This window comes from Schistocerca serialis, chromosome 10 (genome assembly GCF_023864345.2).
Source record: "Schistocerca serialis cubense isolate TAMUIC-IGC-003099 chromosome 10, iqSchSeri2.2, whole genome shotgun sequence".
In the NCBI taxonomy this organism is placed as follows: domain Eukaryota; kingdom Metazoa; phylum Arthropoda; class Insecta; order Orthoptera; family Acrididae; genus Schistocerca; species Schistocerca serialis.
In genome coordinates, this window is record NC_064647.1 from 219,828,284 (window position 1) to 219,900,372 (window position 72,089).

A 72,089-nucleotide genomic window follows, 5' to 3' on the forward strand; every position below is an offset into this window, starting at 1 on the left:
TAAGTTCTAGGGGACTGATGACCCCAGATGTTCAGTCCCGTAGTGGTTAGAGCCATTTGAACCATTTGCAACGTGCTGTTCAGAAGAGATCTCCACCATCCCGTACTCTTACGGATTTATGGACATCCCTGCAGGGTTCATAGTGTCAGTTCCTTACAGCGCTACTTCAGACATTGGTCGAGTCCATGCCACATCGTGTTGCTACACTACTACGTCCTCGCAGGGACCCTACGCGAAATGAGGCAGGTGTACCAGTTACATTCAGTATAGCGCACAAAAGAAGAGCGATTGCACTGAGAAGTGGCGATGTGAATGGAATAAGAAGATTATCGACGTGCCGAAACACCACACCATTTGCGTTAAGAAACAATTTTTAACGCACCTAATGTGCTGTTTCTTCACATCGACGTAATTCAAAAACAGTTGCTGTAAATGATGAACAAAAATCTAAATGACAAAATTGGTCTTTGCGATGGGCGGGAACGTGTGAGGAGAAATGTTGACGTAATCGGCGCTATCAACAGAAGCTGCAACGTCTAGCTTCACCACGCAATTTTGACAAAACTACTGCTAGGTCGCTGGCGTTTGCAGAAACGAAAAATCTGGGAAGTCGACGTGAAGTGTGTCCCGGACTAATCCGATATGTCACGAAACAGAACGATGGACCCATCAGACACCTTGCATTTGCCACTTAGCCGTAGTTACCGTTATTAGCAAAGCGGGTATCGCCAAGCTTGAGAGTGCATCGTTTTCCTTTCAATTCTTACTCTAAAGGGGATAGGCAGGCTGCTAGCTTATTTACCGAATATCTAACAATAAATCGATACTTAAATACACAGTTCTAAAATCGATAATATATTTACAGTGTACAGCCGATATTTTTATAGACAGATGCGTCGAACTTTTTTGCTCCTTATGCATGTCTATACAGGGTGGTCCATTGATAGTGATCGGGCCAAATATCTCACGAAATAAGCGTCAAACGAAAAAACTACAAGGAACGAAACTTGTCTAGCTGAAGGGGGAAACCGGCCCGCTAAATGGCGCTGCCATAGGTCAAACGCATATCAACTGTTTTTTTTTAAATAGGAATCCCCATTTTTTGTTACATATTCGTGTAGTACGTAAAGAATTATGAATGTTTTAATTGGACCACTTTTTTCGCTTACAAATGTATAAGTACGTGGTATCACTTAACATTCCACCAGTGCGGACGGTATTTGCTTCGTGATAAGTTACTCGTGTGGAGAAGGTCGATATCGTGTTGGTGTATGGTTATTGTTATCAAATTGCCCAACGTCCGTCTGGTATGTATGCTGGTCGGTATCCTGGACGACATCATCCAAGTGTCCGGATCGTTCGCCGGATAGTTACGTTATTGAAGGAAACAGGGAGTGTTCAGCCACATGTGAAACGTCAACCACGACCTGCAACAAATGATGATGCCCAAGTAGGTCTTTTAGCTGCTATAGCGGCTAATCCGGACATCACTGACAGACAAATTGCGCGAGAATCGGGAATCTCAAAAACGTCAGTGTTGAGAATGCCACATCAACATCGACTGCAATACATTCTTTAAATATATCGAGAGCTGACAATGACATTTTTTAAATATCGTTACATAGGATTCCCTATATTTTTAAAAATATCGATAGTCCTGATGACAACACAGTGTACAATATCAACGCACGTTTCGTAACGTGACGTTAACATCAGTGACGGTACATTTCATTTCATTCATTGCAGGACAATCGAACAACCTTTATGTGAAGTCTGATGTGAAGTAAAGCGGAACTGACGCAGTCATGAGAGTCTGTAGTGAGTTGTATCCAAAACCAAATACTGAACTAGGAAGTCATGTGTTTATTTATCGATATTTACGTTGCATGTGGTGACGAAAAGACCTGATAGCGCTAAAGAACTTAGGGAACAAAGGCCTGGAATAGATCACAGCCGTCAAATTCATCACACAATGTAGATGAAATCGGAAAGTGGATCTGTTGCATGCTACAAGGAGCCTTCAAAAAGTAGGTAACACATTATCATGTCAGACGAAGTAGAGTTATTGAACGCTGCACTACAGGTGAAAGTGACACAGATACTAGACACTATTTATCAACACAATCACCAGTCAATACCGTCACTGCGCGATAGCGATGGAAATGTTACCAATGATGGTGCCACTAAAGCGGAGCTACTAAATACAGTTTACCGTAATCCCTTCACGAAAGAATAAGAAGTAAATATTCCAGAATTCTAAACCAGAACAGCTGTTAGTATGAGTGACATGAAAGTAGATATGTTAAGTATTGCGAAACAACTCAAATCACTTAAGAAAGGCAAGTCTTCCGGTTCAGATAGCGTACCAATCAGGTTCCTTTCAGAGTATGCAGACACAATAGCGCCTTTCTTAGCAAACATATACAACCGCTCACTTGACGAAAGGTTTCTTCCTAAAGACTGGAAAGTAGCACAGGTCACATCAGTATTCAAGAAAGGAAACGGGAGTAACCCATTGAATTACAGACCTGTATCACTGACCTCAATTTGCAGTAGTACTGTACTCGCACATTATGAATCACCTTAAAGAAAATGACTTATTGATACATAACCAACAAGGATTCAGAAAATATCGTTCGTTGGCAACGCAGCTATCTCCTTATTCCCATGACGTAATGAGTGCTGTCGACAAGGGATCTCAGATTTCCAGTCTTTTCATACCGTTCCTCACAAGCGACTATTAATCAAATTGCTTGCATATGGAGTATCGTCTCAGTTGTGTGACTGGATTCGTGATTTCCTCTCAGAGAGGTCACAGATCGTAGACGGTAAATCATCGATTAGAGCAGAAGTGATACCTGGCGTTCCGCAAGGTAGTGTCATTGGCCCTCTGCTGTTCCTGATTTACATAAATGATCTAGGTGATAATCTGAGCAGCCCCCTTAGATTGTTTGCAGATGACGCTGTAATTTACCGTCTAGTAAAATCATCAGACGATCAATTCCTATTACAAAATGATCTGGAGAGAATTTCTGTATGATGCGGGAAGTGACAATTGTCACTAAACAAAGAAAAGTGCGAGGTCATCCACATGGGTACTAAAAGAAATCCGATAAATTTTGGGTATACGACAAATTGCACAAATCTAACGGTCGTCAATTCGACTAAATACCTAGAAATTACAATTACGAGCAACTTAAATTGGAAAGACCACATAAATAAAATTGTGGGGAAGGTGAAACAAAGACTGTGCTTTGTTGGCGAAACACTTAGAAGATGCGACAAACCCACTAAAGAGACAGCCTACATTACACTTGTCCGTCTTCTACTGGAATATTGCTGCGAGGTGTGGGATCCTTACCAGGTAGGATTGACGGAGGACATCGAAAAAGTGCAAAGAAGGGCAACTCGTTTCGTGTTATCGAGCAATAGGGGTGAGAGTGTCACTGATATGATACGCGAGACGGGGTGGCAGTCACTGGAACAAAGGCGGTTTTCATTACGGTGAGATCTATTTACGAAATTTCAATCACCAACTTTCTCCTCCGAATGGGAAAATATTTTGTTGACACCCACCTACGTAGGGAGAATTGATCATTATAATAAAATAAGAGTAATCAGAACTCGAACGGAAAGATTTAGCTGTTGCTTTTTCTCACACGCATACGAGAGTGGAATGGTAGAGAATTAGCATGAAAATGGTTCGATGAACCCTATATCAGGCACTTAAGTGTGAATTGCAGATTAACCATGTAGATGTAGATGTAGAAGTCTCCTTAAATAACGGCCGGGGAATTCTACAAATCGTTCAGTTTATAAGGGCTTTGTTTTATACAGAAAACTGTAACTTTGGCAGTACTTTCTATGTCACACGGAAAATAAAAACTTCAGGAGCATTTGAGTAACAGTGGGCAACATCTCTGCCAAAGAGGTTGCACTGTGGGACACTGTAAGTAGAACCTTTGCTTGAGAGTGGAGTGCAGTCTCGGAGAGTGAGGGGAGAAGTCGAGTTGTATCTTCTGGTGGAGCGAGGTGTGTTTAGACCATGCTGTGTGCAGACAATAATTTTCATATATTATTTTTCATTTATGGAGATATATTTTGTAAATTCATTCAGAGGTTCAAAAGGTACTGCAATAGCGCATTTGCCGAAACATCCAGGCGTAGGTCAGGGATTTAGAATTGGAGATTTTTATGATAATGTAGTAATGTGTGATTTACTGATTTTTTTTCAAAGAAGGATTGCACACGTGTTTGCAAGAAAGAAAACAGAATTTGTTCAGGTTCTGACTATTAATGTAAAGTGAATTTTTTACATTGTGTCAAAATATTTTGTCTTAGTGGTGTATGGTTTTGTTAATACTGTTATTTTATTGTTTTTCCACGAATCAGCATTCGTCTCTTTATTTGAAGCTTCACAAATATAATTTTAGTTTCCCATGTTTCTCAGTAACAGAACTTTAATTGACAATGATCATTGCAATAATGAAACCGTATTGTAGAGGAGTGTGCGCTGATATGAAACTTCCTGGCAGATTAGAACTATGTGCCAGACCGAGACACGAAGTCGGGACCTTTGCCTTTCGCGGGCAAGTGCTCAACCATCTGAGATACCAAAGCACGACTCAAACACCGTCCCCACAGCTTTACGTCTGCCAGTCCCTCTCTCCTACCATCCAAACTTCACAGAAGATCTACTGCGATGCTGCAGAACTAGCACTCTTGGAAGAAAGCATATTGCGGAGATATGGTTTGCCACAAACTGGGGGATGTTTCCCGAATGAAATTTTAATCTGTAGCGGAGTGTCCGCTGGTATGAAACTTCCTGGCAGATTAAAACTATGTGTCGGACCGAGAGTCGAACTCCGGACATTTGCCTTTCGCGGGTAAGTGCTCTACCATCTGAGCTACCCAAGCACGACTCACGCCCCGTCGTCACAGCTTTCTTCGGGAGTGCTAGTTCTGCAGCATCGCAGGAGAGCTTCTGTGAAGTTTGGAAGGTAGGAGACGAGGTAATGGCAGAAGTAAAGCTGTGAGGACGGGGCGTGAGTCGTGTTGGGTAGCTCAGATGGTAGAGCACTTTTTCGTGAAAGGCGAAGGTTCAGATTTCGAGCCTCGGTCCGGCACACAGTTTTAATCTGCCAGAAAGTTTCAATTACGGGATTATTTACGATTTACAATAATACGAGCTTAACTGTTTCTCTCATGAAAAGTTCATATTACCACACAGACATAATACCAGTAAATGTACCTATACATTACCATACAACAAACACTAATTGGCCACTTTCTAGTTCCTCACGGTTAGAAATCCTCTAGTTGGTCACGGGGCCATTCGAGAACCACTGTGTGAACTTCCTGCGAGCTAACATCCCAAAGATGTTCGGGCTCACATGGGGTTCCTGTTCGTCGAAATGTCTTGGCTCAAATTCGTCTAGGGTTGAACCGCACATGTCGTATAACACGCCCTCAATTACACACACGAGTAACCATTTGGTTAAATTGTTTGGCCGATGGCAAGTTTGTGAAATACAAAGTTAACATAACATATAAAAACAGTAATAACAAATATCGGAAACTAAATTAACGACACATCAATCATGTAGGCCAGACAGTTGCGATTTGGTTAGAATAATGTTTATTCAAAAACGAAATCGTAGCGAAGGTGGTCGTGTTTAGAGTTAATGCTACACTCGAGCACATATCCATGTGACTCAGTTCGATGATTCACAGTCTCATCGCAAAACGCAATACTCCACCTCGATATTTATACGAAAAGTTAGAGTTCACTACAGGCATGTGGCTGCTCACCGCTGAGACTAAGTCCCGCGACACCACACAACGCCAAATTTTCTAAGTCGTTTCACTTCCTAGCTGCCTAAAGACCGACCATCCGCTTCCGCGTCTCCGCCAGCACTGTCCCTCTGTCCGTCCCCGGCCGCGTTTCCCGCGCGCCGAACTTCGTCGCCCAACTGATTAGGGCAGTTCCCTTTCCTGAAGCCGCCCAGCTGATTAGCTTACATTTTAACATATTTAAATAATCAAAGCTTGACCACTTTCACGCTTTAAATAAAGTACCAATAATATCCACTACATAATAAACGTTAAATTCTTTTACATAAAACCGATACACGTTCCTTCTTACCTTTGTATGCCACGGCCAGTAGCCTTGCACCAATGTGCTTTCTGATACATGAAGCACAAAAGTAACTATTACGCACTAAACTTTACAACAAATATTCTATTACCTAATGATTCAATAAGGTTTCATGCTGCTTTGTTCAATGTGTTTTGTGTTGAGGAAATGATGATCTGATACTTAACTGTAAATACTGATAAATTTTAATTTACTGTATCTTTTAAATAAATAAAGTTACAGAGTTGATATTTATAACGTTTGTCATTTTAATGATGCGCTACTATATGGAATGTCGATCGTTAAGATAGACCAAAGACTTCAGATTTTAGCATTCAGGTCTTTGTTACAAAACTTGTTAATTTCACTTTAACAGTGAATCCTGAACTATTATACATATGAACAACATGGACTACCATGAAAATTTATGGAAGATGGTAGATTAAAATTACCATGGCTTCGTTCCCTGAATTACTGCAGAATTAAATAGTTTTCATAAATGTTTCCGTTTATGACCGTCTTAGGTCCGCCGTATTTAACACTGCTACGTTTACTTGGCCACAAAAGCCTTCTACTGGGTTTCCCTATGACATAGGTTCTCGTCTGTCTCACTCGCACACTACAGCGCTTAGGTCTCAATAGACAACAGACGTCTGTGAATTACTCCAGCTCGTGTTGAATCTGAGCCCTTTGTGGCACGCGGTCCTGGACGACAGGGGTCGTTTCACAGTTCCTGTAGGCTGACTCTTTCCGCCACGTATTTCAATTAGAGCGCAATGCTCGTTAACTCACAGTCTTCATCGATGGAAAACGTCTTTCCCCCCAACGTTCTTTCAGCTTCCCGAAAAGACGGAAATCGCACAGTGAAAAATCTGGAAGATACGGCGAATGCAGAGCCATACTGGTGCACGACGTGTGGGTTTCTGCATTGTCGTATAGGAGAACAATAGCTTCTATTAATTTTCCACGCATCTTGTACTACACGGCGTTGCTCAGCGATGTGTCACAAAACGAATAGCAATAAATCGTTGTGCAGTTTGCCATAAACTGTCAATTCACAACTGCTTCACAGTCCAAGAAAACGGTTACCACTACCTGGCCTGCTGGTGACATAGCTTTGCGTTTCTGCCGCACAGGTGAGGTGTTGTGTCTCCATTACACATTGTTGCAGGGGTGAAATGATGGACGCATCTCTCGTCGCCCGTGACGATGCGGCTTAGACAGAGTAAAGCCGACATGCTATTAACCTTGATCCATTGCGTGCAGGTGACAGCGATTCCGAAACCCAGCCTGGGCATAATTTCGGATACTCGAGACGATCTCCGACGACGGAATGAGCACTCCATATTGAGGTGCACATCTTCTGAGCCATGTCCGCGGTTGCTGTGCATCAGTTCCTCTGCTGCCTGGACACTGCGTCTGTGGACGATATCGATGGTCTTTCTTCCCGATCAGCATCGCCAACGTCTCGGCATCGCTGGTCAAATTATTGGCGCCATTTCATTACGGCTGGCCGCGACATTGCATTTCGCCCATATACAGCCAGAATTTCACCGAGAATCTGTTTCAAATTTATATCAATTTATACACTACTAGCCATTAAAATTGCTACACCACGAAAATAACGTGCTACAGACGCGAAATGTAACGAACAGGAAGAAGATGCTGTGATATGCAAATGATTAGCTTTTCAGAGCATTCACACAAGGTTGGCGCCAGTGAAGACACCAACAACGTGCTGACATGAGGGAAGTTTCCAACCGAGTTTTCATCCACAAACAGCAGTTGACCGGCGTTGCCTGGTGAAACGTTGTTGTGATGTGTAAGGAGGAAATATGCGTCTCATCACGTTTTCGACTTTGATAAAGGTCGGATTGTAGCCTGTGCCCGCATTCTAGCAGGCCCATGCCTGTCATCTCGACTGCTAGTGATACGAGGCCGTTGGGATCCAGCACGGTCAACTGCTGTTTGTGTATGAGAAATTGTTTGGAAACTTTACTCCTGTCAGCACGTTGTAGGTGTCGGCACCGGCGCCAACCTTGTGTGAATGCTCTGAAAAGCTATTCATTTGTATATCACAGCGTCTTCTTCCTGTCGGTTAAATTTCGCGTCTGTAGCACGTCATCTTCGTGGTTTAGCAATTTTAATGGCCAGTAGTGTACGTACATATGTATATGTAATTTAATTTTATGATATGTCTTTATTAGCCATACGCTAAATAAAACTTCTTGCGTAATGCCCTAAGTGTGGAACGACTTGTGTAACTTACTCTGTTAAGTCGCTACGTGTAGTGACTGAATGGGGCCTCAGACGACGCCGAGCATGCGTAACTCCACGCAGTGTAGCGATGTTACACACCGTCAGCGAGAGGAAATCACCGGAAAGGTTGCGTGAGAACTGGAGGGAGGCCACACCCGCGGCGGCGTGACTCGGACTGCGCGCAGTGCGAGGCCGCCGTTTCCGCGCTCCTATTCCCCTCACGTGTGCGGTCACGCCTCGCTGCTCCTTCGCGCCGGTCGCTCACGTTAATGGCGGGCGTGCGTAACGAACCTGTTGCAAGTGTCCTGCCCGCGGCTCGAACTCGCGACCCTGGCAATCGCCAGCGAGAGTACGTACGGCGCGGGGAAAGCAGAGCGCGTGATTCCGGGCCGGCTCACCCGTCGCGGCCCCTCAAGCGTTACGCCGAAACAGGCAAAGTGCGGCCCAATCGACACAGGCAGTTCCCTCTTTCCGGCACCATTTCCGTGTACAGTGGTTGACGAAGAACCTGTACAAAGAAGCTAACAAGCGAATCTACCTAATTTTGTTTTTTCCCTACTAATGTTAGGTTCATACACTGAAGAGCCAAAGAAACTGGTACACCTGGCTAATATCGTGGAGGGTCTCCGCGAACACGTAGAAGTGCCGCAGTACGACGTGGAATGGACTCGACTAATATCTAAAGTAGTGCTGGAGGGAACTGACACCATGAATCCTGCCGGGCTGTCCATAAATCCCTAAGAGTACGAGCGGATGAAGATCTCTTCTGAAGAGCACATTGCAAGGCATCCCAGATATGCTCAACAATGTTCATGTCTGGGGAGTTTGGTGGCCGGCGGAAGTGTTTAAAAAGAGAGTGTTCCTGGAATACTCTCGAGCAATTCTGGACGTGTGGAATGTCGCATTGTCCTGCTGGAAATCCCTAAGCCCGTCAGAATGCCTAATGGACATGAATGGATGCAGGTGATCAGACAGGATGCTTAAGTACGTGTGACGCGTCAGAGTCATAACTACACATATCACCAGTCCCATATCACTCCAACTGCACACGCCCCACACCATTATAGAGCCTGCACCAGCTTGAACAGTCACCTGCTAACACGCAGGGTCCATGGCACCATGTTTCCAGTCATCAACAGTCCAATGTTGGTGTTGACGGGCCCAGGCGAGGCGTAAAGCTTTGAGTCCTGCAGTTATCAAAGGTACAAGATTGGTTCTTCGGCTCCAAAAGCCCATATCGATGATGTTTCGTTGAATGATACTTGTCGATGGCCCAGGATTGAAATCTGAAGCAATTTGCGGAAGGGTTGCTCTTCTGTCGCGCTGAACGTTTCTCGTCAGTCGTCGTTGGTTCCGGTTTTCCAGGATATTTTCCCGGCAGCAGCGATCTCGGAGATTTTGTTTTACCGGATACCTGATATTCACTGTACACTCGTGAAATGGTTGTAGCACTTCATCGCTACCTCGGACATGCTGTGTCCCATCGCTCTTACGCCGACTGCAACACCATGTTCAAACTCACTTCAATTGCGACTGTAGCAGTAGTAACCGATCAAACAACCGCACCAGTTGCTTGTTGTCTTATATAGGCGTTGCCGACCGCAAGGCCGTTTTGTACCCGTTTCCGTAATTCCTTCACGAAAGAAGACGAAGTAAATATTCCAGAATTCGAAACCAGAAAAAAGTGGTTCAAATGGCTCTGAGCACTATGAGACTTAACGTCTGTGGTCATCAGTCCCCTAGAACTTAGAACTACTTAAACCTAACTAACCTAAGGACATCACACACATCCATGCCCGAGGCAGGATTCGAACCTGCAACCGTAGCGGTCACGCGGTTCAAGACTGAAGCGCCTAGAACCGCACGGCCACGCCGGACGGCTGAAACCAGAAAAGCTGTTTGCATGAATGACATACAAGTTGATATCTTAGGTGTTGCGAAATAACTCAAATCATTTAAGAAAGGCAAATCTTCCGGTCCAGATGGCATACAAACCAGGTGCAGATACAATAGCGCCTGTCTTAGCAATCATATACAACCGCTCATTTGACGGTAGGTCTGTTCCTAAAGACTGGAAACTAGCACACCTCACACCAATATTCAAGAAAGGAAATAGGAGTAACCCATTGAATTAGAGACCCATATCACTGTCCTCAATTTCCAGAACTATTTTGGAGCCTATACTGTACTCGAAAATTATGAATCACCTTGAAGAAAATGACTTATTGATACATAACCAACACGGATTCAGAAAATATCGTTGTTGTGCAACACAGCTAGCTCTTTATTCCCATGAAGTAATGAGTGCTGTCGACAAGGGATCTCAGATCGATTCCATATTCCTAGATTTCAGGAAGGCATTTGATACCGTTCCTCACAAGCGACTATTAATCAAATTGCGTGCATACGGAGTAACGTCTGGATTCGTGATTTCCTCTCAGAGAGGTCACAGATCGTAATGATAGATGGTAAATCATCGAGTAGAATAGAAGTGATATCTGACGTTCCGCAAGGTAGTGTCAAAGGCCCTCTGCTGTTCCTGATTTACATAAATGATCTAGGTGATAATCTGTGCAGCCCCCTTAGACTGTTTGCAGATGACGCTGTAATTTACCGTCTAGTAAAGTCATCAGACGATCAATTCCAATAACAAAATGATCTAGAAAGAAATTCTGTATGGTGCGAGAAGTGACAATTGCCACTAAACAAAGAAATGTGCGAGTTCATCCACATGGGTACTAAAAGAAATCCGATAAATCTTGTGGCCGTGCGGTTCTAGGCGCTACAGTCTGGAACCGAGCGACCGCTACGGTCGCAGGTTCGAATCCTGCCTCGGGCATGGATGTTTGTGATGTTCGGTTTAATTAGTTCTAAGTTCTAGGCGACTGATGACCTCAGAAGTTAAGTCGCACAGTGCTCAGAGCCATTTGATAAATCTTGGGTATACGATTAATCGCAGAAATCTAACGGTTGTCAATTCGACTAAATACCTAGGAACTACAATTACTAGTAACTTATATTGGAAAGACCACATACATAAAATTGTGGGGAAGGCGAAACAAAGACTGCGCTTTGTTGGCAGAACACTTAGAAGATGCTACAAACCCACTAAAGAGACAGCCTACATTAAACTTGTCCGTCTTCTACTGAAATATTGCTGCGACGTGTGGGATCCTTACCAGGTAGGATTGACGGACGACATCGAAAAAGTGCAAAGACGGGCAGCTCGTTAAATATTATCGTGCAACAGGGGTGAGAGTGTCACTGTTATGATACGCGAGTTGGCGTGGCAGTCACTGAAACAAAGGCGGTTTTCTTTGCGGCGAGATCTATTTACGAAATAGATTTCCTTTTTTCCACGCGCCATTCGAGAGTGTAATGGTAGAGACGTAGTATAAAAATGGTTCGATGAACCCTCTGCCAGGCACTTAGTGTGAATTGCAGAGTAACCATGTAGATGTAGATGTAGATGTACATATCTCTGTATATACGATTTTATTTGTGCTTCACTGTATATTACCACTTGGCGCATCTTTGAATGATAATATAACGAAAATTATCAATTTATTCGGTATACACTCCTGGAAATGGAAAAAAGAACACATTGACACCGGTGTGTCAGACCCACCATACTTGCTCCGGACACTGCGAGAGGGCTGTACAAGCAATGATCACACGCACGGCACAGCGGACACACCAGGAACCGCGGTGTTGGCCGTCGAATGGCGCTAGCTGCGCAGCATTTGTGCACCGCCGCCGTCAGTGTCACCCAGTTTGGGTGGCATACGGAGCTCCATCGCAGTCTTTAACACTGGTAGCATGCCGCGACAGCGTGGACGTGAACCGTATGTGCAGTTGACGGACTTTGAGCGAGGGCGTATAGTGGGCATGCGGGAGGCCGGGTGGACGTACCGCCGAATTGCTCAACACGTGGGGCGTGAGGTCTCCACAGTACATCGATGTTGTCGCCAGTGGTCGGCGGAAGGTGCACGTGCCCGTCGACCTGGGACCGGACCGCAGCGACGCACGGATGCACACCAAGACCGTAGCATCCTACACAGTGCCGTAGGGGACCGCACCGCCACATCCCAGCAAATTAGGGACACTGTTGCTCCTGGGGTATCGGCGAGGACCATTCGCAGCCGTCTCCATGAAGCGGGCTACGATCCCGCACACCGTTAGGCCGTCTTCCGCTCACGCCCCAACATCGTGCAGCCCGCCTCCAGTGGTGTCGCGACAGGCGTGAATGGAGGGACGAATGGAGACGTGTCGTCTTCAGCGATGAGAGTCGCTTCTGCCTTGGTGCCAATGATGGTCGTATGCGTGTTTGGCGCCGTGCAGGTGAGCGCCACAATCAGGACTGCATACGACCGAGGCACACAGGGCCAACACCCGGCATCATGGTGTGGGGAGCGATCTCCTACACTGGCCGTACACCACTGGTGATCGTCAAGGGGACACTGAATAGTGCACGGTACATCCAAACCGTCATCGAACCCATCGTTCTACCATTCCTAGACCGGCAAGGGAACTTGCTGTTCCAACAGGACAATGCACGTCCGCATGTATCCCGCGCCACCCAACGTGCTCTAGAAGGTGTACGTCAACTACCCTGGCCAGCAAGATCTCCGGATCTGTCCCCCATTGAGCATGTTTGGGACTGGATGAAGCGTCGTCTCACGCGGTCTGCACGTCCAGCACGAACGCTGGTCCAACTGAGGCGCCAGGTGGAAATGGCATGGCAAGCCGTTCCACAGGACTACATCCAGCATCTCTACGATCGTCTCCATGGGAGAATAGCAGCCTGCATTGCTGCGAACGGTGGATATACACTGTACTAGTGCCGACATTGTGCATGCTCTGTTGCCTGTGTCTATGTGCCTGTGGTTCTGTCAGTGTGATCATGTGATGTATCTGACCCCAGGAATGTGTCAATAAAGTTTCCCCTTCCTGGGACAATGAATTCACGGTCTTCTTATTTCAATTTCCAGGAGTGTATATCCATTTTAAATATCTTTGCATGCTGAGCACATGAGCGATACACACTCTTGTTTCCAGATGTTGCATTATTGAGAAAAAGTGCGGGCAGGCTGGTCAGTAACTGTCGAGTATTGTCGTGTCCCAGCCTAGGGCAGTAGCAATTCTGGAACCTTGGACATGCCAAGCGAGGTGGCGGACTGGTTAGCACATTGGACTCGAATTCGGTTCAAAAGTGCGTCCGGCCATCCTGATTTAGATTTTCTGTGGTTTCCCTAAATCGCTTCAGGCAAATGCCGGGATGGTTCCTCTGACAGGGCCCAGCCGACTCCCTTTCCCGTTCTTCCTATTCCGAGGAGACCAACGACCTCGCTGTTTGCTCCCCTCCTTTTGTCCGCCCTTGGAATCTGGGTACGGAGTTTCTATTTATAACATCATTTTCTCCAGTCTCCGGCAATCGCTATCTGAGACACTACTAAACCACAGATTTATCATGTCGAACCGCGACAAAAAATGACGCCGTTCGAGCGAAATTACGCCGATCTCTTGGTGCGGCTACGGTTTCGGCGTTGATCGTAGATACGACTCTTTACACAGCCATACGGAAATAGTGTCCTAAAAAATTTTCCCTCGCTTCGTCGTTCAGCCATTACCGACTTACAGAAAGGAGTCGGCCTAACACCCTGACGTACAGTTTCTGTTTCCTATTCCTAAAACAGCAGCCCATCATTTGAAGCTTCCTGACAGATTAAACTTCCTGGCAGATTAAAACTGTGTGCCGGACCGAGACTCGAACTCGGGACCTTTGCCTTTCGCGGGCAAGTGCAATCATCATTTGTCTGTGGGGAAAGAAAACCCACGATGGCTCGCTGATTCCACATTCAGTATTACGCGACCGAGTTATTGAGGTACTCTCGGAAGAAGAGAGCCATACGCTATTGTAGATGTCGTAAACATAAAATACCATTTCCTGCATTTGACGACAGGGATGAAGTGTGGAACTTTGAAACTAATCAGCTTAAAAACGTGTTATCTTAAAAACTTGTAAGCTACGTGACTTTTAAATTCCGATTGCACTGGCTCCCATCTGATGTAAACTATTATTAGCTATCCTGCTTTTGAATACGAACATGAACTATGTAAATTACTTCCAATGTGTGTGGTGCCCATTACGCTAAATTGTGTCGATACTGACTACGTCTGGGAACAGTGACTGTGTGGAATAATCAATTTTGTTTGTTGAATGTTTAATTTAACTTATTGTAACGCGTTCGGATCATTTTCTGCTCATCTTCATGCCTTTATACACACAGAAAATCGTTACCTAAAAATAAATCTCGAAAACAAAATTAGCATAGAACTTTTTGTTTACTGTTAACTGATAGTGCAGCTGTTGAGATATTTGGAGTGAGTGTGGCAATATTTGGCCAGAAACTGACGTCCAGTGATGTCTTCCACTATCTGCATCCCAAACAGGCTGTGGTGTCAATCATAATAAAGAATGACACACAGCGCAGCTCCACCAGAAGTCATCACTGGGCATCAATTTCTTGCCAACCACAGCCACCTTCCCTCCAAATACCCCAACAGCTATACAAGCAGCGAATAATCAACAAAAAGTTTTATGTTAATTTAGTTTAAGATATTTATTTTTAAGTAACAATTTTCTGTATGTATAAATGCTTGAGGATTAGCAAAAGATGTTCGAAACGCGTTGCAATGTGTTAAATATAACACAAATGAAAGTGAGTGGTAGCAGAAAATACAAATAAATAATTACTGTGAATATACCTGTCTGTAAAACTACAATGTAACAATATAACGTAATTGTCATTCATATGACATTTCTGTTTGACGAGAGCACTCTTTTTGAGACGTATTAAACCATGGTTGATTTCATGTATTGCATGTAACTTTTTCTTCTGATGAATATTGCCCTAGTCCAATGGAAACCGTTGTCAACTGACAAAATTTTGTGCAACCGAAGTGGCTGTATGTGTAATTAAATAGCACAGAGCAATATCATTAATATTTCTGAAGAATTCTTTAACATATTCTCAGTTCGAATACAATTAATTTCCTTCAGTGGGAAAAGCGTCTCTCCACGAATCATCACGGATGTAGAAAGTGTCTCTCGTGCGAAGTTGCCATTTTTTCTCACGATATCCTGCGAATCATGGATGAAGGGCGATAGTAAACGGGCATATTCCTAGGATTCAGGAAAGCGTTTTACACTGTCCCCCAATGCTGATAACGAAGGTACAAGCATACCGAATAGGTTCCCAGATGTATGAGTTTCACTAAGACTTCTAAAGTAATACGAGGGGATATTCGGAAAGTAGGGTCCGACTGAAATCAGGTTTCGCATGACAGAGCGGATCAGGTTGTCGAAAGGGGCCAAGATCAGTTACTGTTAGTTACACAAGAAGACACTACCTTATTCCTCCACAACACAATGCACAGTTTTTTCTTTAAAACAACAAGGATCAATTCACGGCTGAGGACCCAACTAACTTCTCAATAATAAAGTTTAAATAATTCCTTTTAAAAGACAAGGATTTAGAGAAACGGCTGAAGGCCTTACATAAGTAAAATTAAAATATCCTTAAATAATTCCTTTTAAGCCACCAGAATTTAGACAAACGGCTGAAGGCCTTACTTAAATAAAATTGAAATATGTTCTCGGCTAAAGGCCCAAATAATGTTTCAGATCAGCAAAAGGAAATTCTTTAAAAGGCAAGCATTTACAAAGCTCAGCTAAAAGCCATATTAAGGAAAATTTAAATTAATTCCTCTTCTAAAAGCCCAATAATGTTTTAACATAATAAAAGGTAACCTTTAAAGACAAGTGTTTACACAATACAACAGAAAACCATCTTAAGAAAACTTGGAATATCTTGATGGCTGAAGGTCCAAACAATTATTCAATATAATTAAAGACAAAGCTTAAGATAAGCATTTACACAGTACGGCTGAAGGCCATTTTAAGAATTCAAGATAATTAAAGAAAAACGTTACAGACAGGAATTTAAACATTACGGCTGGAAGCCACAAATTTTAAAACAAACGTGGCCGAAGGCCTAAATACAGAGCAAACAAGAATTTTAAATAAAACACGGCTAAAGGCCTGATCTTAAAATACTCAACATAAGGTTCGGCTGAAGGCCATATACTGAAAATAGAACAGACAGAAATAATACACGGCTGAAGGTCTGGAACAGTACCTGCGACAAAAGAAAATCACAATCACAAACAACAGAACAGTGGGGCTCAGAAGTGTTCCAAGGGTCGGCCTGTGGAGGAAACTGTAACAACAGTTTAGGTGAAGCAGACAGCCAAGCGTAACACTAAATAACCGGGTGGCAGCACTACCTAGGGACGGCTAACGAACCAACCAACAACCTAACCAATACCCTCTATCGCAACCGACCGACTGGCTACTCCTGTACGAAGACAGCATTCATCTGCTCAGTGGAAATCATAGAACCTACACACAGCTCCACGTAAACACTCGCACCAAGAACTCCAACAATACTAAAACCAATCACCGTGGAACAACAAGGAGTAATGACAAGTTACACACACAGAGAATTTCCGTAAGCGGTCAGCGACCAAATACACGTCGTCCGACGACACCACCTACCAAACGACTAACCAAGGTCGTCCTTACTAAAGTTATGAGTGTCGGCAACGGTCGGACAAGTTTTGGCTGTCCGGATCTCACTTCAGCTCCAGCCCGACTCAAGTCGATGTCCGTTGGGAACTCGGAGACACGGCGACCCGGACACACTGGCTCGGACCCAACCATTCAGAGGTAACTCCTGCCCATCGGCGACGACATCTCTGCACGAGGAAGGAACCGACCCGTGTCCGGCAAGATGACCAACTGACGAGGCCCAGAAACGGTCAAAAGACCAAATACACGTAGCCCAAAAGACGACAAACCGAACGACCAACCAGCGGTCGTTCCCGCTGCAATCTCCCTCCGTCGGACAGTTCATGTGTGTGGCCAGCAGTCGGCAACTACTGGCTGTCTGCGCCCCACTCGCGTTCCGTCCCCGACTGAACTCCCGACAGACGACGACGCGGAAATACACTCCTGGAAATTGAAATAAGAACACCGTGAATTCATTGTCCCAGGAAGGGGAAACTTTATTGACACATTCCTGGGGTCAGATACATCACATGATCACACTGACAGAACCACAGGCACATAGACACAGGCAACAGAGCATACACAATGTCGGCACTAGTACACTGTATATGCACCTTTCGCAGCAATGCAGCCTGCTATTCTCCCATGGAGACGATCGTAGAGATTCTGGATGTAGTCCTGTGGAACGGCTTGCCATGCCATTTCCACCTGGCGCCTCAGTTGGACCAGCGTTCGTGCTGGACGTGCAGACCGCGTGAGACGACGCTTCATCCAGTCCCAAACATGCTCAATGGCGGACAGATCCGGAGATCTTGCTGACCAGGGTAGTTGACTTACACCTTCTAGAGCACGTTGGGTGGCACGGGATACATGCGGACGTGCATTGTCCTGTTGGAACAGCAAGTTCCCTTGCCGGTCTAGGAATGGTAGAACGATGGGTTCGATGACGGTTTGGATGTACCGTGCACTATTCAGTGTCCCCTCGACGATCACCAGTGGTGTACGGCCAGTGTAGGAGATCGCTCCCCACACCATGATGCCGGGTGTTGGCCCTGTGTGCCTCGGTCGTATGCAGTCCTGATTGTGGCGCTCACCTGCACGGCGCCAAACACGCATACGACCATCATTGGCACCAAGGCAGAAGCGACTCTCATCGCTGAAGACGACACGTCTCCATTCGTCCCTCCATTCACGCCTGTCGCGACACCACTGGAGGCGGGCTGCACGATGTTGGGGCGTGAGCGGAAGGCGGCCTAACGGTGTGCGGGACCGTAGCCCAGCTTCATGGAGACGGTTGCGAATGGTCCTCGCCGATACCCCAGGAGCAACAGTGTCCCTAATTTGCTGGGAAGTGGCGGTGCGGTCCCCTACGGCACTGCATAGGATCCTACGGTCTTGGCGTGCATCCGTGCGTCGCTGCGGTCCGGTCCCAGGTCGACGGGCACGTGCACCTTCCGCCGACCACTGGCGACAACATCGATGTACTGTGGAGACCTCACGCCCCACGTGTTGAGTAATTCGGCGGTACGTCCACCCGGCCTCCCGCATGCCCACTATACGCCCTCGCTCAAAGTCCGTCAACTGCACATACGGTTCACGTCCACGCTGTCGCGGCATGCTACCAGTGTTAAAGACTGCGATGGAGCTCCGTATGCCACGGCAAACTGGCTGACACTGACGGCGGCGGTGCACAAATGCTGCGCAGCTAGCGCCATTCGACGGCCAACACCGCGGTTCCTGGTGTGTCCGCTGTGCCGTGCGTGTGATCATTGCTTGTACAGCCCTCTCGCAGTGTCCGGAGCAAGTATGGTGGGTCTGACACACCGGTGTCAATGTGTTCTTTTTTCCATTTCCAGGAGTGTACTAACGGTCGCTCCAGAAATAGTACGACAGTGCACTTATCGATAAGCGCTGCTGCTGCCACTCACGGGCAAGGAAACCAACAACTTAGTGACGCCAGAAAAATTGAATAAGAAGAAGGCGACAGAACCCTAAAAACAACATGACGAGCAATAAACGGCATGACCGCGAGCCGCGCACGGCACACCGACGAATAGCGAAACGGAAACTATAGTGAAAATAAGATGAACCTTTGCATAGATATGTTGGACAGTACGTCTAATAAGCCCGTCGCCCTTTCCAGTTCTGGGCGCACAGCGAGCTCGTGAAGAGGCGTAGAAAATTGTGTCCATCCAAATGTGAGCGCCTGTGAGAGATTTCGCCTGATTTCATGCAGCTCACACAACATTGTCGTCCGCATACTGCAGGGACAATGAGGACGCACCTGCAATATTTTGGGTGGGAAGAATGATTACTCATTATACTGCCCTGACTTGGTTCCGTCTGATTTTCATTTCTGCTCACGTCAATCGCTGGCTGTGAAGATAGCGTTTTGGCACAGACAAGAGCCTGCATGTCAGCGTAGAGAATTGGCAGAAACCACAGGTATGACGAGGGTACTGGAAAGGTGGCACAAAGCTACTATGTAGAGAAGTAGCTGGAAGGTGCAGCTAACGGTAGTAAATAAAACATTTTTGATTTTCGTTGTGGTTTCTACACTCCTGGAAATGGAAAAAAGAACACATTGACACCGGTGTGTCAGACCCACCATACTTGCTCCGGACACTGCGAGAGGGCTGTACAAGCAATGATCACACGCACGGCACAGCGGACACACCAGGAACCGCGGTGTTGGCCGTCGAATGGCGTTAGCTGCGCAGCATTTGTGCACCGCCGCCGTCAGTGTCAGCCAGTTTGCCGTGGCATACGGAGCTCCATCGCAGTCTTTAACACTGGTAGCATGCCGCGACAGCGTGGACGTGAACCGTATGTGCAGTTGACGGACTTTGAGCGAGGGCGTATAGTGGGCATGCGGGAGGCCGGGTGGACGTACCGCCGAATTGCTCAACACGTGGGGCGTGAGGTCTCCACAGTACATCGATGTTGTCGCCAGTGGTCGGCGGAAGGTGCACGTGCCCGTCGACCTGGGACCGGACCGCAGCGACGCACGGATGCACGCCAAGACCGTAGGATCCTACGCAGTGCCGTAGGGGACCGCACCGCCACTTCCCAGCAAATTAGGGACACTGTTGCTCCTGGGGTATCGGCGAGGACCATTCGCAACCGTCTCCATGAAGCTGGGCTACGGTCCCGCACACCGTTAGGCCGTCTTCCGCTCACGCCCCAACATCGTGCAGCCCGCCTCCAGTGGTGTCGCGACAGGCGTGAATGGAGGGACGAATGGAGACGTGTCGTCTTCAGCGATGAGAGTCGCTTCTGCCTTGGTGCCAATGATGGTCGTATGCGTGTTTGGCGCCGTGCAGGTGAGCGCCACAATCAGGACTGCATACGACCGAGGCACACAGGGCCAACACCCGGCATCATGGTGTGGGGAGCGATCTCCTACACTGGCCGTACACCACTGGTGATCGTCGAGGGGACACTGAATAGTGCACGGTACATCCAAACCGTCATCGAACCCATCGTTCTACCATTCCTAGACCGGCAAGGGAACTTGCTGTTCCAACAGGACAATGCACGTCCGCATGTATCCCGTGCCACCCAACGTGCTCTAGAAGGTGTAAGTCAACTACCCTGGCCAGCAAGATCTCCGGATCTGTCCCCCATTGAGCATGTTTGGGACTGGATGAAGCGTCGTCTCACGCGGTCTGCACGTCCAGCACGAACGCTGGTCCAACTGAGGCGCCAGGTGGAAATGGTATGGCAAGCCGTTCCACAGGACTACATCCAGCATCTCTACGATCGTCTCCATGGGAGAATAGCAGCCTGCATTGCTGCGAAAGGTGGATATACACTGTACTAGTGCCGACATTGTGCATGCTCTGTTGCCTGTGTCTATGTGCCTGTGGTTCTGTCAGTGTGATCATGTGATGTATCTGACCCCAGGAATGTGTCAATAAAGTTTCCCCTTCCTGGGACAATGAATTCACGGTGTTCTTATTTCAATTTCCAGGAGTGTATTTTGCGACCGACCTGACCTTACTTTCCGACCAGCCCTCGTAGAACCCAGTATGTCGTCCTTGACAGCCAGTGTTCACCAGAGGCAACAGCGTCGTCAGATGTGCACAGGGGAAGCGTGATAGGACCACTCTCGCTGTCTAAATGATCTGATTGACAGGGTGAGCAGCAATGTGTGGCCGTTTGCTGATGATTATGTGACATATGGAGACGTATCGTCGTTGAGTGAATGTAGGGGCAGACAAAATCACTTCGACAAAATTTCTAGTTGGCGTGATAAATAGCAGCATGCTCTAAATGGAGAAAAACGTAAGTTGAATAATGTTCGGATACAGTATTAGCAGTGCGCTGCTTGATAGTCACGTCGATTAAATGTTTAGGCGCAAAGAATCAAAGTTATACTGTATTCTGTCTCAAAACGTGGCAGAAAACCCAAAGAGGTTCTGGTCATACATAAAGCACACCAGTGGCAAGACGCAACCAATATCTTCACTGCGCCATAACAACGGTCAAGTCACTGATGACAGTGCCACTAAAGCAGAGTTATTAAACACGGTTTTCCGAAACTCCTTCACCAAAGAAGACGAAGTAAATATTCCTGAATTCCAGTCAAGAACAACTGCCAAGATGAGAAACATAGAAGTAGATATCCTCGGAGTAACGAAGCAGCTTAAACCATTTAATAAAAGCAAGGCCTCCGGGCCAGATTGTATACCAGTCAGGTTCCTCTCAGAGTATGCTGATAAAATAGCTCTACATTTAGCAATAATATACAACCGCTCTCTCACAGAAAGATCCGTACCTAAAGACTGGAAAATTGCTCAAGTCACACCAATACCCAAAAAGTGAAGTAATCCGCTGAATTGCAGGTCTATATCACTAACGTCGATTTGCACTAGGGTTCCGGAAAATATACTGTATTCGAACATTATGAAGTACCTCGAAGTAAACGATTTATTGACACATAGTCAGCACAGTTTCAGAAAATATCGCTCTTGTGAAACACAATTAGCTCTTTATACTCACGAAGTAATAAGTGCTATCGACAGGGATGTCAAATTGATTCCATATTTTTAGATTTCCGTTCCTCACAAGCTTCTTCTAACCAAACTGCGTGCGTACGGAGTGTCGTCTCAGTTGTGCGACTGCATTCGTGATTTCCTGTCAGAAGGGTCACAGTTCGTAGTAATAGACGGAAGTAATATCCGGCGTCCCCCACGGAAGTGTTATAGGCCCTCTATTGTTCCTGATCTATATTAACGACATAGCAGACAATCTAAGTAGCCGTCTTAGATTGTTTGCAGATGGTGCTGTCATTTACCGTCTTGTAAAGTCATCAGACTTGCAAAATGATTTAGATAAGATATCTGTATGGTGCGAAAAGTGTTAATTGACCCTGAATAAAGAAAAGTGTGAAGTCATTCACATGAGTACTAAAAAAAATCAGCTAAATTTCGATTATGCGATAAGTCACTCAAATCTGAAGGCTGTAAATTCAACTAAATACATAGGAATTACTATTACAAATGACCTAAATTGGAACGATCACATAGATAATATTGTGGGTAGAGCAAACCAAAGACTGCGATTCATTGGCAGAACACTAAGAAGGTACAACAGGTCTACTAAAGAGACTGCTTACACCACGCTTGTCCACTCTGCTCTCGAGTACTGCTGTGCGGTGTGGGATCTGCATCAGGTTGGACTGATGGATGACATCGAAAAAGTACAAAGAAGGGCAGCTCGTTTTGTATTATCGCGAAATAGGGGAGATAGTGTTACAGACATGATACGTGAATTGGAGTGGCAATCATTAAAACAAAGGCGTTTTTCGTTGCGACGGGATCTTCTCATGAAATTTCAATCACCAGTTTTCTCCTCCGACTGCGAAAAAATTCTGTTGGCACCCACCTACATAGGGAGAAGTGATCACCACGATAAAATAAGAGAAATCAGGGCTCGCACAGAAAAATTTAAGAGCTCGTTTTTCCCGCGTGCCGTTTGAGAGTGGAACGGTAGAGAGCATGAAGATGGTTCATTGAACCCTCTGCCAGGCACCTTATTGTGAATAGCAGAGTAATCACGTAGATGTAAATGTAGAAACGGAACGAGCAAGTAGGGAAGGCGAATTGTCGACTTTGGTTTATTCGGAGCATTTTAGGAAAGTGTGGTTCACCTGTAAAGGAGAGCTCGTGTGGATCATTGTTCTGTACTCTTGAGTGTTTTGGATCCCCTCCAGCTGCGATGAAAGGAAGACATCGAGGCATTTCCGGGCGGGCCGCTAGATTTATTACCAGAAGGTCCAATCAACACTCGAGTATAACGCACATACTTCTTGAACCCAAATGAGACTCCGTGGAAGGAAGACGAGGTTGTTTTCGCGGAACTATATTGAGAAAATATAGAGAACCGGCAGTTGAAGCTGACTGCAAAACTATTCTACTGGCGCCAACGTACGTCTCGAGTAATGACCACGAAGGTAAGATGCGAGATATTAAGGGGAGGTTTACTATCTTTTGGTTCAAAAAATCGATTTTTGCATTTTTGGATCCATAAATGTGTTTAGAATCCACCCCTGAAACGGTTTTTCCGAATACAGAACGGAAATGTTTGCTATTAGCCGTCGGAAAAAAATGCACCCGCCTGAAATCAGCCTTTTTCACGCACCAGTTTTTTCTTTCGGAGGACGAGTTATTGTACCGGTGCCTGGGAGGAAACACACCAAATTCAAATGAAAGTTTGAGCGCGTCTGTTTGGAAGTTAGCCCCCAAGCATTTGCATTCTGGTGCGAAGGTTGTGGAGATTGCGACTTTCCTGGCAGTGAGCAGCTTCATCGAAGGGTATTCAGCAATTCTGAAGACCATGACAACGATGGACGTCATCATGGGACTCGTTTCGACGCAGTTAGCCAAGCATTCGGACGACCGCCGGATTCAAGCGGCCGAAAACCGCTTGCCACCGGCCGCACGAGCGGCTCTGGAGCAGCGCAGGATGGCCCACATCGAGCGGAACGCCCTCTATGAGGAAGAGGAAGGACTAGTTTATGGATCCGGAATAGCAAAAAAATGGTTCAAATGGCTCTGAGCACTATGGGACTTAACTTCTGTGGTCATCAGTCCCCTAGAACTTAGAACTACTTAAACCTAACTAACCTAAGGACATCACACACATCCAAGCCCGAGGCAGGATTCGAACCTGCGACCGTAGCAGTCGCGCGGTTCCGGACTGAGCGCCTTAACCGCGAGACCACCGCGGCCGGCGCCCCGGAATAGCAGATTGAACGTAAGTTGCATAATATTGCATTTAGATGTAGTCAAAACTTCAAACGCGTTTTTCTCGAAATGACCTTTTCATATCGCGCGGTATGGTAACTTCAAATCTACTGAACCGACTGGCATGATTCTTTGTTTCCGACGAAGCTAACTAAATTGTCTAGGAGTTGTACGACTTGAATTCCGATCCGTCAACTATAAATATTTTAACTTGGCCGACGAATTCGAAAAATCGATGAAAAAAAACCTATTTTTCTTCAAATGGCCGCCATTTTCTTTCCTATGGTCCAAATAACTCAAGCGAATTACAACTCCTAAAGAATCTTATATACTTCGCTAACGTCAACTCAATTTTTATTTCGGACGAGCCAGCTGACCTGTGACATACCGCGCGTGTAAATCGAAATTTTGTTTCGTTCCGACGGCACTCCCGCCTTTGTTCTCCGACATTTCCGAAGGAAAAAATGCCAGTTTGTAGAGGAAATATAAATGAACATTTTGATCAAATTCGACACTGATATCTGTAGCAGATCCTGAGAAAAAAATTCTGAAATAACGTGCTTTTTTCGGGCCAAAGTAAACCTCCCTCTAAGGCTCGTACGGAATCATGTAGATAGTCGTTTTTCCCTCGCGTTCCTTGGCGAGTGTATTAGAAAAAGAAATGACTAGTAGAGGTACAAGGCATGCTCCACCACGCACACCCTACGGTAGTTTGCAGAGTATTGATGTAGACGTAGATCCGTTTTATTGTTAGTAATGGGAACAATTTATAAACTAACCGGATCATTTTCTCCTTTTTTTTTTTTTTTTGAATCGGTGTTTTGAATAACAGCTTTTTACCTAAAGCCCACTGTCCGCTGCTAGACTGTACGGTTTGCACAGATCTTCCTTTAACAGTGTTTTTATGTTGTTCACTAATTGAACTGCTATACCATTCAGGCTAATTAACGCGATAGAAGCGTGGTCTTTTCCGATTGTTCTTCTGACCAACAAGCGATTCTGGTAGCTGGAGTCGGACGATTTTTTGTTAATCCTCTCTTTTGAGTTCTTGTGGTGATATTTCCATAGAACCCAACATCCCCTAACACATATCTTTATTTTTAACCTCGAAATGAAACATCAATTCCCATACATTTCGCTTTAAAACACGAAAATATTTTCTAAAAAATTTTCATTCGCTATTTCAGTCCCTTAGGTGTTGAATGTCCAAAACCATTGAAACACTTTGTTTTTTCCTAAGCGAGAAATACCAGTTTTCGCAGATGTAGCATTGAAAATGCTTCAATAGTTCTTTGTTAATGATTTATTTTTTTTAAAAAAAACTTTCATCCACTATTATAAACCATTAGACGTTGAATTTCCAGAAGGGATGAAACATGTATTTTTTATTTCTTGGCCGGCCGGTGTGGCCGAGCGGTTCTACGCGCTTCAGTCTGGAACCACGTGACCGCTACGGTCGCAGGTTCGAATCCTGCCTCGGGCATAGATGTGTGTCATGTCATTAGGTTAGTTAGGTTTAAGTAGTTCTAAGCTCTAGGGGACTGATGACCTCAGATGTTAAGTCCCATAGTACTCAGATCCACTTCAGCTATTTTTTTAATTCTTACTGACAGACCAAATATCAATTTTCGTAGTTCTGCCCTCAAAAGTGCCTTAATAGCAACGTATTTCCGGATAGCCGTTCTCGTCTATTCCACCGTCTTAGGAGAGGAATTTGGAACAATCCCTTCTTAAACGATGCCTACAGTATAGGCCCTATTTCACCCCCTTAAGGGTTGGATTTCCTCAAGCAATCAGACACGTAATTTGTTTTCTTTTTCTTTTTTTTCTGACCGAGAAGCCAAATACTAATTTTCAGATATTTGCAGTAGAGTTAAAAATAATTTCGAAATTAAATATTTTCATATAACTTTTCATCCCTGTTTTACCGCCTTAGGGGATCAAGCTCTAAAAACTTTTTTTTTATTTCTAACCGAGAAGCCAACTAGAAATTTTCTTAGGCTTAGCTTAAAAATGCTTTCAGAACGACATATTTTCATAAAACGTCCTCTTAGGGACTGAATTTCCAAATACATTAGAACAGATATTTTTTATTCCTAACCGAGAAGTCAAACAACAGTTTTCGTAGACGTAGCTTTAAAATTGCTTTAGTAGTACTGTAATAATGACTGGTTTTCAAAAAAAATTGACCTCCGTAGTGGTTGAGTTTCCAAACATTCTGAAACGCGTATTTTTTTTTTTTTTTTTTTTTTAATGTCTGACCGAGAAACCACATATCGATTTCGCAGTTCTATCTTCACAATTGCCCTTTCATCCACTATTTCACGCCCTTTGGAGCGGAACTTCGAAAAATCCCTTCTCAAACAGTGTCTACAGTATAAGATCAACAGCCTCTCCAAATGCGAAGTTTCTATCAGCGATTTGAGCTGGGCCACGATGAGTCAGTCTGTCAGGACATTCCCTTGTATACCGGTTGTTCGGAAATTCCTCTTACATTCTAGAACTTATAGAGGGGAGTGAATACACAATATTTTGAACAGGAACCCAATTCCGGAAACGTGCCGATTCCGTTCCATAACGGTTTCAATTCAGATGTGTAACGCGTCAGGGAAAGGGAAAAGTCTCAGAATTGTCTGTCTTGACATGCAATAGGGTAGAGAAGATGACGTGTACTACGTCAGACGGTCACCTGATGTCACATACCGTCTTCCTTGCTACGATATTTGCGAGACTCCTGTGGTGACTGAGGAAGGTCCGCTGCCACGAGTTCTGGCCGCTGCACCAGAAACTGAAGAGCCGCCAGGTGGAATGGACCATGCATGCCAGTTGCATGCCAGTTGCTGCACTACGGCGGGCGAAAGGAAGAAACGTCCTCAGTCTCTTTTCCTCATGGACTACCTGTTGCGTCCAGTGAGCAGTCTAGATGCTCAGTGACACTGGAGACTGGATAAGGTCCGTCCAGTCAGCCGCTGTAGACATGCCTAACTGGTAGTTTGAAAGAATTATGGAGTTCTGTCGGGAAATAATCGAACAAAGACAAGAGCTGAATAACTACAATCTTTAATCGTTCGTCTGGGAACTGGATAATCACTTGAGAGAAAGTACACTACTCCTGATTGCAGAATCCAATGGAGGGAGGTACGCGGCTGACTACAACCGCGAACAGAGCAGAGGGAATACTAAAAGTCCAGAACCAAGGCCTGACCTACACAGACGTCTCTCGTGGACCGCCGTCTGTACTCAACTCTCCAATGGCCTTCGCCGCCCCGTCCTTTTATCTGTGGTGCAGGCTGCGTCACCCTTCCACGTTTTCGGTTCTGAACACCGCCCCGCGTGGCCTCGTGTGACCATATACGATCATCACCAACGGACTACCGTGCTTCGCGGCTCTCTACGTGTCCTCATGTGATAAATCGTGAGTCTATGTAACATTTCTAGCCAACATCCACAACAAACCAACGCCGTTCCTGTGGTTTCTCCTTTGTATTCTGTATGCTTTCTACACTGAAGAACCAAAGAATCTGGTACACCTGCCTAATATCGTGTAGGACCGCTGCGATCACGCAGAAGTACTGCAACACGATTTGGCATGGACTCGACTAATGTCTGGAGCTGAGGCAATGAATCCGTAAGAGTACGAGGGAGTGGAGATCTCTTCTGTACAGCACGTTGCAAGGCATCCCAGATGTGTTCAATAATGTTCATGTCTGTGGAGTTCGGTGACCAGCGGAAGTGTTTAAACACAGAATAGTGTTCCTGGAGCCGCTCTGTAGCAATTACGGACATTTGGAGTGTCGCGTTGTCCTGCTGGAATTGTCCAAGTCCATGAGAATGCACAATGAACATGAATGGATGCAGGTGATCAGACAGGATGCTTACGTACGTGTCACCTGTCAGGGTCGTATCTATACGTATCAGTGATCCCATATTACTCCAACCGCCACGCCCCACACCTTTATAGAACCTGCACCAGCTTGAACAATCTCCTACTGACATACAGTGTCCATGGATTCATAAGTTTGTCTGTATACCCGTGCCGGCCGCGGTGGTCTCGCGGTTCTAGGCGCGCAGTCCGGAACCGTGCGACTGCTACGGTCGCAGGTTCGAATCCTGCCTCGGGCATGGATGTGTGTGATGTCCTTAGGTTAGTTAGGTTTAAGTAGTTCTAAGTTCTAGGGGACTAATGACCACAGCAGTTGAGTCCCATAGTGCTCAGAGCCATTTGAACCATTTTTTGTATACCCGTACATGAGACCTGAGTTTCTCCTGGCGTACACAACTTTCATATAACTTCCGGGAATTCAGCCAGGTAACACCTGGCCTCCGACATTGCGGCGGGAGAACACCCCGCCATTTTCAATGCAAACTACAGTTTGCCTTGAAAATGGCCGGGTGTTCTCCCGCCGAAATATCGGCGGTCGCTGAATGTGTTACCTGCCTGAATACGCGGAAGTTATTTGAATACCCGTACACGTCCATCAGCTCGACACAATTTGAAGTGAGACTCGTCCCACCAGGCAACATGTTTCCAGTCACCACCAGTCCAATGCCGATGCCCATATTGATGACGTTTCGTAGAATGGGTCGCAAGCTGACGCTTGTCGATGCCCCAGCATTTAAATTTGCTGAAGGATTGAACTTCTGTCATGTTGAACGATTCTCGTCAGTCGTCGTTGGCGCTGTTCTTGCGGGATCTTTTTTCCGGTCTTATCGACGTCGCAGTTTTGACGTTTTACGGGTTTCCTAATACCCACGGCACAGTCGTGAAATGGTCGTACGAGAAAATCCCCACTTCATCGCTACCTCTGAGATGCTGTGTCCCATCGCTCGTGTGCTGACTGTAACATCAATTTCCAACTCACTTAAATCTTGATATCCTGCCATTCCAGCAGCAGTAACCGATCTAACAACTACAGCAGACACTTGTTGTCTTGTATAGGGCGTTATCGACCACAGCGCCGTATTCTGCCTGTTTACGTATCTCTGTATTTGAACTAGCATGCCCATACCAGTTTCTTTGGCGCTTCAGTGTAGAAAACTTGTTGGTTCTGGCTGCTGTTCTGTTGCCTTTAACTAGCTCCATTTTTTTTATTTTTTTTATTTTTTAGATATGCGGTGTGGTGTCACCGCCAGCCACCACACATGCTAGGTGGTAGCTTTAAATCGGCCGCGGTCCATTAGTACATGTCGGACCCGCGTGTCGCCACTGTCAGTGATTGCAGACCGAGCGCCACCACACGGCAGGTCTCGAGAGACTTACTAGCACTCGCCCCAGTTGTATGGACGACTTAGCTAGCGATGCAACACTGACGAAGCCTCGTTTATTTGCAGAGAAGATAGTTAGAATAGCCTTCAGCTAAGTCAATGGCTACGACCTAGCAAGGCGCCATAGCAATTGATAGTTATCGTATGAAGCATGTCTCATCAAGAACGATGTATACAAATGATGGATTAAAGTTAAGTATTCCAGTAGCTACGTACTTTTCTTTATAGCATTCATTACGTATCCTGTTTCAGACCTCACGCCACCCTGCGTGAGTTAGCGCGTGCATCTTGGCCGCCTTTTACAATTAGTGTGCGTAGTGTTGGCAAGTCTGCCGACACTACATGCGGCATACTCTCAACCAGAAACTTAGACAGTGCTTCGATTACATGATGGATGGAAATAACGACTACAGAGTTAAATATCAAATAATTGTTTATTTCATAATTATGATGTGATTTTCAATTTTTTTTTACATTTATGATTTCCTTGCGAACAATGAGGGTGCATACAGCGTGTCGTTGCGAAGTTGATGATGTCGCGTGCCCAGTAGTGCTGGGGGTGGAGGGCGGTGTAGTGGTGCGTCTGAGTTTAGTGGTGACCGTAGCCGTAGCCGTAGCTACCGAGGCTGTAGCCTCCCAGGCCGCCGTAGTGGCCCAGGCTCAGGCTGGGGGCGGCGTAGCTGATGGCGGGGGCGGCGGCCACCTTAGCGATGGCGGGGGCGGCGTAGCTGATGGCCGGCGCGGCGGCGTAGCTCACTGCGGGGGCGGCGGCGTAGCTCACCGCGGGGGCGGCGGCGTAGCTCACCGCGGGGGCGGCGACAGCGGCCACCTTGGCGACGGCGGGGGCGACGGCCACTGCGGGGGCGGCGGCCACTGCGGGGGCGTAGTGCGTCGTGGAGTAGCTGACGCGGGACACGCTGGAGACGGCTGCGGGGGCGGCGGCGACGGCCACCTTAGCCACGGCGGGGGCGACGGCGACAGCGGGGGCGGCTGCCACGGCGGGGGTGGCGTAGCTGACGGCGGGGGCGGCGGCGATGGCGGGGGCGGCGTAGCTGACAGCGGGGGCGGCGGCGATGGCGGGGGCGGCGTAGCTCACCTGCGGGCGTCACCACAAATCAGTCAGCAACACTGGCTTCTAATAAACACTGCTGTTGTGCTGTACCAGCAACCAGATGGCACATTTCACGTGAGAGCGACAATTAGTCTGGGATACACAAAGGTATTGTTTCACTGCTTGCTGTGTAAGGCCGTTTCACAACGGGCCACAGGCAAGGGACAGCGCTTCTCGTTGAATCGCAGGAATAGATTCCATATTTATTACATGATTCTCGTAGAGTTCAGGAAATGAATGTCTGCGATGGTGTTAAAGTTCAGATTTGGCACTGACGAACGAGACGGTAAGTAGTGTCCTTTTTTTAAAAGATTTGTTCCTGTTTCTCTATTAATTTGGTTCTTTACAACGTTACATTTCAAAGTTCGTTGCGCTGCACCAGAGAAATGCCCAAAATTTTGAAGCTCCATTTGAACATCGCCTGATTTTAAACACTTAACATGCCCTAGAATTTTATAAGTCACTTATTTGTTCAATTATTAGTCTAGTTGATCATATTATTGATTCTAATGTTAGAAACATCTCAGGTTTTATTGATTGGCGACTCCATGGAGTGTCCTGCGCACCACGACCAGATTTTCTGTTTCATACTCTCTGATCGTTATGTGAAAAAAATTTTAACTTCTAGCACTGAGGATGGTCACTAAGTGACCGAAAATCGATTTTGCGGTTAATAAAACAAAAAAATACGACCAATGCTGTCTCTCCTTCTAAGTATACCTCAGGTTCTGTTCTTGGTAATTGTCATACTTCACTCGGCTGCCACCTGTACTCAGTTTATGTACAGCTGTCACTATCACATTGTCGACAATGCCTATTACGGTCTGGTCTTCAGCAAAAGGTGCAGTTGTAAAATTTACATTGTTGAGTAAGAGTGTCGTTTTCAGTTTTGAACCTACTTTTGTGATCGCGTCAGTATAAAAATCGAAAAGTGTGCGATACACTCATGCGTGGACATACTCGTGTGACCGAGTGAGGTGGTTGGTAGTTAGGCACAGTGGCTCCGCATTCGGGAGGACGACTGTTCGAATCCCCGTCTGGTCATCCTGATGTCAGTTTTACGCCCTTTTCCTAAATTTCTAAAGACAAAATTCTGGGATGGTTTCCTTGAAAACGGTACAGTACCGATTTCCTTCCCCTTCCTTCCACAATCCGACTTTACGCTCTATCCCTAATGACATAACTGTTGACAGTCCGTTTGAATCCAGCCTTCCTTCTTTCCTGTCACTTGTGTGATTCGTTGGACAGTGTTCGCTTCGATTGATTCAACTTTCAGAGAATGAATTTTTATCTTGTCATTCACATACATGGACTGAACAGATGCTTGAGTTTCGTATTGTTCTGTGTCGTGTGTGTGTGTGTGTGTTTAGGGCATTTTTATACAGTTAGAATATAAGTTTTATTTCTCGTCACTTTTATCCACATTCGTCTCATACAATTTTACTATGGGCTTTAAAGACCTTGCAGTCATGGACTCAAACGTATCATCAATATCATCATCATCGTCGTCGTCTCATCAGTGCTTTGAAATTCCTTTTTTTTTTTTAGAGTAAGTATTGTTTCGCCAGGTCAGATTCTTCTTGTAGTGTATGAACACATGTTAAATGTCTCGTAGGGCGTTTTGCAGTTGCGTGCCTGAATGAAATCTTCACGGATTTCAAGCTGCGTCACTTCGAACAGTACTCGAGCTCTCGACAGCTGTCTCCACCATCGTCATCAGAAGTAAAATCCGGACCTGCTATGAACTGCTTCTCTTGCGTGCGACACTGCACCCTCTTTGGAAGGATCCAGGCGCTGCTGTCCTGCCTACGTAAGCGGAACCTCATATCAGCCGCGGCGGCCGGCCGAAGTGGCCGTGCGGTTAAAGGCGCTGCAGTCTGGAACCGCAAGACCGCTACGGTCGCAGGTTCGAATCCTGCCTCGGGCATGGATGTTTGTGATGTCCTTAGGTTAGTTAGGTTTAACTAGTTCTAAGTTCTAGGGGACTCATGACCTCAGCAGTTGAGTCCCATAGTGCTCAGAGCCATTTGAACCATCAGCCGCGGCAGAAAGTAGTTTTCACTCCTGATGACGATGGCGAAGACATCGAAAGTGGGAGTGTTTTATTCGAACTGACCGGGCCTGGTAACCGAGAAGGTGTTTTTCGGACATATAAGACGGACAAATTAAGCTTTCTTCTTGTTTTCACTTATTTGTGTAAGTCTAAAAATACTGTCTGAATATTATCTTCTCATTCTGAATCCATGCTAGGCGTATGAAATTCGTATGTACAGTTTTCAAAGGTGTTCTATTCATCCAACTAGAAGGGCTAGAGCTGTACGGAAGTAAAAGAATGTGCTAAATTAGAATAGACGTGGAAGATGTTATCAGACTGGTGGAAAGACTGATGAGTTAATGTTGGTATTCAGTTTCTACTTTGAAGTTTCAAGTAATCGTGACGGCCACACATGAGAGACGGGTGTCAGGTGGTACTCACTGCAGGTGCCGCGTACGAGATGGCGGGCGCCGCTGCGGCGATCCCGATTCCGTGACCGAATCCTCCGTATCCTCCATATCCTCCGTAGCCTCCGTATCCCAGACCCAGCAGGCCTCTCTTCTCCTGCTTCTTCTCCTCCTCAGCAAAGGCGATGGTCGCGAGGGCGACGACGAAAATGGCCTGTGGACAGAAGAAGGATCAGTCTGCGTAGTGGGTACAGAGGCAGAGGGTCATAATACAACGTTACTTACAAAAATAAATATCCAATTTCACACTTTTTTTTTCACTGAAGATAAACTGGATGAAAGAAACCTACATGGGGCATACAGAGGGAGGCAGGAAGTCTCAAAGTCTACAAACCTTACCAACTGCCGGCCGCGGTGGTCTAGCGGTTCAGGCGCTCAGTCCGGAACCGCGTGACTGCTACGGTCGCAGGTTCGAATCCTGTCTCGGGCATGGATGTGTGTAATGTCCTTAGGTTAGTTAGGTTTAAGTAGTTCTAAGTTCTAGGGGACTGATGACCAGAGATGTTAAGTCCCATAGTGCTCAGAGCCATTTGAACCATTTGAACCTTACCAACTTATATTCTGATGAGCCAAAACATTATAGACCCCCCCCCCACCCCCCGCCCCTTAATAACAGGGCAACGGCCTTGCCGCAGTGGATACACCGGTTCCCGTCAGATCACAGAAGTTAAGCGCTGTCGGGCGTGGCCGGCACTTTGACGGGTGACCATCTTGGCCGCCATGCGCTGTTGCCATTTTTCGGGGTGCACTCAGCCTCGTGATGCCAATTGAGGAACTACTCGACCGAATACTAGCGGCTCCGGTCATAACGACCGGGAGAGCGGTGTGCTAACCACACGCCCCTCCTATTCGCATCCTCAACTCAGGATGACGCGGCGGTCGGATGATCCCGATGGGCCACTTGTGGCTTGAAGACGGAGTGCTTAGTGCCTTAATAACGCATTTGTCTAGGTTTGGAAAGCAGTATAGCAGGAATTCTGCATGACATGCACTAGTCTTGGCAGCTTTCCACAACTATGATGTCACTACGATATTACTGGCAGCTACGATATTACTGGCAGCTGCACTGAGATCTCGAAGTGTCGGGCGTTGTTTACCAATGACACCATACTACAGCCAATAGAGATTTCCGTGGTGAAATGGTTGAAATGGCTCTGAGCACTATGGGACTTAACATCTGAGGTCATCAGTCCCCTAGAACTTAGAACTACTTAAACCTAAGGACATCACACACATCCATGCCCGAGGCAGGATTCGAACCTGCGACCGTAGCGGTCAGGCGGTTCCAGACTCAAGCGCCTAGAACCGCACGGCCACACCGGCTGGCTTTTCCGTGGTGCAGAGCGAGCGTTTACTGGTATATCGAGTGGCATTTTGTGTTGGACCCAGACGAGTCTCGCTTCTGTGGCGGTCAGAACCATGCCAGCGTGTCCGTACACGACCTGGTAAAACGCCACACGAGGCAGCGATTTTTGAGACGCGTGTCCGCCCCCGGTAGCTGAGTAGTCAGCGCGACAGACTGTCAATCCAAAGGGCCCGGGTTCGATTCCCGGCTGGGTCGGAGATTTTCTCCGCTCAGGGACTGGGTGTTGTGTTGTCCTGATCATCATTATTTCATCCCCATCGACACGCAAGTCACCGAAGTGGCGTCAAATCGAAAGACTTGCACCAGGTGAACGGTCTACCCGACGGGAGGCCCTAGTCACACGACATTTCATTTCATTTGAGACGCGTATCTGTTGAACTCCTGGAATTGTAGGGAGAGCTGTTGCATGCGACGACAGGACTGTCATGGTAATTGCTGCGAGAAGGCAGAATTCTTTCCAGTACATAGTAAGAATGGTTAACCCTGTTGTCCAGAGTAATAAATGACACTTTTCAGCAGGATAATGCAAGACCCAATATTTCAATTCTAGCCGAAAATGCCTTGAGGAATGTACGGATCCTGGAACAGCCTGTCAAGTCAGCTGATTTGCCACTCATATATCAACACCTACATGTACGTCTATACCCCACAAGCCGCCTTGCGGTGTGTGACGGAGGTTACTTTGGGTCCCACTGAGACTTCCCAACTTTCCTGTTGCAGTACGGAATGGCTCGCGGGAAGAACGATTCCTGGTAAGACACTGTGTGTGCTGGAATCTGTCTGATTTCGCCTTCACGGCCTCTTAGCGAGATATACGTAAGAGGAAGTAATGTACTGGTCTAGTCTACTAGGAACTTACGCTCTCGGAATTTTGACAGTAAAGCACACGGCGATCCAGGACGCGTCTCTTGCACTGGAGATGGCTGAGCCTCTCCATGAAGATTTCATGCGAAGATCATGTCCCAGAGTACGTACACTTTTGTCCCAGACTCCAGCCAGCAGTCATCAACTGCTGATACGGCACGTCTTTCAGAAGTAGCGAGAAATTCTTCAAGATATCATTCGGACTGTGTGCTTCGTGCTCGTGTGGGTCACGTCTTATACTAGTGTTGTCGGTGCTGATCAGTTCCAGGATGAACTGAAAGTTCAGTCATTTAGTACTCGTTCTGTGGCGAATATCTCCGAAAAGTTTGGTAAGTATTGGTCTAGTGCTACATGACGTAAATGGCCAGGAAGTGCGTATAGGGAACCCGTGATCTGACGTGAACGTTTCAGTCGATACTAATTCCTGATTGACCAGTACGTGCGACGCACGAGGTTCAAACTGATTCTGTCTCATAACATGCTACTGGCTGCCGCTCCAACATTAGTGGTGCTACGTCGGAAATCCGTGGTCTCTCCAAAATGGAGTTACGCATATTAAATTGTTCATCAGATATCATCGAATCCTTTTATTCTTTTAAACACAATAGTTGACACGTTTGTATGTTAGAGGAAATGAATAGAGAAATCAGTCGAGTGCAAGGAGTAACATTCAGCTATATATACAATCTGCAAACCATAATTAAGTGCATGGCAAAGGGTAGTTCGGACTGCGGCACGTATTAGAATTACTTAGCCTAAGGAGTGCGGAAAGAACGATTCCTTAAACAGTTCCGTGCGTGGTGTAGTTAAGTTTGTCTTAGTGAGGGACATGTAGGGAGCTATGGTATATTCCTAGATTCTTCACTTAATGCTGGTTCTTGAAACTTTTTAAGTAGGCTTTCGCGGGAGTCCGAAGCGCTCGATAAAATCTCGTGAGGATGCACTTCTGTTGACTGTGTTGGTCAGCGAACTGTTTTGGTACCCACCTCTCACACAGTTCCCGGAAACATAGTGTTTCAGTAATGGTTTCATACAGTTTCCAGCGTCTGTCATACACCTGTGCACCTCCGTGACCCTGTCGCTTCGGCCAGACAAACTTGTGACCATTCGTGCTGTCCTTTCTGTAGGAACAATATTCCCTGTTAGTCCATTTTGATATGGTTTCCTCACATTTGAGCAGTATTCCGGGATGAGTTGCACGATTGTTCCTAGACTGACTCCATTTTCCCAGTATCCTCCCAATGAATCTAAGTGTGCCACCAGCTTTCCCTGCGAGTGGAACTTTGTTATTATTCTGTGACGAAGTTGGTAAGGTGGGATGTTCCACGAGGCTTTTTGTGGATGATGCTATTTTATACACACGAGTACAACGCTAGAGAATTCTAGCGAAACGTAGGACGACCTGCGCGGATCGACGCTTGGTGTATGAATTGGCACTTGACTCCCAGAATAAAGAAATTTAACGTGAAACTTCCTGGTAGATTAAAACTGTGTTCCGGACCGAGACTCGAACTCGTGACCTTTGCCTTTCGCGGCAAGTGCTCTATCATCTGAGCTACCCAAGCACGACTCACGCCTCGCCTTCACAGCTTCATTTCTGCCAGTACCTCGTCTCCTACTTTCCAAACTTGACAGAAGCTCTCCTGCGAACCTTGCAGAACTAGCACTCCTGGAAGAAAGGATATAGCGGAGACATGGCTTAACCATAGCCTGGGGGATGTTTCCGGAATGGAAATTTAACGTATTGCGCGTGAGTAGACAGAAAAACACGTAATTTTTGTGATTACCTGATTCCAGAACAGCCACTGGAAGCAGTCATAGCCACAAAATATGGAGGAGCGGTTCAAAGTGGAACGACCGCAAAAAAATTAATCACATCTAAGGTAGATATCAGATTGAGGATTCGTTGTGGGCATTCTCAGGAATGAGGTAGCTTACAAAAGTCTCGTTCGACTGATAGCTTGATATTGCTCGTCAGCCTGCGATCCGTACCACACAGGACTGATGAAGGGAAACAGAGAATATCCAAAAAAGAGCAGCGCGTTTCGTTACAGGTTCATCTTGGAAGCGCCGAAAGTGTTAAGGAGATGTTCAGCGAACTCCAGTGGCAAACACTGCAAGAGAGGCATTCTGCATCATGGTTAAAGTTGCGATCCTAGAAGAGTCTACAGATACACTGCCCGGAAAAAACAACTGCAACACCAAGAAGGAGTTGTGCTACATAAACGAAAGCTGGTAGGCGTCTTTCTACTCTGAAAAATTGTATCTATTCAAATCACGCACAAGTCGCATAAGGGTGGCGATAGTAACGGCACTTTAAGGATGCAAATATGGTTTGCTTTAAATAGTCGCTGTAAACGTGACCTTTGAGACTGGACGTGGTGAGTTAATTTTTATTTATTGATTTATTTATTGTTCCGTGGGACCAAATTAAGGAGAAATCTCCATGGTCATGGAACGAGTCAATACATGAAATTATAGCACGATAGTAGAAACAGATATAATGAAATATAAAAAACATATTCAGGCGACAAGTCGTAAGCTTAAATAAAAAAATCAACAATGTAACACTGGAATTTGTTTAATTTTTTAGCTCTTCTAGGAGCTCCTCGACAGAATAGAAGGAGTGAGCCATGAGGAAACTCTTCAGTTTGGACACAAAAGACTTTGGGCTACTGCTAAGATTTTTGAGTTCTTGTGGTAGCTTATTGAAAATGGATGCAGCAGAATACTGCACTCCTTTCTGCACAAGAGTCAAGGAAGTGGATTCCACATACAGATTTGATTTCTGCCTAGTATTAACTGAGTGAAAGCTGCTAACTGTTGGGAATAGGCTAATATTGCTAACAACAAACGACATTAAAGAAAATATATACTGTGAGGGCAATGTCAGAATTCCCAGACTATTGAATAGGGGTCGACAAGAGGTTCTCGAACTTACACCACATATAGCTCGAACAGCCCGTTTTTGAGCCAAAAATACCCTTTTTGATTCAGGAGAATTACCCCAAAAAATAATACCATACGACATAAGCGTATGAAAATATGCGAAGTAGACTACTTTTCGTGTTGAAGTGTCACTTATTTCAGATACGGTTCTAATGGTAAATAAAGCAGCATTTAGTTTCTGACCAAGATCCTGGACATGGGCTTTCCACAACAGCTTACTATCTATCCGAACGGCTAGGAACTTGAACTGTTCCGTCTCGCTTATAATATGCCCATTTTGTCTGATCAAAATATCGGTTCTTGTTGAATTGTGAGTTAGAAACTGTAAGAACTGAGTCCACAAGCCACGAACTTATTTCATGAACTACATTATTTGATACTGTTTCAATATTACACACAAGATCCTTCACTACCAAGCTGGTGTCATCAGCAAACAGAAATATTTTTGAATCACCTGTAATGCTAGAAGACGTATCATTTACATAAATAAGAAACAGCAGTGGCCCCAGCACCGACCCTTGGGGAACACCCCACTTAAGAGTGCCCCATTGCGACTGAACATCACTACCACTCTCAATATTGCGGAGAATTACCTTCTGCTTTCTGTTCTTAAACTAAGAGGCGAACCAATTGTAAGCTAATCCCCTTACTCCATAATGGTCCAACTTCTGCAGTAATATTTTGTGGGCAACACAGTCAAAAGGCTTCGTTAAATCAAAGAAAACACCTAGCGTTAATCAAGTCTGCCTTTAAGGCGACAAAGACACCATTATCAACATCTCACTGTCTTCAAACGATGTCCTGTATAGGACAACCAGAAGTTGAATGTTCTTTCTGCGGTATTGCATAAACACTTGGCAGGAATGTAGCCACTGTACATGACTGCTGCCAGCAGTGGCTACGAGAGTGTACTATCGCAAGAAGCCCGGGCTCCGGATGGCCACCGGGGAAGTCCACCATGTTCGGCGTATGGCTCTGACACATCGTACTGCGTCAGTAGCAGTAACTGGAGCAGCAGTTGGCACCACAGTGACATAACGAACCGTTACAAATGGATTACTTCAAGGATAGCTCCGTACCCGACGCCCTGCAGCGTGCATTCCACTGACCGAAAACCACCGCCATCTGCGACTTCAGTGGTGTCGAGCAAGACCTGATTGGAGAGCAGAGTAAAGGTCGATTGTGTTTTCTGATGAAAGGTGATTCTGCCTCGGTGCCAGTGATGCCCGTGTGTTGGTTAGGTCCCGTTGAGAGCCTGCAATCGACCTCTCTGGAAGTTAGACGTACTGGATTAGACATACTGGACCTAAGCCTGGAGTTATGGTCTGGGGTTCGGTTTCATAGCCGGCCGCTGTGGTCGAGCGGTACTAGGCGCTTCAGTCTGCAACCACGCGGCTGCTACGGTCGCAGGTTCGAATCCTGCCTCGGGCATGGACGTGTGTGATGTCCTTAAGTTGGTTAGGTTTAAATAGTTCTAAGTCTAGCGGACGACCTCAGATGTTAAGCCCCATAGTGCTTAGAGCCATTTGAACCATTTCTGAATCGATTTCATATGACAGCAGGAGTACTCTCGAGGTTATTCCACGCACGTTGACTGCAATTTTGTACCAGTCTGGTGATTCGACATGTCGTGCTGCCATTTCAGGAGGTGTTTTCCAGCAGGATAACGTTCGCCACATACTGCTGCTGTAGTCCAAAAAGTTCTACCAAGTGTAGACATGTTGCCTTTGCCTGCTCGATCATCGTATCTGTCTCCAAGCTAACACATATGGGACATCATCGGACGAAAACTCCAGCATTGTCCATAAACACCATTAACCGTCCCTGTATTGACCGACCAGGTTCTACAGGCATGAAACTCCATCCCATAGACTGACAACCATCACCAGTACAACACAATGCATGCACGTTTGCATGCTTGCATTCAACAGACTGGCGGTTAAACTGGTGCTGGTTTTTCAGACGGCACATCGCTGGAGATATAACAGGAATCGAGACGCAGAAATTACGAAGACAGTCCTTTTAAAAGTAGAAAGCTTACTTCTAAGTGGAATGAGTCGCGAAAGAACGCTCTGATGTAATTTGCTCTTAATTGCAAGTGAGCAAAGTGCAAGTTTGACAACGTCTTGTCCACGCAACCCTCCAAGTGTCGCCTCACCAGTGTGACGTAAACAGTGCGAAATATTTTCCTTTCGTCCGAATGTCGTGTCTGGGAACTTGGCTCTTTCATCAATATTTTCATCAAAGCTGTAGCCGCAGTACTTTCGCCAACTGGTGAATATTTACTGTAGTATAATGTCTTGCGCCACCTCTCCCGACAATAGGATGTTTCAACACGCCGCCCGTTACACAAGGATGACAAATTGTAGATCAACAGGAATTTACGATACTTGTTGTCTACCTTGACTAGTGTTGTAATGGTACGGGCTGTTATAGCATAATATCTTGAATTTAATTCTTTTATGGCTTATTAAGCTAATCTATTGTGGATATTTCAGAAGTAAAGTGTAGTGGCAATGTCAGATCTGAAATCTAAAAACAGGCACTGTCCGCCAAAAAATGCAACCGTGGCGTCTGAAAACAGCAGAAATGAGATGCTATTCAGGAGAATTACAATAATGACATGTAAAGTTTTAGTGAGATCGGCGCTAGTGTATCGTGTTTGTAACATAGACATTAACGGCGTTCGATGAAAAGCAACCTGGTATATCTAAAATAAAGACAAATACTTGAGCCGGAGGAAGAATGTGGTGACCGGAAGAGGAGACTAAACTATGAATTATAGAATGTAGAATCATAGAATATAGAGACAAAACTATGAATTATAGCCTGGCAGAGGCTTCATCGAACCACCTTCCAGGAGATTTCTCCTCTATTCCACTTTCCAAAAGGGCACCGGAAAAACGAACACTTAAATCTCTCTGTGAAAGTTCTAGTTTCTCTTATTATAATAATGTGCACTTCAACAAAATATGTTCGCATGCGGAGGAGAAAGATGGTGATTGATATTTCATGAATCCTATAGCAATAAAAAAGTCTCTATTTTAATCACTTTCCCCCAGTACCAGTATCACATCTGTGGCGCTCTCTCCCCTACTCCGCGATAATACAAAACGAGCTCCCCTTCTTTGAACCTTTTCGATGTCCTCCGTCACTGCTATCTGACGCGGAACCCTCGCCCGGCAGTAATACTCCAGAAAAGGAAGGCAGTCTCTTTACTAAACCTATGGCATTACCAAAGTGTGCCAATAATTCAGAGTCTTTGCTTAGCTTTCGTCACAATGTCAGCTATGAGATCGTTCCAACTCAAATTACTTGTAGTTGTAATCCTTACGTATTTGGTCATTATCGATCCTTATGCCACCTCAAGCGTCGCTTAGCAATGCTGCATTCATATGCTGGGTTTTCGAGGGGTTGGTCCGCCACTTTACCCAGTTGTCCTTAGCTCCCTATGCACAGTCATTGTACTAGACGGTCTTTGGTAGCATTTTGGAATTTAAGAGTGATCCATTCCACAGACATCATGCGATTTTTGGCATTCACCCTCCGCAGTGCCCAACGGTCCCCGTCGGTCAGTACGTGAGGTCGACTTGAATTGCTTTAGCTGTGGTTGTCCCTTCACGTTTCAAAAAATGGCTCTGAGCAATATGCGACACAACTTCTGAGGTCATCAGTCGCCTAGAACTTACAACTAATTAAACCTAACCAACCTAAGGACATCACACACATCCATGCCCAAGGCAGGATTCGAACCTGCGACCGTAGTGGTCGCTCGGCTCCAGACTGTAGCGCCTAGAACCGCACGGCCACTCCGGCCGGCTTTCACGTTTCCATTTCACTGTTAAAGTCACATCAGCAACAGGTGACTTGGGCAGCTTTACAAGGATTGAAATGTCCCTGATGGATTTGTTATTCAGGTGGTATCTAAGTATTAGTCTATGTTAGAAGTTACTGAACTCTTCTAGCTGACCAGTTCTGCCGTTCCCGTTTGTCTACTGACAAAACAATACTCCCTTCGTACTGGAAGCTCCGTTTGTCGTGACATCTAGTGGTTAATTTCTCATTACATAGAGATGTTCGGATACTTTTGATCGAATAGTGCAGAATGAGACACAGAAATTAGCGTGCATACTGAGGCGTGTATAATGAAATTTTAGCTTGCGCAGTTCTCGATTAAAAGTGTAATTGGGAATAAAAACGTTCCCTCTGCCAGCCACCGTACAATGGACTGTGGAGTATATATATGTATACGTAGCTGTAGATGGATGAACAAGCTGACGTATCCAGAGCGGCAAGTGGAGGGACAAAACCGAATGCATTGGGCGCTATGTTTTTCTCGGGCACGTACGGACCTGTTACGAATGTCTCGCAGCAGAGCGAAACTGTGTCGTAATGCGAGGGGAAGAGGAAATTCCTTGACGGCGTGTGCGATCGAAACACAGCGCACGTACGTCGCGCGGTTTGCTTTATACGGACACAGGCTGTCCGACGTAACGGGAGCGTATGACGCAACAGCACATCTCGCGTGCGTCCGTTGCCGATACGCAGTGAGACAGAGCAGAGAGAAAGGCACATTCTGTCCGCCATCTGCTCAGTGTGTGTGTGTAGGTGGGAGGGAGTGTGTAACTGCCCCTCTCTCTCTCTCTTTCCCCCTCTCTCCGCAATGCAATCTCTTACTGCGGTTACGCTTGGCCGACCTCATACCCGATTTAAGACACAGATACGCCTCGCTAGAAATAAGCAATAGACACTGCACATTCGTCGCAACGCTGTACTCGAGAATAGAACGTAAAACTACCCACGTGAATCGCTTTGCTGGTATTTACCGCTAAGTTACAACCCACCAGGGACGCACTCTGTCTTGCACTAGACATCTTAACACGGCACAGATCCTAGCAAAACAACGGCCATTGGCTTTCTCGTCAATTGCGGAACACTGCAAGCCGCCGAAATGAAATATTACACAGAAATGGGGGAATTAATTTTAACTGTGTTAGCGGAGATCAAAAAGTTTCCGTTCGAAGGCTGTGCACTCGAGAAACGATATGCAAAGCAGGCTACGTCGCTGTGAGCACTCGTTTGGTAACACTCCATGTCCTGTTGTGTAAAGAAGTTCGTAAATGCCTCCGGGATATCCTCGTCCGGCAGGACTTGTCGACAGTTCAAGGCCTTTTTTAAGGAACCGGAAACGGCCTTGCCGCAGTGGATATATCGGTTCCCGTCGGATCACCGAAGTTAAGCGCTGTCGGGCGTGGCCGGCACTTGGATGGGTGACCATCCGGGCTGTCAGGCGCTGTCGCTATTTTTCGGGGTGCACTCAGCCTCGTGATGTAAACTGAGGCGCTATTCGACCGAATAGTAGCGGCTCCGGTCAAAGAAAACCATCGAAACGACCGGGAGAGTGCTGTGCTGACCACACGTCCCTCCTATCCGCATCCTCAGCTGAGGATGATACGGCGGTCGGATGGTCCCGATGGGGCACTTGTGGCTTGAAGACGGAGTGCTTTTTAAGGAACCGATTGTGCGATAATCCCTTGGGCGAAGGTCAGGACTGTAGGTCGGGAGCTCGAGGGTCTCCTAAGTGAGTTGGCGTAACTTCTGCGTTGCAACATTTGCGTTATTGGGAACTACATTGTCACGAAGCAGCAGCAGCAGCAGCCCTTGTCCAGACAAGAAAAGAGTAACGGTACGTTGGTCCTATTTGCATGCATTTGCTAATAACGATGCCATAGTTCACATTTCCCCATCTGTCACACACATGACGGAAAAGCACGAATACTCCTTTAATCTCTTGTCTACATGCCGGTGCTTACATACGCTCATCGTTTTGGCGATACATATAGATTGCAACAATACCCTCAACCGGAAACTTTGTAATCGCCCCTGATGTATATCCCGAATTCAGTGTGAAATATTGTTCTGGTTAGTACAGATTCTGTTGTTGTTGTTGTTGTTGTGGCCTTCATTTCGAAGACTGGTTGATGCACGTCTCCATGCTACTCCTCCGTAATACTCTATCCAGTGAAAACCTCTTCAACTCTGAATAACTACTGAAAATTACATCGTTCTGAATCTGGTTACTGTTGTGGCGTAGCAAGACAGCCACGCACACGGAAGTAGCCGAAAGGCACGCGTTTAGTTTACGCAGGCAAGAGATAGGTCGGTAACAGGATACGTAATGAATGCTATAAAGAAAAGTACGTAGCTTCTGGAATACTTAACTTTAATCCATCCTTGGTACATCGCTATTGACGATATAAGTGAGACTCCATAGATACATGCAATGTTACTAATGGTGCCTTGCTAGGTCGTAGCCATTGACTTAGCTGAAGGCTATTCTAACTATCTGCTCGGCAAAGGAGCGAGGCTTCGTCAGTGTAGTCGCTAGCTACGTCGTCCGTACAACTGGGGCGAGTGCTAGTCAGTCTCTCGAGACCTGCCGTGTGGTGGCGCTCGGTCTGCGATCACACAGTGGCGACACTCGTGTCCGACATGTACTAATGGACCGCGGCCGATTTAAAGCTACCACCTAGCAAGTGTGGTGACACCACATTTACTATTTTTTTGTCTTCCTCTACCATTTTTACCACCTACACTTCTCTCCATTACTGAATTGGTGATCCCATAATGGCTCAGAATGCATCCTATCAACCAACCCCTTCTTCTAGTCAAGTCGTAAAACAAATTTCTTTTCTCTGCAATTTTATTCAGTACCTCCTCATGAGTTACGTGATCTAATCGTCTAATCTTTAGCAGCAGCACATTTGAAAAGCTTTCTTTTTTGTCTAAAGTGCTTATCATCCATGTTTCACTTCCATGCGTGGCTACACTTCGTACAAAGACTTCCAAACATATATAATCCACTGCTACAGATGCACAGATGTAATCCATTAAATTTCCATTTCATTCACTAATAACATACATAGGCCACCGTCGGGGAATTAGTATGCATATGATGGAACATGGAACATTTCGCTTCTAACAGGTGAATATGACCCAAGATGGAGAGGGCAACGAGAGTTTGTGCCTTGGCCTCAAGGATCACTTATCTCAATCCTCAGGATCCTTCTGTCTGCGGCCGTCTTAAATATAAAGTGTCCAGCGCTTTTATTGGTAGGTTGACGAAATGGAGCAGGAAATTTTCGGTCTTGCCATGATTTATGAGATGGGGGTGTTTGAAAGAATTCGTAATTCTGAAAGAATTCGTAATTCATTGCAGAGAATTATTGCGAGGATAACAGTACTGCACAACCTCTTTAACTGGTGCTAATATACAATAAAATGGTGGCTTATAATGTGCTGAAGCAGCATTGTATTTCTCAATAAGGTGGGTCACGTACAGGTTGCCCGAAATAAAATTTGTCCCAAAAATATTTCATGCAGCTCAAGGCACGCTATCCAATTCACATCCCACCCATCTGGAGCAGGTGGTGTAAGTTGGCTTGCCTATCTTGAGATGCATAAATTATTTTTCGGGCAAGTTTTATTTCGTTCACCCTGCATATGCTTCAGATATACTTGTACGTATCAGCAACGGTCCTACGTATTGTTCAAATGCCACCAGCCCATCATTGGTTACATCATCTTGCGTTTTCGTTATTTTTGGAATCCAGTTCGCATGGCATGTCCTCACAACCTTCATTTGTCATTTTCATTATGGTCATAATTATATCTTCCATCAAAACCCCTTCACTGAAGTATTTGCTTCTTTCCTGACTGTTTCAGTAATTCTCACCGAAAGATTATTGGTTTCAAAATTACTATGAGGGCAACTTTCTGATTTTCGCATTTGACGTCGACGTCTCACTACCATCATTCCAAACTTGTAATACGTACTAATGGTAGTGTTTTCATTTTCAGGTGTATTGGAAGCTCAGTTCTAAAAATCCTTTTTTGATTTAACAGACCCGTTACAGGTCAATTTTTTTCTTCTGTTTATTTCTTTCACTGTCTATACATAAATTATAGAAATTCAAGTTGTACAATTTTCACCTTTCTACACGTTCTTTGCACATTACCGTGGAGTTATTATAACAGATTTTTCAGGGCTATCTCAAATTTCGTGTATTATTTTCATCGATTTTATGAGATTTATATGTACTGCGGGAAACGGTACAGTTACAATAGCAAGACAGAATGTTTCACGTTCCATTAAAGCGTGCACTTGCTTCGATTTACCAGTCTAAGGCCTTCAGAACTCACTCTAGCATTCCTGAGAATATTTTTGGTGATTTGGGACCTCCTTTCCTTTCTCTTGGTCCAGTTGTCAATTTGTCACTATCCTGATGGAGTTTAATGGACGCTTTAGCACTGACACATCACCCTTCCGAATAACAACATACTTTGATTCAGAGCTCTGTTTCTCAAGAGCTGTTAGCGCAGACCAGCAAGCCCCCTGCATCAATTCCTTCAAGAACTGAACTCCCATGTATAAAAGACATTGAAAGTATGATTGAAGTTTGGTGGAAGTTGCAAACTGCACTCATTATCAAACAAGGGATGATTATAGAGTGGGTAATTTTCGATTCATTTTAAGAAAAACTAGTTTTTCATGCATTTTCTATGTATATGACGCAATATATCCTGAACTGTGTGTAACACAACGATATAATTTTTCAGGTGCAATCTGTGGTGTAGGTGGATACTGTCTGGAAAACGTGTTGCAAATAGAGTCAGTAGTAAAGAAGTAATGAAACCTCTTGCTAACGCTCAAGTTTTACTGCGTAGCAGTGAAAATGTAGTAAATTTAAGGTTCGAAATTAAGTGGAAAGTTTGTTGGAAGTCGAGAAGTACCCTCATTCTCAAATACTAGATAAATATCATCTGCGCAATTTGCGCGCCATGACTTTCGCTTTCTTAAGACATATGCACATTTTCTAATTTTAATACCTGACTTACTGTGTTAAACCTTTAACGCAACTTTACGTGTCTTAGTTAGTAGATTATGAGAGCGTTTTAAATTTTCAAATTTTGTCAATATTTATATGAAATACTGGAATCAAATTTTGTTGACCCTAAATAGCGTTCGACAAGCAACCTGCAATTGCGACTGGGTGATCGTTTTAGCTGTTTAGTGATACTGAGTTCGTTAGACTTGCTCAAAAATCTGTAAGTCTCTTAGGAAGAGGTAGTTGAAACACGTTGGTTCATTGTATGATTTGCTTCACGACTTTCAGACCACCCCATTGTGGAATGGCCATTGTTCAAAGGAAGCTCCTTCACCTGATTAAAAACCCAATACTGAGTGTCCAAATGTCAGGGGGAGCCCTACCCGCAGATGCACCATGTACTGGCGCTCGTGTGGACATGGTATCTGAGCAATCTGTTACACCTGGGTCTGGAGTGAATGTGGCGTGTGTCGATTATCGGCATAAGGCTTATGGGTCCACGGGATGTTCTAAATTACACAAGAATTCGTGCTTTCGAGTCAGCAGTGTCTAGGTTGGATATTCAGAGTCACAGTGACAGTATTTCCGCGTGTGTAAACTGCCATACACAACGACCGCGAACGTATGACGTCAGTTACCCTCAGTCCCTGTGGCGCGGGTTACAGCATCTGACGCTGCAGGAGTGCCACCGGCCATCTCCAGGGGGGAGTGAGTAACTATTTCCGGTTTCAAGAGTCTTTAGATACGTGCAAGCACACGACAAAGTTAAGATCTTCAGTGGATAGCTTTTCATTGACACATATGTTTCTCATGGGCCCTGCACGGAGCCGGGCTTTCTACATCTATATCTACATCCATACCTTGAGTACCTCTATCGGTTCTCCCTTCTATTCCAGTCTCGTATTGTTCGGGGAAAGAAAGATTGTCGGTATGCCTCCGTGTGGGCTCTAATCTCTCTGATTTTATCTTCATGGTCTCTTCGCGAGATATACGTAGGAGGGAGCAATATACTGCTGTTCTCGAAACTTCAACAAAAGCCCGTACCGATCTACTGAGCGTCTCTCTTGCAGAGTCTTCCAATGTAGTTTACTTATCATCTCCGTAACGCTTTCGCGATTACTAAATGATCCTGTAACGAAGCGCGCTGCTCTCCGTTGGATCTTCTCTATCTCTTCTGTCAACCCTATCTGGTACGGATCCCAGACCGCTGTGTATTACAGGAAAGGCGACTAGTGTGACGTCACACGCTCGTTGTGGGGCCCGTATTTCTCGTGGGCCCCAACCTCTGCCATACGGAGCTATACAGGACAATGGATGGTCTGCACTGGATCAGCCACGGCAGATCTGAATATGGGGCGTCAGGAACGTATTTCTTCTACAGTACAGAGCTAAACGGACCACGTATACTTCAGCAGCCGGTGACAAACATACGGTAACACGAAAACTGTCGTAACTTCTACCGCAAGTACAGGTTGTCCGTGACAACAGCTTAGTATTTCCAGAATGAGATTTTCACTTTGAGGCGGAGTGTGCGCTGATATGAAACTTCCTGGCAAATTAAAACTGTGTGCCGGACCGAGACTCGAACTCGGGACCTTTGCCTTTCGCGGGCAAGTGCTCTACCAACTGAGCCACCCAAGCATGACTCACGCCCCGTCCTCACAGATTTACTTCTGCCAATACCTCGATGGTAGAGCACTTGCCCGCGAAAGGCAAAGGTCCCGAGTTCGAGTCTCGGTCCGGCACACAGTTTTATTTTGCCAGGAAGTTTCAGATTAGTATTTCTTACAAATATTCCCATTTAATTTCAACGAACATCTCCATTACTCTTTCGTATAGCCTATATCGAACTGTTGCGGTATCTTTCAATACACTTAATTGGAATAATTTTGAAAAAGTGTGGTTCATCTGAAGAACACTAGTCCGACCCATTCTTCACTACTACTCGAGTGTTTGGGAGCCACATTAGGTCGGATTGAAGGAAGACATCGAAGTAATTCAGGGGTGGGCTTCTTGGTTCCTTACCAGTCGGTTCGAACAACATGCAACTATTAAGGAGATTCTTTGGAAACTCAGATGGGAATCTCCGACAGAAAGGCGACATTCTTTTTGAAGAATATTACAAAGAAAATTTCGAGAACCGGCATTTGAAGATGACCGCAACGGTTCCACTGCCGCCACCGTTCATTTCGGAGATAATAAAAACTCTAAACTCTGCCAGAACAGGTCTCGCCAGACCCAGCGGCACCGACCGACCGCCGTGTTATCTTCAGACCATAGGCGTCACTGGTTGCGGATATGGAGGAGCGTGAGATCAGCACACCACTCTCCCAGCCGTTGTCAGTTTCCGCAATCGGAGCCTCTACTTCTCAGTCAAGTAGCTCCTCAGTTTGTCTCACGAGGGCTGAGTGCACCCCGCTTGCCAACAGCGGACAGTCACCCACCCATGTGCTAACCAAGCAAGACAGCACTTCGGTGATCTGAAGGGAACCAATGTGGCAAGGTCCTTGGCGCCCAGATAATACGATAAGATGGCTCGTACTGAGGCAAATATACAGTCGTTTTTCTTCTATACAACACCGTCTAACAACGCTACAGTGCTGTCGCCCCCGTGTGATTAATGGTTTCTGTATTCTGGGCACATCAGAGGAATTATCACCCATCTTAGATGCACACAATACTTGCGTTTATGTCGAACATTCGCCGTCCACTCTAAAGTACCTCTTTACATTAGTCATTGCTCCTTCGGGTGAAAAGTAAATCTTTGAAGTTACTGCACAGTAGGGTTCGACTTATAGTATTTAAGGGTATGGCAACATACCAAAGTTAAGGGCATGACATAAATAAAATAAAATAGTTTGAATCCCATGGTGAAAGACCGGGATTATAAGTACGTGTAAAGAGTTCGCAGGGAAACTTCTGAAACATAATCGAAACAGCGTGGCGGGTCCACAAGTTGCCAAGGTTGTTTCGAGTACGCTACAGGAGTTTCGCTGGTAAGCCCTTACACTTCCTCCATATAGTTCCGTTCTCTCCACAGGCGACTTCCATATTTTTGGAGAGCTGAAGAAAGACGTTCGGTGGCCGTCGAATTGCTTCGCACACCTGGGTACAGTAGTGGTTCCGGAGGCAACTGCAAACATTTTTGCATGACCGTCTTGTCTCACAGTGAGATAAATGTGTTAACAGTTGTGGCAGTTACTTTTGAAATAATAAACAGTTTCCATTTGACTGATTCTTATATTTTAGTAAATTATGCACTGTGGGCAAACCGGAGAAAAAGTTAGAGGAAACGTTTGGTTTGGTACTATAGAAGGATTTTGAAAATTAAGTGGACTGATAAGAAGTGAGTGGATTCTTCCAAGAATCGGCAAGGAGAGGAACATACGGAAATATATGGGACGAAAAAGGGACAGGATGATGGGACATGTACTAACGTGCTCGGTAGTTAAGGGAGCTGTAGAGAATAACATCTGTAGGGAACGGCACTGGAACATTTCCTACAAGTGATTGAGGACATTGGATTCAAGCGCTAATCTGAACTACTTTGCGCAAGAGTGGAATTTCTGGTGGGCCGCATCAAACCACTCAAAGGAGTGATGGACCAAAAAATATCCTTTTTACTGGGGTTACAGCTTTGTCCGTAGTTTCTCACTACTCTTCCATTATTCTCGTTCATCGCGGGGACGCAGAATTTGTCACCAGAAGCCTCTTAATAGCCTCCATATAGGAACGTCCCCTGGTGAGATGGTGTCGTCAGAGCTCAGTGGATGGCCGACTAGGCGTGACAGAGCGTCCGCAAGAAGGTGGAGCGCCGCGGCGCGAGGTGCCTGGCAGTGCATTTGCTGCGCCTCGTTGGTTCCGTCGTTCACGCACCACTGGTCCGAAAACTCGCCACTGCCGGGTTTTATGTGACGCGTAAACACACGTGGAGCGGAAACGCCAAGTTCTAGGGCTCTCAGCGGCAGCTCCGACAACTCGCCGTTCGATGGATGTCACCGCGCCCAAAAGTTGGGCGCAAGCAATTTTCTTCGGCAAGAGTTGCGTTTTGGTTTCCCGGCGTACCGCTCCCTGTAGCCGCGCAATTTTGTTAAGCCGCATGGGACCTGCTTTCCGCACGTGTAACGATTTGCGCACAGTTACGCTGCTGCGTTTAGCCATATTCGTTCAGAAAACAGCTGCTTGTTCTATCTCCCCTTCTGTGGGCGGGAGAACTTTCATAAGACTGTGTAACACATACAGTGGCAACGCCCCTGTTAATTTTTACTGTACACGGCGAGGATAACATCCCAAGTGCAAGTAATTGACACTTTTTAAAAACCACATCATATGAAGACGAATAGTACAGTTTATATTGATCTGTAAATCATTTTTACGAAAGGGAGCTTGCATACGTCCTTAAATTGCAGTAATAACAAAACTAAATTACTACACTTGTCATTAAGTTCCCCAAGTACCTTCAGAAGTACAGGGCTATTACAAATGATTGAAGCGATTTCATAAATTCACTGTAGCTCCATTCATTGACATATGGTCACGACACACTACAGATACGTAGAAAAACTCATAAAGTTTTGTTCGGCTGAAGCCGCACTTCAGGTTTCTGCCGCCAGAGCGCTCGAGAGCGCGGTGAGACAAAATGGCGACAGGAGCCGAGAAAGCGTATGTCGTGCTTGAAATGCACTCACATCAGTCAGTCATAACAGTGCAACGACACTTCAGGACGAAGTTCAACAAAGATCCACCAACTGCTAACTCCATTCGGCGATGGTATGCGCAGTTTAAAGCTTCTGCATGCCTCTGTAAGGGGAAATCAACGGGTCGGCCTGCAGTGAGCGAAGAAACGGTTGAACGCGTGCGGGCAAGTTTCACGCGTAGCCCGCGGAAAATTGGCTCATGCCACAACTGGAGACCGACAGCACCGACTTCATCTTTGAACAGGATGGTGCTCCACCGCACTGCCATCACGATGTTCGGCATTTCTTAAACAGGAGATTGGAAAACCGATGGATCGGTCGTGGTGGAGATCACGATCAGCAATTCATCTCATGGCCTCCACGCTCTCCCGACTTAACCCCATGCGATTTCTTTCTGTGGGGTTATGTAAAAGATTCAGTGTTTAAACCTCCTCTACCAAGAAACGTGCCAGAACTGCGAGCTCGCATCAACGATGCTTTCGAACTCATTGATGGGGACATGCTGCGCCGAGTGTGGGAGGAACTTGATTATCGGCTTGATGTCTGCCGAATCACTTAAGGGGCACATATCGAACATTTGTGAATGCCTAAAAAAACTTTTTGAGGTTTTGTATGTGTGTGCAAAGCATTGTGAAAATATCTCAAATAATAAAGTTATTGTAGAGCTGTGAAATCGCTTCAATCATTTGTAATAACCCTGTATGTAGCGTCGCGTTACAGAATTGTTTAGCTACAATTATTTTGTAACCTAGAAGCATTATTCTTTTTAGGAGCTCGAAACAGCTAATAAATGGTAGAAGGCGTGGCCATTTGCAGAAAGACTGCACCAGATTCTGTAGACCCCTGTCATGATGTACATACACCTTGCTCTCGGAAATATAAACTGGTATGGCATGTTACCGGCCGCTGTGGCCGGGCGGTTCTAGGCGATTCAGTTTGGAACCGCGCTGCTGCTACAGTCGCAGGTTCGAATCCTGCCTCGGGCATGGACGTGTGTGATGTCCTTAGGTTGGTTAAGTTTAAGTAGTTCTAAGTCTAGGAGACTGATGACCTCAGATGTTAAGTCCCATAGTGCTTAGAGCCATTTGAATCATTTTTATGGCATGTGACACAGGAAGAGTCATGACAACTGCAGACCAGCTTTATGTACAAATTACTTAGGGCCAAAACTAGAGCCCTGTGGTACTCAACGGGGAATTCACACCCTACGAGACCGTTGAGACGCAGTGTTCTTCAGAGATTGTTCGAGGGCTGACTACGAAAGCGCTTAATGGTGCCACTTATTAGAACTGTAGGTCATCACATTACAGACTGATCTTGTCACTTGGGACTCCCTGATGATCCAAACATCCCCTACAAATTCCTCATGTATGTCAGATATGCCCCAAAATATACTATCTTCTTTCCATTACCCTTTGCCCCATCTCGCTTCATAGTCGTTCTTCAGCTCCTAGAATGACAAAAGAGCTTCCCTTACACCCCTTATTATGTAGGCCTTTGGATATCTGCTGCAGCAGCAAGTATTCTGTAAAATGATACAGTGGTACGGCGGTGCCATTGGCAGCATTTACTGTTAAGAAAATTTTGGTTAGTTGCTTAGGGGTACTAAGTAGAAATCACATTTGAAGGGAAGTTACAGCAAGCCGTGTGCTAAATTTGGGAACTCGCAGCCTGTGAGTTGAGAGACAGTGGATAGAGAGTTCTACTGCTCTCAGTAACTTCCCTGTGTGATAAGAACGATGGTAAGATGCAGGAATCGCACAAGGGAAGTACGAAAGTGATGTGTAGCACATGTAAGAAGACGTTGATGCAGGCAGAGTATGGAGCTCTATGGTACGTCTTTCTGGAAGCTATATTGCTATTCGTTTCTGAGGGCTTGTTACGCAGCTCAGTAGCAATAAAAACTGTAGAATTACGAATTATCTAAGAGAAGTGGAAACCACCAGAAGCACAAGAAAAGTAAAAGTAATACAACACAAAATGAAGGCCTAGGTGTTAGCATAAATTGTTGGATGGCAGAGATGTTGCAAAGTGGTTTTTCCCTTCTATGCACCCAAGGCACAAGATAGAACAGGGCTACATTGTCAGTAAAATATTAACTAAGATCAGAATTAGAGCCTGGTGGTATCCTTTTTAAGAAGTGGGAAGCTTCATGCCCGCAGAAGTAGTGTAATAAAAGTAGAGATCGGACGTAGGGAAAAGAAGGTCTGTGGTGCCCTTCTGTGAATTCAGAAGCTGTGAGAGTCTGGAGCCAGAGGTACAGCAAAGTAATTTTCCTTTATTGGCTCACGTGCTGAATATGGATAGTTGCAGGTGCCTTCCAAGAGAAACGGATTACAATGCCTCTCAGAACATATGATGGAATTCCCTGTGGTGCCTTTTTGAGACTCAGAGGCCACAAGTAGCCACGAGTTCAGGGATGTTACCAAGTAGTTGTTCCCACTGATGCACATAACGTTGGGACTCACAGAATAAAAGTAAATAACTCACATTAGATAGAAAATATCAAAAATGGCCCCTATGGTTTCCCATAGTGACTTCTCTCACAGTGTAAGAATGCTCACTGTGGTTTATTGGAATCTAGATAGAGTGTGATTGAAAAGCACATAGCATGTGTAGTTATGCAGGCCCCTGAATGGAACCCTGTGGTATCCCTATGTAAATACTGAATCTCCGAGCTCCTAGGGGATTACCAGTGGAGCCCAGTTGTTGGTCGGTGTGAGGCTCACTTACCAGGACCTTCATGGTGGAGGCGGTGGTGCTTGGTTGAGCTGGAGGTGAGTTGGAAGACGCCGCAGGGACTGATGCCAGCGTCCGGCTCGTCGGCCGGTATATATAGTCAGTGGCGGGCGACCCCCACCGCTCGCATCCCGCCCTTCACCGGACTCAGCTGCCCGTAATGATGCGGCCACGCCTCCACCAGCGGCCTGGAGACGCCGGCTCCAGCCTCCAGTTGTACCTGATTTACTCGGTTCGCGTCGCCCTCCGTGACCCCGCCCTCGCTAGCCGTATCCAGGGATAGCCATCTGCGGCCAGTTGACTGGAGGCAAGCGTGGTAGCACTTTCGCTCCGCAGAGGAGCGGGAAACGACTCAGCACTGCACTGCTAATCTCCGCTGAGCTATCGCGTGCGCCTTCGTTACCGCGACCCCTAAGTACACTGCTTGACAACTCCCAACTGGAACAGCGATTTATCCGCTGGGTAGTTAGAATGTTTTAATTATTACCTCGATAAAATAAAGTTCGTAATTAAATTTTTGCTTACTTCTAGGTACATATCTGCAGTCTTGAAAGACACTGAAATCCCCTCGCTTTTATATAAATTACATATGGTAAGAGCTCCATAGTCTACACGCCTGCTCTACGATACTCTTCCATTTGTTTCTGTCGCGTTACTGTTTGTCCATTTGGATTTTATATTCATCCTAGCTGTATCCTCCTCGATGTTATCTCGCCATCTACTTCTGGGCCTTATTCTTCCTCTACTTCAATCAACTGGCCTGCAGAAATCTGTTCAACGTAGTCTATGCTCCGTCAGTCTTGCTCTGTGAACAGCCCAGATGAATCTTCCCTGCTTCAGACATTCGACGATATTACGATTACTTCACTCGTAGTTCTTCAGATTTTTCTTATCCACCATTCCGCGTTATTTTCATAAAATAGAGATCCAAAAATTTCATTGGCATGTAAATATCAGTGGTTTACATCCATATTATGTTACCTGTACAAGAGTCTATTGATACAAACGAATTTCGCACTTACAAGGGGAGGCCGCCAATTGTGAAATTCAGATTCGATTCATACTGCGCATAATAAAAGCTGATGGCCAGAGGTGTAATGTGGCAAAGCACCAAGATGCACTTCTCAGCCGTTGTCGAGAAAATCGACAGTTAAAAGAAACCGTTGCGGTGAAATACTCTCTACGATTAATAATTTTTTTATAGCGTCGTGGCGCAGCGGTAAGCGCTCAGGTTCGTAATTCGAAGGTCACCGGATCGAATCTCGCGCCATGCAAATTTTTTTATTTTGTTTTTTGTAATTCAAATGTATACACACACGCACACACACACACACACACAGACATATATATATATATATATATATATATATATATATATATATATATATATATATATATATATATATCGTCCACCATCAATTGTCTTCTCCGATTTTTGCCGATATGATACGATACGCGTGGTATGCATCAAACCTGACGAACGATAGAATAATTTTTTCAGAATGTCAATCAGGTGTTTCCCAACAGATATTTAAAAAACAATTGTTCTTGTAAAAACGCATCGTTTATCAGAAGTGCTCGATGTTGTGCTGTTTTCTGCTCTCCACGTTTCTATGACAACTATCACTCTGGTTCGTGCGATACTCCAGCTACTTCTGGTCACTAATCGTTAATTATGTGCGACTGTATACCGAACTTTTCAATAAATTGTATCCACTTGAATACTATTTGTGATATTGTGTTTTATTTAAAGTTTTATTTTTCCACGACAAACGACTTTCAACAACTTATTATATGCATAATTGTTGCAACTGTATGTGTACATTTGAATTACAAAAAAAAAAAAACAATAAAAAAAGTTGCATGGCGCGAGATTCGATCCGACGACCTTTAGATTACGAACCCGAGCGCTTACCGCTGCGCCACGACGCTGTAAAATATTATTAAACGTAGAGAGTATTTCACCGCAACGGTTTCTTTTAACTGTCGATTTTCTCGACAACGGCTGAGAAGTGCATCTTGGTGCTTTGCCACATTACACCTCTGGCCATCAGCTTTTATTATGCGCAGTATGAATCGAATCTGAATTTCACAATTGGCGGCCTCCCCTTGTTAGCGCTAACTTATCTTTTCATTAAGATATTAGTACAGTTAAAACGTTTTTCGTTCGCTGATACTAGACAGGCACCTGCTTCTGTGACCGTTCTGTTATTGTTACTAAAAAGACTCCCTAAGTACTTAAAAGTGAATCCGAGTACAGCCGAAGGTGAATCACTTTCTTATTAATGACCTTATCTTCATTCAGTCCTCGTTTCCCAGCGACTGTAAAATTTTTCCATTATTCTGATTACTTCCGTTTTGCAACTACTTCTTAATGTTTCGTCGTCTGTTTTGGCAATGCTTGTTAATGTTACATCATATGCGTAGGCATCTCTACCAATGGTCAGTCCCTGCTGTAGTATGCCTTGTGAATTAGTTTTAGTAAATTTTCGACATACGCTATGTGATCAAAAGCATCTGGACACCCCCAAAAACATACAGTTTTCATATTAGGTGCATTAAGCTGCCACCTACTGTCAGGTACTCCATATCAGCGACCTCAGTAGTCATTAGACATCGTGAGAGAGCAGAATGGGGCGCTCCGCAGAACTCACGGACTTTGAACGTGGTCAGGTGATTGGGTGTCACTTGTGTCATACGTCTGTACGCGAGATTTCTACACTCCTAAACATCCTTAGGTCCAATGTTTCCGATGTGATAGTGAAGCGGAAACGTGAAGGGACACGTACAGCACAAAAGCGTACAGGCCGACCTCGTCTGTTGAATGACAGAGACCGCCGACAGTTGAAGAGGATCGTAATTGGTGACAGGCAGACATCTGTCTAGATCATCACACAGAAATTTCAAACTGCATCAGAATCCACTGCAATTACTATGACAGCAAGTCAGGAGGTGAGAAAACTTACAGTTCACGGTGGGGCGGCTGCTCATAAGCGACATATCACGCCGATAAATGCCAAACGACGCCTCGCTTGGTGTAAGGAGCGTAAACATTGGACGATTGAACAATGGAAAAACGTTTTATGGAGCGACGAATCACGGTACACTATGTGGCGATCCGATGGCAGTGTGTCTGTATGGCGAATGGCCTGTGAACGTCATCTGCCAGTAGTGTAGTGCCAACAGTAAAATTCGGAGGCGATGGGGTTATGGTGTGGTCGTATTTTTCATGGAGGGGCTTTCACCCCCTGTTGTTTTGCGGGGCACTATCGCAGCACAGACCTAAATTGATGTTTTAAACACCTTCTTGCTTCCCACTGTTGAAGAGCTGTTCGGGGATGGCGATTGCATCTTTCATCACGATCGAGCACCTGTTCATAATGCACGGCCTGTGGCGAAGTGGTTACACGACAGTAACATCCCTGCAATGGACTGGCCTGCACAGAGTCCTGACCTGAATCCTACAGAACACCTTTGGGAGGTTTTTCAACGCCGACTTGGTGCCAGGTCTCACCGACCGACATCGATACCTCTCCTCAGTGCAGCACTCCGTGAAGAGTGGGCTGCCATTCCCCAAAGAACCTTCCAGCACCTGATTGAACGTATGCCTGCGAGAGTGGAAGCTGTCATCAAGGCTAAGAGTGGGCCAACACCGTACTGAATTCCAGCATTACCGATGGAGGGCGTCACGATCTTGTAAGTCATTTTCAGCGAGGTGTCCGGATAGTTTTGATCACATAGTGCATCTTCTCTAAGTCAAATAAAATAGGTGAAACACCGTCCCCTTGTCTCAGTGCTGTGTACACCTTAAAGTTTCCAGTTCCTCCTCTCGGTGTCTTTCTTCAACATAAAGTCTCGTCTACACACATTTCAACTAATCTGATTAACATTGAAGGGTATTTGAAATTCCATCATTATATTTCCAAGTTTCTACCGCAGGCCACCTACATTAAAATCCTACGCCTTTTAAGTTACCTCTTTTATGTTATCTGTCTGTAGCATCTTACGGGAAAATATTAGTTATTCATGTATCTTGTAAGGAAAAATTATTATTGGTATGGACACAAAATGTTTTTAAAAGTGGTGTATGTTACAAATTTTCAAAATTTGGACATTCTTTAACATCAGAAAGTTTAATACTTCTTCTATAAACATGAAAGTAATTGAATGGGTTCTTGTTAGTACACTATTGCATTATTCGTAGGCCACAGAAATAATGTCTGTACACTTTTGTCCTCTGTACTTTATGTATTGAAGATAATTGGAGCTTAAGTCATTATACGGTCGCAGGTTCGAATCCTGTCTCGGGCATAGATGTGTGTGATGTCCTTAGGTTAGTTAGGTTTAAGTAGTTCTAAGTTCTAGGGGACTGATGACCTTAGAAGTTAAGTACCATAGTGCTGAGGGACATTTGAACCATTTTTAAGCCATTATAACTATTCAGGTACAGAAAAAATCATTTAGTTTGTCTATGCAAGAGAAACATCCTCGCGACGTTACGTGTCTGTGCCTATGTGCGCATAGTGTATGGATTAGACACCACAAAAACACGGTTTCAGTACTGCAAACTATCGCCCATAAATCAGAGATGTTCTTAAGGTTCAATATCTTTCACTTTTACATCAGCATAAACTGAGAATTAATTATTTTCCCTTAAGCCTTGAGCCAAGCCGTTACCGATTTTGGACTTTTTACTTACATCAGTTCTATACCTTTGGTATAAAAATATTTTTGACAGATCTAAGAGCGCCTGTGAAGTGATAATATAACTGTCTGTGTCCTTTAGATTGCGCTATGTCGTAAATAAATACTGATTATTAAAATTTCCACAGCAGCGTGCACAAAAAATTCTGAAAACTAAAAAATTTGGCAAATGGGAATTACATTTCTGTAAATGAAAACAATTAACCACTTTAACTGCTAAGTCGCTATTTCAGAATAAATCAAATTTAACAAAATAGCAGACCTGAGTGCAGCAATTCGCTATTCCTCTCATCGAGTACGTGACATCAATAGCAAGCTAACAAAACTACCAAGCCATAAATGGCTGACATCGAAATAAGTGTCCTAGGAATAGAAAAGCAACTGGAATCACTCAACAGAGGAAAGTCCACTGGACCTGACGTGATACCAATTCGATTCTACACAGAGTACGCGAAAGAACTTGCCCCCCTTCTAACATCCGTGTAAAGCAAGTCTCTAGAGGAACGGAAGGTTCCAAATGATTGGAAAAGAGCACAGGTAGTCCCAGTCTTCAAGAGGGGTCGTCGAGCAGATGCGCAAAACTATAGACCTATATCTCTGACGTCGATCTGTTGTAGAATTTTAGTACATGTTTTTTGCTCACGTATCATGTCGTTTTTGGAAACCCAGAATCTACTCTGTAGGAATCAACATGGATTCCGGGAACTGCGATCGTGTGAGACCCAACTCGCTTTATTTGTTCATGAGACCCAGAAAATATTAGATACAGGCTCCCAGGTAGATGCTATTTTCCTCGACTTCCGGAAGGCGTTCGATACAGTTCCGCTCTGTCGCCTGATAAACAAAGTAATAGCCTACGGAATATCAGACCAGCTGTGTGGCTGGATTGAAGAGTTTTTAGCAAACAGAACACAGCATGTTGTTATCAATGAAGAGACGTCTACAGACGTTAAAGTAACCTCTGGCGTGCCACGGGGGAGTGTTATGGGACCCTTGCTTTTCACAATATATATAAATGACCTAGTAGATGGTGTCGGAAGTTCCATGCGGCTTTTCGCAGATGATGCTGTACAGAGAAGTTGCAGCATTAGAAAATTATTGTGAAATGTAGGAAGATCTGCAGCGGATAGGCACTTGGTGCAGGGAGTGGCAACTGACCCTTAACACAGACAAATGTAATGTATTGCGTACATACAAAGAAGGATCCTTTATTGTATGATTATATGATAGCGGAACACTGGTAGCAGTTACTTCTGTAAAATATTTGGGAGTATGCGTGCGGAACGATTTGAAGTGGAATGATCATATAAAATTAATTGTTGGTAAGGCGGTACCAGGTTGAGATTCATTGGGAGAGTCCTTAGAAAATGTAGCATCAACAAAGGAGGTGGGTTACAAAATACTCGTTCGACCTATACTTGAGTATTGCTCATCAGTGTGGGATCCGTACCAGATCGGTTTGACGGAGGAGATAGAGAAGATCCAAAGAAGAGCGGCGCGTTTCGTCACAGGGTTATTTGGTAACAGTGATAGAGTTACGGAGATGTTTAATAAACTCAACTGGCAGACTCTGCAAGACAGGCGCTCTGCATCGCGGTGTAGCTTGCCCGCCAGGTTTCGAGAGGGTGCGTTTCTGGATGAGGTATCGAATATATTGCTTCCCCCTACTTATACCTCCCGAGGAGATCACGATTGTAAAATTAGAGAGATTCGAGCGCGCACGGAGGCTTTCCGGCACTCGTTCTTCCCGGGAATCATACGCGACTGGAACAGAAGAGGGAGGTAATGACAGTGGCACGTAAAGTGCCCTGCGCCACACACGGTTGGGTGGCTTGCGGAGTATAAATGTTTGTAGATGCAGAATGTAGATGTAGATAGCAAGAGACAGCAAAACGAACAGAACCCAGAGCGATAATCTTATCGCACGATTTTATGACAGCAGCCAGCGATTACATGTTGGCTTCTGCTATACACATCCATGTCATAGTGTTTAGCAGTCATAAATGAAATATTAACTAAATGTAAAAAGTGGTTCAAATGTCTCTGAGCACCATGGGACTTAACTTCTGAGGTCATCAGTCCCCAGAACTTACACTACTGGCCATTAAAATTGCTACACGAAGAAGAAATGCAGATGATAAACGGGTATTCATTGGACTAATATATTATACTAGAACTGACATGTGACTACATTTTCAGGCAAGTTGGGTGCATAGATCCTGAGAAATCAGTACCCAGAACAACCACCTCTGGCCTTAATAACGGCCGTGATACGCCTGGGCATTGAGTCAAACACAGCTTAGATGGCGTGTACAGGTACAGCTGCCCATGCAGCTTCAACACGATACCACAGTTCATCAAGGGTAGTGACTGGCGTATTGCGACGAGTCAGTTGTTCGGCCACCATTGACCAGACGTTTCCAATTAGTGAGAAATCTGGAGAAGGTGGTGGTCGGGGCAGCAGTCGAACATTTTCTGTATCCAGAAAGGCCCTGCTCAAATGTAGGGTTTCGCAGGGATCGAATGAAGGGTACAGCCACGGGTCGTCACACATCTGAAATGTAACGTCCACTGTTCAAAGTGCCGTCAATGCGAACAAGAGGTGACCGACACGTGTAACCAGTGGAACCCCACACCATCACGCCGGGTGATACACCAGTATGGCGATGACGAATACTCGCTTCCAATGTGCGTTCACCGCGATGTCGCCAAACACGGATGCGACCATCATGATGCTGTAAACAGAACCTGGGTTCATCCGAAAAAATGACGTTTTGCCATTCGTACACCCAGGTACGTCGTTGAGTACACCATCGCAGGTGCTCCTGTCTGTGATGCAGCGTCTAGGGTAACCGCAGCCATGGTCTCCGAACTGATGGTCCATGCTGCTGCAAACGTCGTCGAACTGTTCGTGCAGGTGGTTGTTGTCTTGCAAACGTCCCCATCTGTTGACTCAGGCATCGAGTCGTGGCTGCACGATCCGATACAGCCATGCGGATAAGATGCCTGTCATCTCGACTGCTAGTGATACCAATGCGTTGGGATCCAGCACGGCGTTCCGTATTACCCTCCTGAACCCACCGATTCCATATTCTGCTAACAGACATTGGATCTCGACCAACGCGAACAGCAATGTCGCGATACGATAAACCGCAATCGCGATAGGCTACAATCCGACCGTTATCAAAGTCGAAAACGTGATGGTACGCATTTCTCCTGCTTCCACGAGGCTTCACAACAACGTTTCACCAGGCAACGCAGGTCAACTGCTCATTGTGTATGAGAAATCGGTTGGAAACTTTCCTCATTCAGCTCGTTGTAGGTGTCGCCACCGGCGCCAACCTTGTGTGAATGCTCTAAAAAGCTAATCATTTACATATGACAGCAACTTCTTACTGTCGGTTAAATTTCGCGTCTATAGCACATCTTCGTGGTGTAGCAATTTTAATGGCCGGTAGTGTAGAACTACATAAACCTAACGAACCTAAGGACATCACACATATCGATGCCCGAGGCAGGATTCGAACCTGCGACCGCAGCGGTGCCGCAGTTCCAGACTGTAGTGCCTAGAAGCGCTCGGCCACCTCGGCCGGCTACTAAATGTAGATAATTACAGATTTCATCACTTTTTCTACATTGAATCGCAAAACAAAGTGGTACAGGAAGGCGTATTCAAGTACAGAGATACGTAAACAGGCAGAATACGGCGCTGCGGTCGGCAACGCCTATGCAAGACATCAAGTTGTTAGATCGGTTACTGCTGCTACACTGGCAGGTTATTCAGATTTAATCGAGTTTGAACGTGGTGCTATAGTCGGCGCACGAGCGATGGGGCACAGTATCTTCGAGGTAGCGATGAAGTGGCTCGACCATTTCGCGAGTGTACCGTGAATATCAGGTATCCGGTAAAAAATCAAATCTCCGACATCGCTGCGGCCGGAAAAAAAATCCTGCAAGAACGACGCCAACGACGACTGAAGAGAATCGTTCAACGTGACAAAAGTGCAACCCTTCCGCAAATTGTTGCAGATATCAGTGATCGATCATCAACAAGTGTCAGCGTGCGGACCATTCAACGAAATGTCATCGATACGGGCTTTCGGAGCCGATGCCCACTCGTGTACCCTTGATGACTGAACGACACAAAGCTTTACGCCTCGCCTGTTGCCATCAACACCGACATTGGATTGTCGATGACTGGACAATTAATCAGAATAATGCAAAAATTTTACAAAGGGTATGTCACATTTTAAATGAAGAATTAGAAATGAATAAAAATTATCTGCAAAATGGGTGCAGCGACTCTTGACGCTGGATCAAAAACGCATGAGAATGGACACATCGGAACAGTGTTTGGCCTGTTTTAGAAGAAACGAACAACATTTTTTTGCACCAGTTTGTGACCACAGATGAAACTTGGGTGTTCTACTATACTCCAGAGACAAAACAACAGTCAAAGCAGTTGGGAACATGCTGATTCTCCGCCACCAAAGAAAGCAAAGACAGTTCCTTCGTCGGGAAAGATCATGACATCAGTATTCTAGGATGCGAAGGGGATTCTGTTTGTAGATTATCTCCCCACTGGGCAAACATTTACTGGAGAATACTATGCTAACCTCCTCGACAAACTGCAACAGAAGATTCGCGAAAAAAAGCAACGAAGAAAGCCATCTTCCATCAAGACAATGCACGCCTGAACACATGTCATGCCAAAATTACACGAATTAAGGTATGAATTGTTTCCACACCCGCCTTATCCATCTGACTTCCATCTCTTCCCAAAACAGAAATTTTTTTTCTGGACGAAGATTCAATTCAAATTCATAACTGATAGCCTGAGTTGACCTATTTTGCAGGCCTGGAGGAAACTCATTTTCGAGATGGGATCAAGGTACTGGAACATCGATGGGCCAAGTGCATTAATCTACAATGAGACTGCATTGAAAAATAAAAAAGTTTCAGTGATGTAAGTACTTTTTTCCTGTTCCGTTCCGAGAACTTTTCAAACAACCCTCGTATTTAGTATCATAGTCAGATCACTTAATTTCTTAAACATCTGAGGAGGCGAAATTGACAACTGGAGCATATTTTTTGCAGCAAACAGTTTTATAGTCTTGGGACATTCATAGGAGTAATCAGGGAATAACGTTTTTCAGGCCAGCCACAAGTCGCACTTTGCATGCCTTACTAATCAATTTCGCTCTTTATGTAAGAAGAGCAGAGACAATATGGCGTCTTACAGTCACATTAAAGAAATATTAGCTTTACGATTTGCTACCATACATTTAAACAACATTAGAGTTGTTTAACTGGATTGTCATTGTCAGAGAATAAGTTGGTTTGTAATATTCATGGAAGTATACTAAGGGGAGGTGTAATTACGTCACAAAAATTTGAAGACGACGTCCATCGTGTTGGTTCCCCAATAATTAACTTGGTGGAACTGTTGTGATAAAAAAATACAGTTTGCGTCATTTACTGTTGTACTAATCATTCTCATGATACTCTAAAGTGCAAAGGAATTACATAGTTTCCTTTATACACATGAATTTTGTTGGTGCTGTTTAGTTTTACTGCAGTGATTTTATTTTATTTATTTGACTTTAGTTTTCCTATCGGCACAACTCGGAGACGAAATCTGTGAGAAGAAAATTCTGAAAACAGACCAAACTGTGTCCTCATCGTTTTCCGGAAGAGAATATAGACTCAAAATCAGTTTCGTCAGTCCATCTTAATGAAAACGCTGTATTACGAAAACAGTTTCTTCACATCACACTCTTGTCTTGTTGGTTATTCGAAACGTATTAGCGACGTGAAATTCATCATATTACTGGGTCGAATACGCATTTACGATCAGCAAAAATACCTTCCTGACTCTGTGCTATTCATGAAAGCGTTTGACATTTTCTGTTTATAACAACTGTAACGCGCATACGACAGAATTTAAGAATAAGAAGCAATCATAAACAGGAGTCCGCTAAATTTTTGGGGCCGACTCCAAAGCAACGTAGAACGTAAGTCTGTAGCGCCATCTCCCTTTATTATATCTACATGGTAACCAAGCAGATAGTAACACTGTAACTTCCACGTTAATGTGCATCCAAAGTTAACGTATCATTTTTCTTGAGCGACATAAGGTCCTTTGTAAACAGTCATTGATTGAATTTCACCTGCTACATTATTAATCGATCTATGGTAAATTACTGCTTTTTGTTACAAAATTTTAAATGCTACAAGAAACAGAATTTTACATTTCGATCTCCGCTTTTATGGGCATATATATAGACGTGTTGTTCTTGCACTCGATAAAATTCCATATCTAATATCTGTTAAAACACATCAAAAAACTAAATCTTTTAAAGCATCTTTATAAATATATCGTTCAAAACATGTATTTAAAATACGGTTTTTGTCAATATTTCTGTGAAGATAATACTGCATGTTTTAGTACTTTCAACATTGCAGCCCAGTCAGCAATCGTGATAATTTGATAAATAAGAAACTATCAGCCTCGATTGCGGTAATGAAACCAACCTTTCTTTACTTAGAATTTAGCCCATTTAATTGAGCCGTCTTCAGAATATAAACCTAATTCTATAATATATCTACGAGGGCATGGTCTAGAAATAAAAATAAAACAGAATGAATAGGCATAGTCACATTTTAAAAATGTAGTACATAGGTACTAAGTCACCACTAAGGATCAATTACTTGGGCTGAAACCTAGGTAAAGGTTGGTTTCATTACTGCAATCGAGGCTGATAGTATTTTATACTATATAATATTCCATGTAGTTGAGATTATGTATCCACAGCTTGTTGTTGTTGTGGTCTTCAGTCCTGAGACTGGTTTGATGCAGCTCTCCATGCTACTCTATCCTGTGCAAGCTTCTTCATCTCCCAGTACTTACTGCAACCTACATCCTTTCTACGATTTTTACCCTCCACACTGTCCTCCAATGCTAAATTTGTGATCCCTTGAGCATCAGAACATGTCCTACAAACCTATCCCTTCTTCTAGTCAAGTTGTGCCACGGACTCTTCTCCCCTACTCTATTCATTACCTCCTCATTAGTTATGTGATCTACCCATCTAATCTTCAGCGTTCTTCTGTAGCACCACATTTAGGAAGCTTCTATTCTCTTCTTGTCCAAGCTATTTATCGTCCATGTTTCACTTCCATACATGGCTACACTCCATACAAATACTTTCAGAAACAACTTCCTGACACTTAAATCTATACTCGATGTTAACAAATTTCTCTTCTTCAGAAACGCTTTCCTTGACATTGCTAATCTACATTTTATATCCTCTCTACTTCAACCATCATCAGTTATTTTGCTCCCCAAATAGCAAAACTCTTTTACTACTTTAATTGTCTCGTTTTCTAATCTAATTCCCTCAGCATAACCCGACTTCATTCGACTACATTCCTCGTTTTGCTTTTGTTGATGTTCATCTTATATACTCCTTTCAAGACATTGTCCATTCCGTTCAACTGCTCTTCCAAATCCTTTGCTGTCTCTGACAGAATTACAATGTCATCAGCGAACCTCAAAGTTTTTATTCCTTTGTAACCTCCCCCTCACTTATCGACCTTAATGACAGTGAAAAATTAAACCGCGTGTACCTAATGGGAGTTTTGGAAAAGCAATCGTCACCGAAGTTAATCTGTCGGTAAAGAGGGAGGAAAGGGTTACATCTAAATGAAAGGAAAAATGCAAATGAAACTGGTGGAAATTAATTTTGAAAAGGGGTAAAGATAATAAAGAAAGTAAATGTGCGGCCGTTACGTTAACAATTAACTAGCGGTAATTAGATATTTGAGATTTGGGGGAAATCACGGTCGCCAGTCCTAAGGACAATTACTATAGTAACTGAAAAAGAAAGGTTATTACACATATAATTAACACTAGAAGCGTGGCAACTGAAGGTTGACACGTGTAGTGTGAAAACTGAAAGTTTGTCAGAAGTAATAAATTTCGCTACACTCTGACTTAATTTAGCAAAAGAATTAATAAAACCGGAAAATCGAAAGTTAATTTAGTGACTGAAGTTAATAGTGAGCTTTCTTTCTGAAGCACATCGAAATCCAGTAAAATACGGTTAGTCTTGGACTACCTCAACAATCATTTCAAAAGCAACTTGACTCTACGCAATTTAGAAACAAGAGATTTAACTTTGAACTTGAATTAAATTATTCTGAACAATTAACAATAGTAAAATGTAGTACGTACCAAGCTGAGCTGCAGTCACAGGTAAGCTAAAATACGATAACAAAACTCGCACTCTTAATTTGTGCTTGTGTAATCTGAATATTGTAGCCAGCTATTAATGCCATAATTGAACTTTGAAATTAAAGCAGTGAAAACGAGTTAGCTATATTACTTTAATGCTGGCGTTTGAATTTCAACGACACTCGGGTTCATTTCGGAAAAGGAAGGGACTCTGCTTGGTAATGCAATTGGGACAATGAGCAACAAACGTTCATGCTAAGTTGCTGTAATTATAGTAACGAAAATGGAACAATTTGAAAAGCTGAGGTCTGCCATACAGTTCTAAAACTTTACGTGCTTTTAGTCTTCCTTGTTGGTTGATTGAAGGTTTGAAGCCGTCGATCGAGGAGGTGGCGACAGTCACTCATTGTCGGCCGTCGCTGTTGCAGAAGCTGGATGTTGGCGCGCCTTCTTCTCGACACGGTCACCAGGCGAAACGGGCTCTTGATGTGCGCCAGCTAATGCTTCCCGTCCGCGACACCATGTCAGAAACTATCATCGCAAGTCGAGCGCAATTACATGCTGCTAAACCCCGAAAGCGCGGCAACTCGCGGGAGCGTTACACAACACCTGCTCCACTCGCTACTCCAGCCAGACCCCGACTGCCAAAGATCCTACACACTTTGATTCTTCACACGACCTATCGACGTAATCGTTCGATAGCAGTTTTCCCTAGGCAAGACCCAGCGTAAAAATACAAATAATATTTACGAAACAAACCAATTATACATCGACATAAATGCATAAATATATATATATCCAAACAGTAAAGCAATTACAATATATAAAGAGACAGAAATGTCATATCTTGAGGTAACAAAACAAGGAAAAAAATAATAGTACAATAGATGGAAATAGGAGGATATGCATTTCCGGCGTTACACGTGCCCCACATTGTCTGAGGATGTTCGTGTAACGTAAACAGACTCAGAAAATGTCCCAAAAAAGAAACAGCGGAAATGCATATGCTCAAAACATCAAAAAAATTTAGCATTCGTCTAATTAACCATAAACCAATTTGTAGACAATAATAATTGAGTGGAGAAACTCCTAATCTTATTCCACTCTGTCATCTTGCACAAAATAAAACAGGTTGACAACATATCAAAATTCATAGAAAACATAGAAAACGGTTTAGCTATTCCAAAATCATTAAAATTCGTAACACTATAAGAAATGGAATACTATTTGCAAAATTGATCAGAGTACATGGGCATAAAAAAACAGGTATATCAAATTACGCAAACTAATAATTAATTACATAGAATACACATATTTATGTAACCTTTTCATAATTAATATTCTCGTCATGTCCAATTAACGCTAAACAAGAAAATAGTATACAGCAGATAAAATAAAACATAAATATTGACAGCAGAATCCTTTCACATCAGCTGTCCGGGAAGAAAAGCAACTCCACATTCCGTACTCGCGAGTACAAAGGATGCCGACAGCGGCACAAGAGCCAACAGCGGCACAAGAGCCGACAGCGGCTCGCCTCGCCAGTATTGTTGCGCCCGCGTGTGCGGCACGCTTGATCTCACTCGCCCTTATGACGGCGTTTCCAGAACGTCCGTTTCACTGAATTCTTTAGGAAAAACTCACTCCCGAGTAATCTCAAGGAGTTCCTTAATACTATCACAGTGGATAACTCAACACTGTCCATCATCACACGCATGTACTAGCCTGAAACTTAAAGCAGCGTCTAAGTACATCGGCAATGACTAGTAAATCACATATTTATGAAATCTTACAGCTATTTACAAAATCATATTTACATTCCTTAATCTACTGTGACTCAGCTGAAAACTTAAACTAGCAGCTTGGATTTTTCAGTTGATTAGATCATGATTAAATTGATTAAAATTAAATTGATTAATCAAAATTAATTACTTATTAATTACAACTTCTTTAATGACCTTGGTCAGTCAAAAGCATGGCAATCTAGCAAATCGTTAAATCTTACACTCTATTTTACATACTGTATAAATTACCCTATCTGTGGTACTAACCAATCCTTGGTTGGTACAATTTCAGGTCTACAATGGTCCATTATAAACAAACTTAAATTTAGAGATTTCATTGTCTATCTCGCTCGATTTCTCATGAGCTTTTACAAGTACTAAGTCTCCGATTGCAAACTTAGCAAAACGCACTTTAGCGTCATGACGACGTATGCGAGCATCGGCTTTTAGCTTCATTACTTCTCGCAAACGATCTTTTTTCACACCAATACTAATGTTAATCCGTGGAGGGAATTTGATTATCTCTTCCAATTCACTTTCTACACTTTTGTCAATGCCGAAATTCCTCATGTTATGGCAGTTCAAACTCATTCCTACGTCAATGTCATCCGGCCAGTTAACAATGTGTATAGGCTGGTATTGCCTATGCACACCGTCTCCTGCCTCGTCAAAACTAACTACTATTGTTTTATCTTGTGACGTACATGTCAAAGTTTTGCTTTCGCAGTTAATCACTGCACGGTACTTTAATAGCCAATCTAACCCGATAATTACTTCCGTAGTTAAGTCTGGCACGACGACAAACTCTTGCTCAAATCGTGCCCCACATATCTCGAAGTTGACAAAAATCTGTTTTGTGACCGGTTTACTGGCCTTCCCAGTAGCACCGATAATTTTCACTCCTATTACTGGCATAAGTACGATGCCAGGTCTGTCTTTCAGTAACTCAAATATTTTCCCAGATACAGCACTCAATTCTGCACCGGTGTCAATCAACACGTTTAGTTGTAGGTCGTGCATATTAACAGACACTACTATCTGTCTACACTTGTCCTCGACTGTTTCTTTATTTTCCGAAGGTAAATCCTCGTCTATATCCAGGTCATTCCAGAAAAAACCATCCGGCTTTGATCCTAAATCCGGTTTATCTGGCGGCTTTTTCAGCCTCTGTTTATACACAGTTTTAATTTCAACACGTCTGTCCTGAGGCTTAGTCTGTAGCTTCGCCTCCAATACCGAAACCTTTTCCTGTAACTCGTCAACTAGTGAGTGTTGCTTTGCTATCGATTCACTAATTGTCACCTTCGTTGATTCCTCTTTGGTCAGATCGATCTCATCTGCCAATCTACCTGGAGGAATGTGCCCAGTCGCATCTGAAATTACTTCCTCTGGATCTGCGCAACCCACACTGCTACCGTCTGACCGCATAACGTCAGCTCTAATCTCATACACGCTGAAATCTATGTGCTTTTCTACCAATTGTGTCCGGCTATCACTAAAATTTTCGTAATCTTTCCCCTTAATACTCTCGCAATGTTTAAACTGGAGGTTTGCGTCGGATGGGTCGGCTACTTCTACCACTATAACTTTCGGTAAAGTCTGCCGGTTAGGGCCAGAACTTTCCGTTACTCCTTCAACATCTAACTCCTGCGGGACGAAACACGACGAATCTTGCTCGTGCTCCCCATTAACATCAACTATTTCTGGTAAAGTCTGCCGGTTAGGGCCAGAACTTTCAATCACTTCACAAATACTATCTTCCTGCGGGAAGAGACGCGGAAAATCCTGCACGCGCTCCCCATAAACACTTCTCCCATACAGGCCCCTATAATCTCTTAGTTCGTCGTATAAGCGACCGAACTGCCTTAACCAGACCTCATCCCTCTCTGCATCCCCTCGCTCGATGACGGACGTTTTATCCGACATCTGATCTTCTCTCAACAATTGCGAATCATTCTTAAACTCAATCTCCAGTTCCGCTGTGGGTATTACAGCTGGCACCTTATAATCGATTTCCGGAACACTACTTAAATTGTTCTCACAGACAGTGAATGTACCTTCTACTGCCGTGTATACAGCTGATCTACTACTTGTGGGCGCACTCCTTTCTCTTAACACTGGCACACTCTCCCGCCGTTGATTATTCCATACGGAATTTTCATAACGACGACACCTGGGTTTTCTCCTGTTATTGGGCTGCCAAAATTTCTCCACGCCCGGTCGGCCCCTCACCGGCGCGGCTAATGGTTTCCCTGTCTCGTCCCAGCAGATACGCTCCCCGGATACTGCTGAGGCGGCTGGTCACACCCTCTGGCGTTATTACTATTCTGCGCAGCCCGTATCATGCTAGTATGATACTGGTTTCCGTCATTCCGGTTATTCTTTGCATTGTACCGATTGTCATTACGGCCCGAACCATTATTGTTATTGCAGCCAAGATTGCGGTATGCATTATTCCCATAGTTATCGTTGTTGTGGTTCCTGTTGCTGTTACCACGGCCTCCACCACTGTCGCGATTATTGCGCCAATTGTCCTCGTCCTCCACTCTTTCCAGGAAATCGTTGATTGTCCTGTAATTGCTTCCTACGTATCGTTTTGTATCATCTGGAAGCTTCTTGTAGAGTTCCCAGACTATTTCGGATTCCGAGCGGCGGTCACGCAAATATTCCAACTTGCGGATCCAGCCCTCACAAAACTCCTTCATCG

General features: G+C 44.8%; 1 protein-coding gene and 1 pseudogene across 1 annotated transcript; one reads left to right on the plus strand and one right to left on the minus strand.

Annotated features, from left to right (window-relative positions):
• Nucleotides 1-29,957: 29,957 nt before the first annotated feature.
• LOC126425260 (cuticle protein 16.5-like) lies at nucleotides 29,958-54,784 on the minus strand. Its single transcript, XM_050088230.1, has 3 exons — nucleotides 54,653-54,784; nucleotides 33,130-33,309; nucleotides 29,958-30,638 (listed from the first exon to the last, which is right to left on the minus strand). Exons 1-3 carry the CDS (start codon nucleotides 54,662-54,664, stop codon nucleotides 30,132-30,134), a joined length of 699 nt encoding a protein of 232 aa, XP_049944187.1. The 5' UTR covers nucleotides 54,665-54,784; the 3' UTR covers nucleotides 29,958-30,131.
• LOC126425571 (5S ribosomal RNA) lies at nucleotides 33,772-33,889 on the plus strand (annotated as a pseudogene).
• Nucleotides 54,785-72,089: the final 17,305 nt, after the last annotated feature.

Coding starts and splice junctions, on each gene's coding strand:
- LOC126425260 (XM_050088230.1), bottom strand. Junction 30,639..33,129: donor TCTCGTACGCGGCACCTGCA/GTGAGTACCACC, acceptor TGACGCCCGCAG/GTGAGCTACGCCGCCCCCGC.